Raw genomic sequence first — 72089 nt, forward strand, 5'->3', positions numbered from 1 at the left:
TTACTCTAAACGGGACCACAATTTACGAAATGAACATCAGGCTGTCTTGTTGAAGACTTGAAACTAGCGATTGAGAGGAAAAAGTCATGTTTACAATGTTTTCAAGTGAGGAGTCTCTCCAATGTGAAATAATAAGGCACTTCACTTTACAGACTTGGAGGTTGCTGCCTGGTCTAAACCCTAAAACAGTCTGTCCCAAAGGGAGGGATGGCCAAAATGTCCACACTTTGAAGGTATAAAAGTGGAATTGGCCCCCTCAAAGATACACTTGCACACACGCGTGTGATTCCCCACACAAGTGCATGTGAACAGGAAGTTAGAGCTCTCTGGGGTATGATTTACCCCAGACATTACTCCTTTGTCTGTGATTGACTTTGGCAAAAAAGTGAGTATACATTTATTCATGAATGAACACAAATATAGTATTATTACGTATACATAAGCAATGCCTGTAGGGGCTCATTAAGGATGAGGAAGTAAAGCCAATGTCAACTAGCTAAGTTAAATAAGGTCACTATCATAAGTGTAAAAAAAAAGAAGTGTGTATATATATATGGGAAATGTAGGTGTTTCTGCCATAAGACTGTTCACACACTCAATACTGTATGCCACACAATCCACTGGTTTCAGTTTAAAACTTGAGGAATGTGTCAACTTCTCTTGGAGCCTTTACAGTAGATTTCAGTAAAGCAGCAGTTGTTGCCTGAGATTAAAAACGGACATCTTCTGCATTATGTCTCGGTAATTCAACCCTACTAGATGCAACTTTTTGAGAGACTGCAGGGGGAAAAAGTGGTTTGGCAAATGCCCTGCGATCTGTTGAATGTAGAGTTTGTTTGAGGGGTGAGAAAATATGTCATTTCGGAGTCGTGGTTTATTCCAACGTAAGAGAGTGGGCACCAATGAGAGGCTGTGACGCTTCCACCCTACCTGCCTCCTCCCTTTTCCATCCACATACTCACTGCTGAACGCGACCTGCCGCTCGGCACATCTGGAGACCCTTCCCGACACGAGAAACTTCAACTTTTTGCGTTTCTTCTGCGCAGAAAACAATCAGGCGTTCGCGAACTGTCAATCCGTCATTGCGCATTTTGCTTTCTCGAGATAGTAAGTAGACATTCTTTCAGCCGAGTTGGCGTTTCTCTCTTTTTCTCTGAGCGTTTTTTTTTTCTTCTCCTTTTTTTTCTTCACCATTGGTAAACAGAGCCCGAGTTTCATACATTCAGTTGCTGGTATAATTGCCACGCTAGATTGTGTTGTAGTTGAACGCGGTTTCTGGAAATAACATGACACATTTCCATGTTGTGTTTTCATGAGTAAAAAAAAAGAAGGAAAGCGCAGCGAAGCGGTGCGTTCAATGAGTTGATTTACGCAAATTAATCCAGCAAATCTATGACAAGTGTGCTATTACACCCTCTGCTCTGTCACACGATTATTTTTTATGATTAAAGATATATAATTAAACGCTGCTGCACGACAGTACATGAGTGCGTTGATGCTGACATGAGTCAGGCGGAATCAAAGTGTGAAATTCAACAGCGCCTGGTGATGGAGTGATACATGTCAGGCTTATTTGTGCCCAACGCTGATCTAACATTTTGGAAGAGAGGACTGGAATAAGCCATAAGGCGCACGGCTCCATACTGAAGTGTTTAAGTTAGTCTGAAGGGAAATTTAAAAGACCTAAAAATACAGCGTCGGTTTCTTCCCTACAAAGACTCATTTGAACTTCCCACCGCAGAGCGAGAGCGACATAAATAGTTCTGACATGTGGATGTAATTTCAGAAGAGGAAAAAAAAAAGACAGATGCAGAGAAATAAAGAGAGCGGGGCTGCGCCTGAGCATATAGCAGATTATAGGAAATTAAATCGAGGGCAGAGCAAGGCGATTACAGAGTTATGATTTCACAAGCAGCCATACACACAGAGCAGCCAGATGGAGTGAAAACACACAACTCGCTCCACTTTGAAGAGAGTTAAGTCGATTAAATAATTTCATCTGAGCATCATCAGCATCTGTTGGAGCCCCGTGAGGACCCTTTGCCTCAGGCCAATTATGGGATCCGCTCTGCTCCTCCACAATCTGGACTTTCTTCTCATCTCACTACTCAGTGGTTTATTTCTGGTAAGTGTTTTTATTTTCTTCTTCTTCATTCATGTAATAACCAAAATGTTATTTTGATGTTGCATTTGTGAACCAGCAGAGCCTTCTCTGTGCACACATCACTGACAGCATGTCGAGGAGATGTTGGGGATAATGCAAAGACACCTAAATCAGACAAAGCGTGCACAGTAGTCACTGGTCATATCTACAAAATTCACTCTCCACTTTGACATGTTTGCATCTCTTGGAAAAGATTGAGATAGCATTGTGTTTGACTTCATTTAAGGAAAGGTGTTGACCTCCAGAATAAAAGACAGAAATCCAAAGCGTCGAAACACACGTCACCCTCAAACCTCTAATTGTCTCTGTGCTGCACATCACGCTTCTCAGTGGCCAGTGAATACAGGCCAAATTGTGTGCGAGCATCAACTGGCGACAACGTCTCGTATCGACACTCGTATTGACATATTGGACTGGTCTGACGGGGATGAGCGCAAGCTGCTGTTATGAGTGATTACACTCTTGTTCCATTAAATGCATCTTCTCACAAACAACAGCGTGTTTGTGTAAAGCAGCGCCTGGAGACCTGTAATAGGCCAGGCAGTGTGTTTTACTGAGCCGTTTCGAGCTCTCACCTGACTGAGCCCCAATTCTTGCAATCAGAATGGGAGTGGATATTTAATTCGTAACTCCAGCAGCACCTGAACAATTCCACCTCTCCGGTTCACAGCTGTAATGATTTACTTTTGTCCGACATTGTGATTTATAATTGCACTCTTGAATATTGCCATAGCTGTATTCGGAGGGACTGCTGCCATCACACACACACACACACACACACACACACACACACACACACACACACACACACACACACACACACACACACACACACACACACACACACACACACACACACACTGTACAGACTAAGCATTGCACCAAGTTGGTTCTGTGTGTTTTGGCTGAGGCTGTTGTGCATTCAACAGGCAGTCCGCCCAGGCTCTGAGGTACAGTGCCTTTTCCCAGTGATGTGGTCCATCACTGTACCGCAGTGGACCTCGAGGCTCATTGGTTCAGATGGCAGAGGAAAACAATTATAACATTGCAGTGTATTTATAGCTGATTCAACATTCAGTCGTTAAAAGGCTGTGTCTGTGCGTGGTGTTTACCCGTTTTCTAACTTTGGTGTTTGCTTAGTCTTCCTCTTTTTCCCCCCAAACTGTGACCAAACCTTATATTTCACTGAAAGCCAAAGATGACAGTGGAAAGTGTGCGTCTCTGTTTGAAGCAAGAATACATTTTAAATTGAGAAATACAAACGACAGGATTGTGCCATTTTCCATAGACTTTGCATACAAATTATGATATCAAGGTATCGTGGATACAGATATTGAAGGATGCACTATCTGACTTTTCCAGCCCCGATACCTATGGTTTGGGTATCGACCAATTAAGGGCACTGAAGTGTTAAATTACTAAGCCGTATGCCTCACTGTGTAGACGTCGTTCTATTGGCAACATCAGGCTTAAGGCTTTGCAAAACAACATGTAACAAATAAATACATAGATGCAAATGTACTGAATAGTTATTTATTGTTAAAACAATACATCTTGCACTAGCAACCATTTTTGTAAAACAATTCAAACTGTAACCTTTTTTAATGCAGCAACAATTTGGCCAAAACTTAAACAGGAATTATAACTTCAGTATATAATGTACAGTAGATAGCAAATGAACATACCATTTAATTGAATAGAGTCAGTATCTGATACCTGTATCATTGTACCCCTGCAGATATTCACCAACAAGTTGAGGTAGTTGGATCCATAAGTGTAATCCAACATTTTTGTATCTGAACGATACAAGAACAAATAGACATTTCCGTTATTACAATTATTAAGTGGAAGCACTGCTTGAGCGAACCTTTGTGAGCATTTCATTTCTCTCTTATGACTGTTTCCCTCCCTGATGACCTCACTGGATGCACTAGAGCGGTATCAGTCCGATACCCTAGCATTATGTCTGCACTGTGAACACGGTCATGTTTTGTAGTGCACTAGTCAGTTTAGTCTAGTTTTACTAGACGGGGAAAATATTTGTTGTCAACCACATTAGCCAAACCTTTTTTTTTTGGTGTGCAGAGAAACATGCATTTATCCCCAAATGCATGTTTGGGGATAAATGTTCCATAAAATGCAAAAAAAAATGTTTTAAATAATTCACTCTTATCCCGTGTTCATCGTTAAAAAACCTTTTAGAGTTGATGGCCTTAATAAAAACACACACTGCTTCTTGGAAGAAAGTGTTAGAATAGTGATATCCATCTCAAATTACCCTCAGTGAAATTTCATAACAGGAGATTAGAGTGCGAGATAATCTCATTTCAGTCTGTCTCTATTAATTAGGGGCAGCAGATTACTTCTCTCTAATTCATGTGAACTGCTGCTGCATTTGTGAAACAAGCTTTAGTATTTAAATTTATTTTGCATGTCTTGTTAACTGAACTCTGGTAGGACTTATAATTATTTATTTTTTACCACTTGTGTCTTTACTCTGCGACGTCATGCAGACTTCATTGCCATAAACATTCCATAATAAGACTAGTGATACTTCATTATATTCAGTATTATTATTTATATAGCATATTGAGGCAACATGTTCATATTAAGTTAATACATTTCATCGACTCAAATACTTCAAAGATTATTTTGTATTTGAAGATAGTGTAGAAAATAATTTGACTCAATATGAACAATTAAGTGAATTATTCTTTGGATCAATACTTTTTTTTTCTACGGCTGTTTTGATCTCATGCAGGGTTTTAAAAGAAAAAAGCTTCATGGTTTGATTTTTTTCGATCAAAAAACCCTGTTGGAAACCAGTTTATTGACCATCCGATTTGATGTATTCATTATTTTACTCTGGAACTTCAAACTGTTTGGGAGTTTGCTTGATTTCAATTCCCTCTCTGATCAGACCCCATTAAGGCCCAGAGGGACAACAAAGCCCTTCAGTAATTAACTGTCATTTCTTCCCCACCTACAGATAGACCTCCACTCTTTGATTATGATATTGTATTGTTTGATGCATGGCCAGGCTTTAAATGATGACCTTTACTGTTCCTAATGGGGAGAAGAGAAGCAGTAGGAGGTGCGTGACTTGGTATCAAAGTGTGAGAATTACCAGAATGTGCCAACTTTTAAAACCCCTTCAAAAGCGTAAGTGTTATTTTTTTCTTCCACACAATGAACAAAACGGGCTTCAACTAAGGCTTCTTTTAAAGAAAATCCACTTGTTGTGGGCTTTTATGCTCGGCTGAACGCAATCACTGCTGAGCATCAGAAAGGCTTTTACCGTATTGACTTTTGTTCCTTTTGCAGTAATTAATTTACCAATCAGAGCTCACTGCCCCGCTGCTCACAAAAACAATGAAACAACTCTCAGTCTTAACACAGTGTAGTTGTCTTACTTTATCCAGTTAGTTCTAGTTGAGCAGTGGAGGATCCATGGAGGGGAAAGCTAATTGTTGCATACCTCGAGCAAATTGGAGCCCTCGCATGGCAGACGGCTACAGTCCAGGCCATCCGGTCATGTGAATCCACCAAAATTCACACCAGAAAAAACAAAAACAAACAGACAGACGAAAATACCCATGACAATCATCATCATGAATGCATTTCAAACATATCAATGCCATATTTGCAACTGGATTTCTTTGTAACTTTTAGGTTTTTGTACAGTGGCAATATATTGTGATCAGCTTTCCCTCATTGCTTGTACTGGAATTCTTGCCTATTGCTGAACATTTCGTTGGTTTGATAGCTGTCACGCTGGTCGGCGTCACAGACAAAACAGGAAGCGATCTTGAAACGAGCCTCACGATTGTGACAAGTTGTGACATTTGACTCAGGATGAAGCATTGTTTGATTGCTTTAAATAGGCGCAGAGGTAATGCCTTTCAACTCCCACTATCTTTTCAAAGTACAGGGCCCTAATGCCAATGCTGACGTTGTTTGATGAATTGGTGAGTTTCTTGTGTTCCCAATACATGTCTCATTATGTCTCATAGTTATTACTCTGGTAAAATGAAGGTCAAATAGAATAAAAGCTTTGGGCTGGTGGAGGGAGCTAGATATCAGAAAATATCAGTCTCTTTGCCCGTTCATTCGTGGTGGATCTCTCTTTCTCTCTCATTCATATACAGTATATATTTATTTATATATATATATATATATATATATATATATATATATATATATATATATATATATATATATATATATATATATATTTACCGGACTGCAGTTTTGATTTGCAGGTTGATTGGTCATGATGCCTGCCGCTACCGAATTGATTGGATCGCTCACACTGTTTCCAATGCAATCAAGTGTGTTACATGGCCTCCAGTCATGAAATCACCCAACTTGAGGCACCCTGTCTGCTCACACCTCCCTGATTAAAAATGTAAAGTGCCATAAGCCACCAGTTGAGATATGAAGCTACTACTTCTATGTGCAGCAATATGACTAGCTAGTCGGGCATTGCAATAATTCCATCTATTTACTATCGTCTTGTTCGGGGCTAGGTCATGGGGTCATGGGGTCAGCAGGCCTAGGAGAGTGTTCCCTCTCCCCAGCAACGCTTTCCAGCTCATCCTGGGAAACCCAGAGGCATTCTCTCAGGCCAGACGTGATATATAAACCCCTCCAGCGATATATGTAAACCCTCTTATCATTGTTTCGGTCACTACCCAAAGCTCATGACCATGAACTGGAAAGTTGAGAGCTTTGACTTGCGGCTCATCTCACTTTTTTTCCCCACTTTACAACCAGTTTCATAACAAGTGACTTCGAAAGAAGCTACAATTACACATAATTACATTACTTCCTGTTGGCCACTGCATGTTTGAACTCCGAAAAACGCACTACTTATATATCCTACAGGTTTTCGGTTTGTGGTCTTAGTATGAACATATACTGTACATTAAACATATTTTCTGTCACATTCAAGGTGGAAAATGCCTCAGAAATGATATACATGTATCATGTCCATAGGCTGGATGGGAGTTTATATGTATTTATAAGAGGCGACAGCAGGTCAGGAAAGCTTTTAAAGTTGTGTTTGAGGTATAATTATGGATAGCGCTTTAAACCACTGGAAGTCTACAGCTCTGGGGAGACACTTGCACTTACTGCTCCAGTGAAATGTCACATCACAGAGTCACCAAAAGAAACCAAAAATAACATGCTTACATTCTCAGCTTTGACATTATCATGTATTTGATGGACTATGGAGAAATAGGCAATAGAATATTAGGTTGGAGGATTTGAAAGGGAAGATTTGAAAGGGAGTATTCTGGTGCACATATGGTTTTTATACCCACCTTAAAATGTAATTTCTCCATCCAAATGAAATTACGTGGTTGGTACATCTAAGATTGCCTGTTTTGCAATGTAGTTTTACAGCACATATACTGTGGATTTAAGCAGCTCGGAGGTGTAAACTCTGTATCGGCTGCTGTACTTTGCTTGTCGCTGCAGATTGTGAGTCACTTCGCTGTCGTCACTGGTCAGTTAACATGTTTGCCTAAATTTCCCTAGGATCAGCATGGGATTCAGCTCACAGAGGCAACTTGTAGTGGGGAAAATACCCTTCACACACATATCATTATGCACTGTATTTCACTGCAGAGCTTTACAGTAGCCGAGAGGATTCCTGAGGATAATCTAAAAGCTCTTCAAAACGCACACATCTTGTGCCACGGTTATCTTCTTTTTTTCTTTATTGACTGACACATTGCTCAATCTTTAGAGGGCCTGTGAGTCAGACTCATAATGTGTGTGTTAATAGGAGAGTCTTCAGTTTCACCAGCATGGTAAGGTTATACCATGGCTCTGTTTGGCTCAGGAAGGGGCTTGTTTTCTTGACTTACCGTGACCTCTGCTTCTTTTTTTTCTTCTTAGCTTTTCCACTTGAAAAACGAGTATGTGTAACTGAATGCCACTTTCACACCTCACTGAAAAAGTTACACTTCTTACAGATAATGACGTGCCCTAAGAACCTCAGTATTTCATAAAGATCTGCTATTTGGCTGTGTAAGAGTTTGAATTGGTGGCAACATCATGGTATTTTTTGTTCTTAACCTTGAAGACTTGCACAGGACTAGTATGCAGGAGACTTTCATGGATTTAAAAATCCCCCCTCAATGCCTGTGTTTTATGCGTTGCATTCGCAACGGGATAAGTGAAGTCTGGATTTTATGACTATTTACTGGCAATATCCCCCAGGATGATGTCAAGGCTCTAACATCATATTATAGAAACATATTATACTATATGATATATATATATATATATATATATATATATATATATATATATATATATATATATATATATATATATATATATATATATATACATATATATACGTATATATATATATATATATATATATATATATATATATATATATATATATATATATATATATATATATATATTATTATATTTATTTTATAGATATTATATGATATAGGTCTCTTTATGTTTATATAATACTTACAATGTCCTCTTGCTCTTGTGGGAATGGGTCTCCATGCTGTATAGCGAGATGAACCTCCTGAATTTGCACCCAAAATGCTGTCAAAACTTTCATTTGTAATTGCCAACTAATTGCCTCCACAATGCTCGACCAGGAAAGAGTCTGAAAAACACAAAGGGAGAAACAATTTAAAAAAAGATGCAGATTTGCCACAAGACCTCTGGCGAATGCAATGTTTACTTGACAAATTATGAATATGGCAATTTGCACGGTATTACTCCTTCTGTGCGAATAGGGCTTTAATGATGCCTTTAAATCAGCTTCGTAGTACCCAGTGATCCTGCGAGTGATCTGTCTTCAAAAGCTAACAAGCGTCGGTGAAGGCAAAAGAAGGCATTATTTAATGAGACATTTTCTTTCGCAAACTCAATTTTCTTTTTCTCATTGTGGACATTTTCCTGAAGACGGGCAGGTTCCAAGATTCAGCTGATTACCAGGGACGCGCTGTACTTATCTCTGAGAAGTTGAAGCCCCGTCCATGTGTGAAACATTTGACACATTTCAGAGTGAAAGGCTGCCTCTCTTCTGTCAGTCATTGATAAGGTTGTCTGACTTTCATCTTCTTGTTGAGCATGTCCAATATCAACATTCTTTTCATTCAACCCTTGCACCAAGATACTCTTGGAATAACAACATATCATCACTCAAACTATTCTAAAAGTCATGGCCGCACTGATTGATTGCAAACGCAGTGATAAGGTTGCGTCCTATGCGGTCCCATTTCATCAGTTACCTGCTGTATCAATATTGTGGTGCAGACTTCCTCGCGGGCAATATGCTTGGAATCTCAGAATACCTCAGTTGAGTTGACATGTGAAAATTCTCAGCTATGTAGATGCCTTTGCCGTTGACCCATGGTTCTGCTCAGCCCTACCCCCACTGTTGGGGAAGGGATTGAGTTTCAAACATACAGAAGCTCCCGAACTCATTCTGCTCCCCTAAATTCAACGCAAATTGAGTTATTATTCAATTCCCCAAATTATCAGGGGCAGGGCGAGAGGGATTTCACACATCTGATCCAGTTGTTTACGCAATTTGGAAGCAGCTCAAATCTTGGGCAGGAATACTCCCTCGGCTTATGGTTGAGAGGAGGCCAGATTTATGAAAAAGGACCTTTATTAGTTTAATTGCAAAACTCTGGGGCTTATGGGTTTGTATGCACGCCGTTCACAGCTCCAGATTTTCCAGCAATAAGTAAGACATCCTTACACTGCAGTTACAGGGAATGTCTCAGCCAATTTAAATTCAGATAACGGTACGACGTTTGGTCGGACCGTTCCGCGTTAGCTCCACGGTTTTTAAAACACCAGCTAATTAGCAGAAACTGTGATCGTGGTTGCAAAGTTAGAGGATTTTAATGAATGTTTTGGGACTGACATTTACAAGTGTAATGCTTTTGTGTATAAAGGACAGATAGATGATACATCCTGAATGTTATTGCAAATGTGTTTGCATGAGTTCTTCCTCCAGCATTCGAAGGTATTGCTCATCAGTCAAAGTTCACCATGTCTTTCCCCGGTAGTCTGGTGACATGTGTTGTTGGGACAGGCTTGGGCCAACCCGTACTAAGAATTAAGTTAAGTTAGTGAATAAGTTCATTAACAAATTATTAACGCAACATTTTGGTTAATTATATAGTTGAGATTTCTGTGTAAACTTTGTTGTGTGTACATTTTTACTTTAGTATTTGCTACGTTCACATTTTAACACTTAAAACCAGTGTTTTAGAGTCAAACAACAAAAGCATGTTAGTGAATTAGTGTCATGCAGCGCAGGATGTTTGTCACTCAATTATAGCTGAACTCAAACCATATCTGCATTCATGTGTGTACAAATGTGCGCTAAATAAAAGCTATTTTAAACGCTGCTGTTTCATACTGTGTGGTAACCTGGCAATGTTTAAATATTGAGTTTGAATAATTTATCAAAATCTCTATTTGACACTCAGAGCTGGAACATCCGTTAAGACTTTGTGGCTTATTTCGTCCATTTTTTTTTTTTGCCGATGTGATGTGGCATGGTAGTTTTTGGAAGAGCCCGACCTCCATGTGGTATTATTGATGAGGTTTTTTCAAGGATAATTGGCATCAAGAGGGCTTCAGTAAAGAACCGTAAAAGCCTACCAAGAAGCTACATTCAGCACGTACTGTAATAAATATTGAAGGATACTATATCGGCTTGAAAGGTTTTCCATTCTTTCTTTTTTTTATGACTACAAAGTTTTATAATGTCATATCCACATTCTACTCGTTCAAATATCTAGACATCTCATATATACTCAGACATATTGATTACCAATATTAGTTGGGACACTAAGGCCCTTTACTACCTTCTCCTGTTTACTGCATGCGTCTAAATCTCCTTTAAAAACCACATTCACAATGTTTTCATGGCCATAATTAAGATGTGAAGATGCAGCTACTACTTGTTAGGGCCTTTACACACCGGAGGCGGGACAAAGAATTGACAAAAAAAGGAAGCTTCAGGCTAGCACACCGGAATTTCAAACCAAACTGTCACCGGTTGAGTTGCATTGTGGGTAATGCAGGCTCCAGGTTTTGTATGTAGATAGTTTGGTGTCAGTCTGTGTGATAAGACAGATGATGTGTTCTCTGCGGTGAAATTTAAAGGGATTGCAAACAATCATGCATGAGGAAACGCTCAGAAACTTTGGTACTTTATGATCCTTTCATGTGTTGAGGATCAGTCAGTTCTCCACTGTTTTAAACCATTTATATAGTAAATTATCTACATTTAAACCCAGGGAATGCTTTTCATTAGGCAACGGTGCAAACAACCAACTCCATATATGGTATAAAACAAATACATTTTATAACACTTAGTCCAAAAAGAAGTTTTTTGTTTTAGTGGCTGACGTTCAATGTGGATTCACTTACACTATGTTACTGTTGTGTTTACAGGGAGCTGAATGTGTGATATCGACTTGCAATGTTCTCATCCGTGCACAGTGTTTGCCTTTCACCACAGACTCTGCCTTTTACCCAGTTCGAGACATTTTCAGTCAAATAAAAACATGGTTCAAAGCCCTGAGCACCAGCGGCCTTGTAGTAAGCGGAGAGTGGAAAGCTCATGCTGACAGGCCAGTTGTAGGCCTGTCAGTTGGAGCACACCATGAACACTGTATGCTCCATGTGGGCTAACATTATCTATACTCACTAGACAGTCTGAGAAGCTTCATCCCCTGATATGTGCATTAAAACTGTGTCTTGAATATGCATTAAATCCTTTCAATTTCCTGTCATTATATGATGTATATATTTTTTTATCTTCGTTCCATTAATGGATCAGAACAACCTCATTTAGTGGCTTTATGGAAACAGATTTGTGGAAGAACAGCTTTTTATAATCATTCATTCTACAATGAATATTAACACTGGACAATATATTGGAAAAGGACAAAACACAAGTAAAATGTTTCCCTTTATTTAAAGGACTGTAGAATGTATAACAATGTCCTCAATGTTTTTTTTATATATTTATGAATCTTCCTTAAGAGCTTGTCTTTCAAATGGACTTACTGAATGTCGTGGGAATTCTTTTTCCTTGAAGTCAGGCTGGAAATTATTCTGCGTGTTATGCATGTTAACCCTTCCAGCATTGCTTTAGGGAAAGACGCAACATGCACGTTTTACATATCATATTGAAGGTCACAGTAGCGTGGTTGCTATCATCAGAAAAATATGTTGATGAGTACAAATATTAACCACATGCTAAAAAATAAATTGGAACACATTTCATTAATTTGCTGAACCTTATTTATAATTCTTAATGATAATAATGGTTGTCAGTTTATTCTTTTTCCTTGCTGCAGAGAGGTGACTTTGACCTTGTGTGATGATTTTGAATAGTCTTTGTGCTAGAATAGCTACTCGTGAAAAGCACCTCAATCAAGGTGACCAAGTGCACAGGGTTCACTCCCAGCAGCCTCTTCAATAAGCAAATCAAAAGGATGGAATATTAGTAGGCAATGAGAGACACCTTGAGGTGATTAAACAGTGCTTAATTTGTCTCGATTTTTCATGCTTTATTGGAAAGGTAGTCACAATTAAGGTCTTATCAAAACAATGTCCTTGTCCTCGGGCTTCGCAGCTAGCAGGTGGCTTTGTGCCCCTCCGGTTAAAAAGAGGATAAGAGGCTGATTGCTTGGAGTGTCGCCCTCAAAGGGTGTCACCTTTTTTTGCACTCGGCTCCTTCTTCACTCAAATGTTAAACCATTGTCCACAGCACTGATTGCTGTTTGTGCTCTGATCTCGCTGGTAACGGCACAACATGCTCGCTGCAGAAATTATTATCATCCGTTTCCTATAAGGTCAGAAGGACAAGTGCTGTCACATTGGTTTGGCTTCAACGTGTGCATAATTGAGCTCAGTCTTACTGGTCCAACTCATATTCTTTGCATGTGAGCCCCCTCTGTGTATCTGATCGCCTGTGTACCTGTGTTGAACCCAGACAGGCATTCTGGTTCATTGACTTCAGTTTTACGCTGATCTTTTAGGTACCTGACTTAAAAGCACAAGATCATCCACGACCGTCTCTGATAGTTGTAGGGCCACAACTAACGATTACTTTCATTATTGATGAATCTGCATAAAATGTAAATGTTGGGAAACATGGCCATCACAATTCCCATGATTGAACATCTTCAAATGCTTTTTGAAACCGTCCTGTCACATGAGACAAAGGAAAACGCTATGAAGCTGAAACCTATGTTTGACCATTGGCATAACTGACTCAATCAGAATAATATTCTTATTTTGCTCCTCTATATGTGGACATAAGAATCAAACATTACCATTGTGTTTCTGCTGATGACTCAGTCTTTAGGGCATAAAGTAGCAAACTTGAGCAAAAGATCGAGTGTTCCCATTCTGGAACAAGGTTTTGCAATTGAAGCGTATTTGCTGCTAATTAAAAGGCAGAAAAACATTTGTGGCGGCCGTGAAGACGCTGATGTGAATGGACAGAAATGAACCTTTGCAAGCTGGAAACACCTGAACCACTAAGTCCACCTGGCCTGGCAGTCAATTCCCTGTCATTATTCATTCATGAAAGCTGTTGTGTAGAAAGAAATTACCTTTGGGAAGCTTTCAGACATTTTAAGGCTTATCCAGTATTTCTTTTTTTTTTTTTTTGCATCAGTGTATATTTTCGTGAAAGTCTCTTTTAAAAATAGATGAGTCCATTAGAAAGTACCTGCTGTCAACCATGATAAATATTGTATTGTGTTGAGCCCTACTTTCTGCAACCTATTTCATATTTACAAGTACTCTAGGCCAAGGTGATTTGTAGGTATGTAATTAGCTTAACCAACAAACTTGACACTTCATTTATTATTACAGCTATTACGACCAAATAGGAAACCTAAACCAGACACCATCTTGCCACGGTGTTGCACCAACCGCGACGACAAATCATTCGCCGTTGCACCCACAGAGGGAAGAGCAGAGGAGACGCTGAGGCGCGTGTGCGTAGTCCATGCAAGAAGTGAATAAAGCACTTGTGGACTCATCATGACACATTTTGTTCATGAGAATGCTGCAGGTTAAATCACCTGCCACCTTTTAAAATACAATAAAAACATTTCCTCCATTTGCTGGTGGATAGAAATGTGTTTCATGCTCAAAACCTTTTTTTATTTAAGCACAAGCAACGCCTGCCAGTCACCCTACTGGAAAGACGTCGCCTTGTTAATGAAGTCAAACATTATCTCTAGCTCAGACAAGCGTGATCCGTTTAGTCCAATCAGATCGCTGCTCCTTTGTAAACAGCCTCTTAGAAGCCATGCGTCCCGCCTCTATTAGTTAAGCCCTTACTGGTTGTATTTGATACCTTTTCAACGAGAATTGATCATGGGGTGAAATATATGATATATCACAAGATGAAAACAATACCAGCGTCACAGCTGTTAATAATCAATTTTGAATGTCTATTTCTTCACAATTTGTTTCTCAGATTGCAAAATGTAATGGTCATTTTTATTTTTTTAGGTCCATTTAACTCTCACGATGAAAATCTACATGCATGAATAATGCTTGTGAATTCTAATATAAACTCGTTTCATCCTCAGCTGGGATTTAGAGGATTACTACTGAGGTTGCCATGCTGTGACTGAGAGAGTATCATATGCCATTAATGATACAGTGTGTGTCGTGAAACTGCACAATCTGTTACATCAGAAAGAGAGAAAAAAAAGCTCTAATGGATTAAAGATCTACTTTAAAATATATCTATAAATGGATTTTTAACCTATAATCCTCATCATCTATATACGAAAAATGACAAGATGTACATTTATGTAACCTATTGTCCTTCTAGCGGTCTGCCACAAGTACGCTAATTGACACTTTAGTGACATCCATTAAGATATTACGATATGTCCAGTGCATTTGATTGCTGCGTAAGCATTAGTAGTTTTTAAGCTTCTGATGAAAATTAAAATGCTTTAGTTGCATCGCTTTATTGGAGGAACGGCTCATACTCTTTGTATTCAATTACTTATATAAGGCATAAAGTGTCCTTTTCAATTTGGGAGAACAACACAATCCCAGCTGTCTGGGCTCCAGGAGATGTATGCTGCCTCTTTAGAGAACACACAATGTTTCCATCAAGGACAAAAGTGCTGTTCTTCAAGCTTCCGACCAGAGCGGGGTATAATTAGGAACTAAATGCTGCTTTAAGTCAGAATGTGGTCTGCGAGCATTTCCAAAGGACAACCAGTCTTGTGGTTTGTGGTTTTTATCATCAAATGCAAATTGCACAGTTGAAAAGGAGTGGCACTGACTCATAGAGTTTATAATATCCAGGAACCTCATCCGCTAAAACATTCATGCGGTGCAATATGTCAAAAGTAACATATTCATGTTTTTTCCAGATAGTGGACAGGCCATTAAAAACAAGATTCAGCAGAGTTATAATTTTCTCGACCCCCCTATTTTTGGAGAAAAAATAAAACATACAGGAAAGTCCAAAAACCCTTGGGATCCAATTTTGAGTATATGCCAACAACAAGGAAGTGAATGTTAGCCTCTGGTGCAAAGAATGGCAAATGACCAACACAAGTACATAAAACAAACATTTGACTGTATTCCCATAATAGAGGCGCTTTACAGTGACCAGAGTAAATATTATCTGTATATTATTTATCATCCATGTGACGAAGTGTGATCTGCAAAGGAAAGTCTCACTTTATACAACCATTTGCCTAAAAAATCTCATCCTCACCGCCGGATCAGCAAACAGAGAGAGGCCTTATTGGGTGACTGAAGTGAGGGAGAAAATTAATAGGTTTGTGTTTCCAGATAAAATAATAACAGAGTTGTAATCAGAGATTTCATGTTGACTATCAAAACACTGAAGTATAACAGTGTGTGTGTATCTACAGCTCATATAAACAGTTTTTAAAGGAATATTCACCCACAAAATGGCAATATGTGTATCATTGTCACCTTGTGTTACCTTGAATTCTTGAAAAAAAAAAAAAACACGCCTACACAGTGAACAAAAAACATAAAATTGAAGTAATTGGGAGCCACATTTTACAACTGCGAAACTATATCCAAACATCTGTTAGCAAATCTTTACGATTTAAAACACATTGTATTTTCCCAGAATCTCACAGACGAGTAGCGTGCCTGTGCAAGCTGCGTTTTAAACATTAAGGTTACCGCAAAGATGCATGTGTTTGGGAAGAAGTGAGCACGCGACAGGATAAATGAGACTTGGATTATGCTGCACGAGTTGTGTGAGAGTCTGTAAACGGATGTTTTGATTTGGGTTTGCTGTTATCAAACTTAAATTCATCAAGACTCGCTGTCACGGTGAAATTGAAGTTAATGGGGAGACACATTCAATGACATTTTATCTTTATTACTGTGATATTTTCAGGTGCATCACAACTTAAAGAATTATTCTGCAGCTGCTTCCAAATCGTATTTCGTTCATGTCGGCGATGAAGATGAAGAGGCTGTCGAAATCCCAACTGTTGTTTTGGCTCTCAGCCAGTGACGGACTGAGCAGAGCCAGCTTTTGGACATGTAGTGGTCCTCTAGTGCCACCATCAAGCTTGCCTTTCAGTTTTTAAATAAACGTATCTCCTGTTCCCATGTTCCTAACAGAAGGAACCTTTTCAATAATTTTTTTAATGCTTATTTCCAGTACCACCATTAAAAACCTTTTTTGAGCATATTTTTTGCATACTTTAAAGCTTACTTCCTTCTATAATTCATACTTTGTGGAGCCTCCAGAAAGTGTGATGGAATACTGAAAAAAGTGTTTCCCTTATTGCGTTGCTGTGAATCAATCCCTTGCATTACATCTTTAGCTGTTCAATTATTCAGCGATTGCAGATATATTTTGAAGCAATCTACTGGTATTTGTTCATCAGGAGGCATTTTCTCTGTGTGAAGATTTTAAAGATATGCAACTCCACAATAACATCTTAATACTAGTAAAGATATGTCTTTGACATTTCCTTGACTCGAACGGAGACGAGCGCAAAGGTCACAACCGTCTGAAGGTCACAAACATCTGAAGCAGCGGCCTTTTTTTTGCAGGAATGCACAAGTCTCTGCTTTAAAGGTTGTTCGAGTGTCTGGTTGAAGGTTAGTTTAGTATGTTTGTACTTGGGAGTTTGGCTCAGTCGTGTCGTTGTTCTGTATTTAGATTACTTTTTCATGGTCTGGGATCCTGCTGATGAGATCATTGGGCTGTACTTTGACTAGCAATCCATTGTTGATGTACAAAAGACAATTACACACCTTTGAACTCGGTGCCGCGATCATTGTAACTTTTTGGATATTTTGCTTTGTGCTTTCTAATGAAAGTCTACCTCACCGAGCTCCAGCATTTCACTCTCTTATTCACTGTAGGGCACTTCAGGAAATGACTTTGGTCAACCACAACTTTCTCAAAAAAAAGAGGAAAAAAAAAAGCAAGACTGTCCACAATCTAGACTGTTGGTAATGTACCGGAAACCCAGTGTCTCCACTCTATGTATGCATGGCATCTATCCACATGACTCAATTTTTGCATTTAGAAAGAAATCCTTCACAAAATATTCAAAAATCAACAAATGATAGACTTAAGACATCTGTGGTACCAGCCAAGCTAAACCTTCATAACTAAATATAGCTAAGATTTAAGTTACAAAAAAAATATAGAAACCAGATGCTGGAATTAGAACTAAAACTGTAAATGTACCTTCATTCACGTATGCCAGTATTTAGTCGTAGTGGTTCAACACTGTCTTGACACACCGGCCTAAAAACAGTTCTCTCAATATTGGTCTTATATCCTTGCAGAGAGCTGCAGTTTAAGTCATCAAGCCGCAGTTTGCAAAGACAAATAGAAACTTGTGGTTTATTCAAGTGGAGTTTGTATTCTACAGAGCAGTGATGAAAACACACATATTTATATGGTGTGTGCTTTTCAAATTTTCATTTTTGGCACATGCGCAAAAACTGTTTAACAAAAAGATGACTGTGTTTTGAATGAAACGCAGTAAATAAGAATGTCCATGTTTCTCCCCGTAAGAGTTGTGTTTACTTTGGAGGTTTGGACTCTTGCCAGCGGAGGAGGAAAAGTTTTCAGAAATAATCAGGGGGCACACTTATTACCCAGGATTCTCTTCTCAAAATGGTACATGATACTCTTCTATGTCCCTGCGTTTTTTAAATTGCGTCTGCAGATGAAGGAAGACATTTCCCCAGTTTTTGAGAAACTATACCCAGAAACTCCCTCCCTCATTTTAGGTTAATGTTTCACAGGGGATCCAACTAAGCCCCATAGGTTAAGATATTTGTTTTTAATGTGTTGGAAAGGCCGCTTCACTTACCAGTTATGGAGGAAAAAGCCAGCACTGAGGAAAAAAAAAGCTAATTGTAACTGAAGTATAACTGACATTCCACTTTGAAGTGTTCGACTGAAGTGAGAATGTCCATCATGACAAAAAAAACTCAACATGTAATATAAAGTAAATCCATGACATATATTAAGTGTTTTTTAAAATTTCCATTAAAACTGTGAACATATCACTTATGCATTGAGGATAATTACGTTTGTCCCTTCAGAGCGGTTACCATCCAGATTCACTGTTTCTGTCTCCTGTTTGTTCAGCTTTCACCTAAGGTAACACCACCCGGTTATTCAGATGAAAATAGTATGAATGGCTCGGCAGCGTTCAGTGGAATATTCTATATTGGCATCGTTAGTACAGTAAACAGGTAGTATCTATCCTTGTTCGCCTGTGGTCGAATGTTGTTCCATCTGTGGTTGTTTACTGTGCAAAGCCATAAACGTCTTCATTCTGGAACCTTATTCAGCTCTCAGACTGGACATCCTTATTTCAGGACTGCAAGTAGTGAAAATATTGATGGATTGAGGTATTGTGGTTTCGAGTGTGGCAAATCCAAGATGGCTCGGTATTTACGCTTTCATTTTAAGATCAGGAAATTACGCACTTGCATCAGAGACAATGACCACCTAAGGGCAACTCAGACACTGAACTCTTTTAAGACTGGCCTAAAAACCTTTTTTTTCAGGAAGGCATTTTTTACCTTGTGTTAATTCATTGTCAGCTATAATTTTTTTAATTATGGGTTGCTTTAACTATGTTTTTATTTGTTTTATTATATATTGGCTCTGTGGCATTCTTTTGAAGAAAAAGTGTGTTAAAAATTAACTGCATTGTTATTATTATTATTATTATTATTATTATTATTATTATTATTATTATTATTATACACACATACGTCCTTGTACCCAAATGGGTCCTTGTCTCAGCAGATTTAAAAGTACTTCAGCTGCTTATTTTAGATGCTAAAGATGCACCAGAAAGGGCTGAGAAACATAGCTTTGCATCAATAGATGTCTCTCATGTGTCATTTGTAGCAGCCAACTGCAGAATACAGTTTAGATACTCTAGGTACCTAGAGTATCTAAACTGTATTCTGCAGTTGGCTGTACTTTTTTGTAAAAAAAAAAAAAAAGCATCCTTACATTGTTGCATGAGAGAAACAGAAAACAACATACAGTTAAATGTCTTTATTAACAAGTATGCAGGATCAAATGTATCATAGCTTGTTGGATGCCTGATCACAAATATTAGTATTCAATCGTCCACTTCTAAAAGTGTTTGTTTTGTTTAATGTAACTCAGAAATGGTAGTTTGTCTCTAGTAAACACAGACAGGACAAGAGCATCTCCAGACTGTTTTTGTGAGATATATAAAATGGATGTTAGACATTTTTTGAAGAATACATATTGATAAACACCTCTTCACTCTCTCTCTCTGACCGTTTGTCCCTTTATTCTCTGATTGTTGGGACTAAATTGCCTCTCGACAAATTCATATCCCATCAATGAGTAAACCTGACATCAGAGATTGATTTCTTTACATCCAGACATGTAATTTAAGTCTGCAGCTGATGGATGTGACTGCAGCCAGGGAGTCAGCTGCTCTGAGCAAACATCTGTCTTTAATTTGTACTGTTTGCTCTGCATCATTGAACCAAATAAATAAGACTGGGAGTTGTGTTAGCTGTACCTCTGGGCTCAGTGCGGCATACACGGTAGTTTGTGTTCCATTGTGCGGATACAAATTGCATCTTGCTGCCGTATTGACTCAACGCAGCGTGAGAAATACCCCATGTGACAGCGTAGAAAATCATGATGATTTGCGCCCTGATCTATGCTTCGGTTTTAGCAGTGAGTTTGAATTTCTCTGTTTTCATTTCCACTTTTCTTGTCACGCTCTGTTAGAAATGAATGTGGTCATTTTCAATACAGTCACATTTGTCATTACCCAAAAGTGATCCACGGGCAAACAGCGGGGCCAGTCAGTGTGACCTATTAGAATGGAAAATGTTTCAATAGCTGGAAAAGCTAGCTGAGGTACCACTTCACAACACAGTTTTCAAAAGCTAAAAACATATATGCTGTTGAGAATGAAATGTTTTTGTCCTTTGTCCTATAGCTTTGTCATGTCCAGTTAGTGACCTCTAAGTGAATGGATATAATAACAGGAACACAACCTGAGACCACAACCAACAAGTGAAACAGAAACTGTTTATTCAAGGGAAAAACAGGTCACCAATCATGCAGGCCACCCTGTTGCTATCCATCATATTTCTTTTGAGGAAATGTCAGCACGTGGGCATTTTGAGGAAGATTTCCCAGATTGAAACTGAATTTAGAACATGCTGCCTGCAGCGCTATGACCAGGGATGCAGAACGCACTGGTTAGAGGGTCATGAAGCAGCTGTGAAGCAGACATCATGTCTGGATATATAACAAGTTGTTAATACACCATTGAATTATGGTCAGAAAGGTTGAAAAAACAAATTTAAAGGGCGGGTCCATTATTTACACATTTCAACATGGTGTTCCTCATGTAGCGGATGCATTTCATGCTTCTTTATTCCAAGAGATAGGTCAGAACCTTTGAATCAGATCCATATGGGACCGAAAATGTTCAGTTACAAACAAAATGAGGATCTGGGTAGATTATATATTGACTTACTGTTTAAATATGTTGTTTATTCATGCAGCTTGGCATTTGCAACATCACCTCACTGCCAATTACCCTTAAATAGTTCCCTTCGTTAACTCCATACTTCTAACTTGCAGGCGTACGCAGATGATGTGCTGACGAAAGATGAACAGATCGGCCTGCTGTTCAGAGCCAAGCGGAAGTGTGAGGGGAACATCAAGTCAAAGCACAAGCTTCCTGGTGAGTAAAGCAGCACAACGCTCATCTCAAAGTGGTTACACTATGCTAACATGCTGATAGCAGGTATAATGTGTACTGTGTTCACCATCTTAGTTAAGCACGTGAGCATCCTAATATATGCTCATTAGGACAAAACACAAAGTTCACATTCATTTCATTAGTTTTGCAGGTATTTGGTTACAAACCAAAACACTGGACAACTTAAGAAGATAACCTGGTGATGTTGATAAGGGAACAATTCATCTTTAGCAGGCCTCTGTACCCGATTTTACAACAATCTAGTCAATAGATCACATACATAAACTTCATAATGGCGCTGGAGGAAAAGTCAACAAGTCATAACTAAGATATTTCAGTCTGGACCAACTACAGCTATACGCTGCTAGTATGGTTCAATAATAAGAATGTGAGATATTATCGCAGATCCAAGATCCTATTGTAGAATTATTTTGTAATTTATTTCTACTGCTGATCAGATTTGTACTTTTTTCCCCCAAGAACATCTTTTGGTCAATCATTTGCACCTTTAACCTACCTGTGATTTATATCATGCCATAGAAACATGACAAAAGGGTTACGTGTTGATGTTTTGATTCTTGAATAGATGACAGATAAAACTCCTTCAGCGTGTTCATTGTTTGCGTACATCGACCAACATGCCCTTGCTTAGAGACACTGAAAGAAGCTAATTGTGTAGGATGGACTTTAAGGGGCTCGTGTGGAGGCAAGGTCCCACTTCATTATCCTGATTAACTCTCCAATACCTACAATTACTTTATCAGTCAGACCATTTATCAGAATCAGACCATTTATCTCTGCAGGATAGCTTTCTTTGTCAAAATAGGCCACGCTGTTGAGGGAGCTTCCCGATTAATTCCTGCTGCAGCGAGAGCTTCAATGGACAAAATATTGTTATATTCCTTTATTAATCCCACAGTGGGGCAATTATTCTCTGCATTTTACCGATCCTTGGTAATTAAGGAGCAGTGGGCTGCTGTGAAGCACCCGGGGAGCAACTGGGGAGTTCAGTGTCTTGCTCAAGGACACTTCGACATGTAAGCTACGGGGAGAACGGGGTTGGAACCGGCTACCTTGCGGTTTCAGGACGACCGCTCTCCTCATGAGCTACAGAACTCCATGGCCACATATTATTTAAAAATACAATACAATGTAAGAGGAGTACCAGGAAAAAGCTTGACTGATGGAGGAAAAAATCAATCCACACAAAAGGTCAAAAGTCTGCCAGGAACCGTGAGAGTAAAAGCACAACCATGATGGTGAAGAGTTAGAGTGAGAGAGACGGCAAAGGCGGCCTTGTGCTCTTGATTGAACGGGATTGTTGATGTGTTTGAATGTATTTGTTGACAGCTCATACTAATCAGCTGATGACATGCACCACCTTGATGCTTCCTTCCAAAAAAGATCAACATAGAAGTTGCTGTGTTTGTCTACGTATTGCTGAATCAAATGCCTTTTTGGGGGGTGAGGCGAGAATCGCTGGCCTTTACAGTTGAATGTGGTTTGTAAATTGATGGTTACATTATGAAATGCTTTTCTGTTTCCTTCTCCCTCCTTGGGGCTTTCCGGAGGCTGGGATTGAAGTCGTAGCTGATCCCGGGGGTGTATTTTGAAAGCACTATTTTCCAGCAGACCCCAGCATCTACTGTATCTCGTTGTGGTCACTGTCAGTTTCCCAGTTCATTGTCCAGAGGAGGATTCCACAGCCAAACCAATCGTATTATTTTCTTTTTAACCCCCAGTGCATTGTGGTCAAATTTAATTATTTGACCCTCCAAACCATACCCACTTGTAAATGAAACACATCATTAAAAATGTTTTCTTCCAGGCTGAGAACACAAAACCTTTTGTTGACGGCATCCCACCATTGCCCAGTGTGGTATTTCAAACGTTTCATGGTTTTGATAAATGTCCACAAATCCCAACTTGGATTTTGAAAAATATGACAGAGTTGCGACCATGGAGATCTGCAGGCGCCGAACAGCAGCTTGTGTAAGATCTCGTTGGCTTATATAACAACGCTGTGCTTCTTCTCAAAGTGTATGTAACAAGATGACCGTGGATGCTAATGCAGAGCAGAGCAGTCAGTCAAACGTCCATCAGGCCGCTCTCGGATGAGTCTGCTGCCCATCTGACCACCATCACGCTTAATCCATCCTGACACGTCCAAGTGACAAGTGGAAAGCCTGGTGTCGCACTTCACAAACAACCTCCAAGCACATGTGCAGCTGCCTTTTCATTTACATAATGTTTGAAGATTGAAATTTATAGAAATGATAAAAATGTTACGCAATCATGATGAGACTAAAATATGAAGGACACATGTGTCAAGTGGCTTGATGACTGAATACTATTTTGGCATTTTAGGTTGTGTGCTCATTTGCTTTCTTGTTGAGAGAATGGATGAGAAGATTACCACACTCATATATTAATCTAAATATGAAGTTACAGCAAGCAGCAGATTAGTGGAGCTTTACATAAAGACTGGAAACAGCCTGCTTTGTCTGAAGGAAACAAACTAAATCTACCAACACATCTACAGCTCACGTTATGTTGTCTGTTTAATCTTTACAAAAGATAATGTGTGGAAACACCACATTCTGGATATAAGGGGGGCTATGTGCTGGAATATTTATTGTCTGGAACTTTTTGGCTAGCTGTCGTGTCATATTTACTGTAAAGACACATGAGCAGTATCGATCTTCTTTTTGCCAACACTTGAATAAGACTTATCCAACTGTTGGGAAGAAAGGGAATAAGTGTATTTATTTCATTGTAAACAGAGGTGTCAAAAGTATTCACATTCATTACTCAAGTAGAAGTATAGATACTAGGGTTTAAAAAATACTTCTCTAAAAGTTGAAGTATCAACTCAAGCCTTTTACTTAAGTAAAAGTGTAAAAGTACTGGTTTAAAAACTACTTAAAAGTATAAAAGTAAAAGTAATGTAAGGGGATTTTTTTTCCATTAAGGACAAACTCTTAAGCCGTGTCTCAGGGGCCTATAGTGCACTACCCCACCTCCCCCAAAACAATATTTTTTCTAAAGGCCATAATGACTAATGTTTTAAAATGTTATGTTGAAAAATGTGGGATGCACAGGGCTACCCGTTTCAGCTGCATATATGCCCATTTAAAATTATCACATTTTATTACAATGCAAATACATTAAAGTACCATATGTGTACTACTGAGCATTAACATGCGTTTCATGGAGCGGAAGACATGATAACTAGTTGCCTATAAGTTTTGTAATAGTGCAAAAGAGACGGCGGCGGCTCATCTGTGCTTTTATAAGTAACTTTCAAGTAAATCAGATTGCCCCATTAGACAATGTTTTGTGTAAGTTCTATTTGTGCAAAAAATCACTCATATTTAGTTACTACTAAATAGCTCATTATGGAAAACAATAAGCTTTTAATTTGTGTTGCCAAACAAAACAGAATGAGTGCAGATATGTGAGCCATCACGTTGTATCAGTATTAGTGGAGCAGTGACCTGCTTTCCTCGACACATATGTTATAAACAGGGTTGTAGATTTGATACGGCCTCTCTCAATTCATGCTCAATATTGAGCTTAGATCTGTTTTTTTATTTTGAGAAACGCAACAGCAGGAAAAGACGAGCTTGACAATTCAAACAATGTAAGCCTTGAATTTGACATGGGCATTTTTCACAACACATTTCTTTTTATTAAATTAAATAAAACAAATATATATACATTTATATTTTTTTTTACTTTTTGTAAGTTTCGGAATATTTTTTAAATGTCACGAGGGCCACTAAATAAGCTGCAGGCACCATCTTGGTAGCAAGCTAGCCAATTTACCAGCCAGATCAGCACCGGCAGTCCGGATGAGTTAGCTGCCGGTATCAACTCGAGACAGTCGTTTGCTACGTTAGCTACACACTGTTGTGCAAGGCACTCGGAATCACGCATGGGACTTTAGAAATGAGTCCAGTTGTGAGAAGTGAGAAAGTTGGGGAAGTTCTCAGTGTTGTTGTTACTTCCGTTCACACATTAGCAATGTAGTGACTTTCATACTATTTCATGAGCATGTCTCTCAGCCAGCAGCGGTTGATTGTTTACACTGAACCTGAACTCCAATAAGCCAATCGGTAACGTCTGACTGGGATTCTGTAAAAGGCTCAAGGTGCCGTATGGGGGATATACTCGCACATCAGAGCTGACCCGGATGCTGCTGGCACACATCGGACGTGACTCATCCTGTATGCGGGGGCAGTTTTCTGACCTCTTTTGGAAGGTTGCACACGTGTGTTCAATCACATAACAGTTGAAGGAATTAAGATAAACATATTACCTTAATAAAGAAAAAAAAGAGTCCCCTATGTGGTTGTTGTATGCCTGGATAAGCACATACGTGCTCATTAAACATGTTTGATTTGAGTTTTGTTCTTTTACTTAATGGCACGTGAATTACTTAGACCTTGATTTGAACTTAAGCATATCAGCTGTTTGATTGTTTGTAATTATGTAATGTGGAAATCATTTAAAATCTGGGTCGTAGTTTGTCTGCCATGCTGATTAAAATTGATGAGGCTTTCAAGATTTTAGATAAAGTTCAAGGAAAGCATTACCTGTGCTTGCTAGTGACCTATGTAAGCAGTTTCCTTGAAGTGGTCATTAGAACTTGGACAGAATTCCCTCCTCTGATTTTTTTTGTTCTTCTTGTATTGTGGTGTGGCCTTGGATCTGTGGGTTGAGGGTAACTCAGAATAGCAGCTAGTATACATTTTTAGGACTTTTTTGGCTTAACATCTGTATTTGTCTTGCCTGCCTGACCACCTCCAGAGTAAAAAAATAAAAAAACTTGTGTAAACTCGTGGTTTTCTGAACTATTATAGGAGCTGTGGAGTGATGACTATTTTAAAACGCTAGTGTGAAAAGTAGGATTAGCACTGAGGAATGAAGTTGATCTCGCATTTCCAAATTCATAAAGAAAGGATTAGATCCCGTGTGAGGTTATAACCTCAGTTTTGGTTGTATTTCAATATTTTATCTATTTGCTTTTAATTCTCATTTGTGCTTTAAATACACAACATTACACATAGCTGAGACAAGGTTTTCATTGAGGGAAACACTGAGGTTTGCCTGGAGAGGACAGTGGAGGGATGTGGGTGCAATGCCCCAGACCTTGCAATGTGAAAATAGATCAGCCTTTTAGCTTGTGGTCTGGGTGAAGAATAACATCAGCAATCATTATAAAAGGTTGCATGTTTCAGGAGAAAGTGTAATATGGGTTTTGACATCTACAGGTCAGAATCAAATGAGTTGGGGGGGGAAAGAAAACCATACGAAAAACCCCAGTGACGTCACTAATACCAAAGTCCTCCCGTCGTCACGAAATTTACGGGAAATGATATATGTGTGTGTGTTCTGTGCTTAATTTAAGCCTGTTAGTAGGTGGTCCTATGGTAATAAAACCTATGGCAAAAGTGAACAGCAATTCTACTTTTACTCCCAGGATGTGTGGTCAGTGTGATTTTCAAAACTAAACTCTGTTTTCCTCCAACCAGAGGTCTGTAGGAATCAGTCAGCTCCACTCAGTCTGCTCTTTAATTTTGCGCTCCAAGTGACAGGCAAATAAAAAGCATGTCGTCATTGCTTCAGATGTTTCTCTGTAAGTGTGATTACAGGAATGAGAAAATAATGGCTTGACTGCAAAGAGAGGATAGTTTTAGTTTTATCCATAGCTACTTATTAGTGGTCAAAGTGGGGCAGATGTTTTCAATAATACAACATAAATGCCAAGCCATAAGGGAGGCTTTTGCCAGGAATTTGTGGGGAAAGGGACTTTGCTCCCACTATCAGAGGGCTAAAGTCCACGATTTAGGTGATGATTAGGGGCTCTACGCTTGGAAATGGCTTTTCCCCGCTCTGAACCTGCAGCTCTCAGTCTGAAATAGTTTGTGTTACTGCAAAGTCTCATGTTTTGTATTCTCAATGAAAATGAATGACAGAGCTTTTTTTTATCTTTATGAAAATCACAGAGTCAGCAATCTTGTATAGGAAAATACTCAGAAGATTCCTGGACAACTTTTTGAATGCCAAATGTATAAATATTACTCACCAGTTCTCAAAAAAACTGTGTGAAGTGTAATTATAGGTTGTAATGACGGTTCTTTGAAATTGGTTTTGCCCGCAAATGCAATAAGAAAAGCAAAGATGACAAGAGAGGAGATACTCCACAAGACGTATTATAATTATGGTTACTACAGCTATTTTATGTTTTTCTTAGATAGTGACAGTCGAGAAGATGACACAATTAGCTCATGACATTTATTGCACTTCTGGCCATTCTGGGATCCTCCTCAGTTGCTCTCCCTAAGGTTTCTTCCTTTTTTTCTCCTCTTAACATTTTTTTCCCCCTTTATCAGATGTTATTGTTATCTAACAATGTTGAACTTTGATCAAAGGTTGCAGTTGTTTAACTAAGCGGAAATGGCACACATGTAATTTCCCCACTGTGGGACTAATATAGGATTATCTTATCTTATCTCATCTTATGTTTTGTTTCCAGCTCAAATATGAAGATTTGCTATTTTTATGTGTTTTATATTATTTCAAATGGAATATTGTTGGGGTTTGGGCTCTAGGTCAGACAAAACAAAACATTTGAGAATTGTGTGAAATGTGCCGTTTTTATAATTGTTTTTGACATTTTATACATTACAATTATTAACTGATTGATTATGGAAAAACTACAATGAAATCCATATTTTTATACCTGCATCCCCAACTAATGCAGGTCCAAAACCAACTCAGGACAGAGGAAAATACACTATTTAATATATAACTTATATTTTGCCATAATAGGATTATAAGGATATACAATGCAGTGTTGCAGAGAATATTTTGAACGAGATCCAAACTGAAACTGAAAGGCCTATACAAAATAAAAACAATATGATGCTGTCAACAATGTAGCAATTATGGAAATCTGCTGTAGCTAACAAACAAGGTATAATGAGCACACTAGATTCCATGTACAACTTGTCATCTGCATGCGGGGAATGTCATGAAGTCTTAATTATATGACAATAGATGGGGTGTTTAGTTTCTGGGTGAAACCATGTTTTCCTTAAACCCACCAAAAAAGGTCTCATTTACAGTCAGGCTTACCACCAATTACAAGGCTGCTATACAGTGCCAATGTACATAATGTGTAAAGTTCATGTACTTGGCTTACTTTTTAAAGGACAACAGAATCATTTGACAATGTGCAACAGTACTGCTCTTGCAAATGCCCCACAGCCATGAAATGCTAGAGCCGAGGGAGAACAGCACTATTTAAAAGTCAGCATTGCTTTTGTGTCCGCAGATGGTTTCTGCTCACCAGAATGGGATGGCATCGTTTGTTGGCCTGAAGGGCCTCCGGGGAAGCTTGTATCCACGGCCTGTCCAGAGTATATCCATGACTTCAACCATAAAGGTGAGACTGGCCCTGAATACAGACAGCAATGGAAGCCCTGAGGCTCATTTTCATCTGGTGAGAGAACACTTAGCCTCGGGGGCTACACTGTACAATCATAACTTGCCCTCTATTGCAATTTCTGCAATTATGCAGGTCCTTTTAAGACGCAAGCTGGAGATGAGTAACTGACTGTGTTGGGGAAACAACTGGCAAAATACTGTAATTAAAAGTACCCTTTTTTTGTTTGATGTCTAGGACTAGCATACCGCCGGTGTGACAACAATGGAACATGGGAGCTGGTTACCGCCAACAAGACATGGGCCAATTATAATGAATGTGCAAAATTCCTCTACCATTACAACCACAGCCATGAAAAGGTGAGATCTGTCTCTTCGCCAAGCACATGCTCATTGTCACAGTCACAGTGCCTTCCTCCACAGTAGCCTTTGTGAGCACATCAGTAAATTGTCATGTTATCGATAGTGCAGCCTTTTAGGCAACTCTTTATTACAATCCCTTTTAAATGTGCCACACATTGACAACATGCCTTCTCAGTAATGTACAATGTGAATAAAATGTAATCATATTTAATGAAATGTCGAGATCCTGACAGCGACATAATGACATCATGGCAACGTGATTGCTCGTTTATAATATGAGGGTGCAATTCACTAAATCTATGTTTAAATGTACACTGAAGGCATTGTCCCATTAGTCGTAATTGCAAATTGAAAAAAAATTCTCAAAGAACTCACCAATCGCAGCAACCAGACAGTGATAGAGTGAAAAAAATATATAGATTTAGACTCATGGACTACACGTATGTCATGTTGCCTTCCTGGTGATGATGAAATCAAAAGCGAGAAGAAGTTTATTGCCATTTGAGGCTTCCAGTTCTGTTTTTAGGACTAGGTTTTACAATCCCTGGTTGATTTGCACTCCTGAGATGTAAAGTGGGTTGACGCAGACATGCAAGGTGTTTCCGGGTAAGAGTCGTGGTACTGTCTGTGGGACAAAAGGGTTAAAGCCTCATTGGAGTCATCAGGTAGGCACCCTCCTTCTCCGGTGTTTCGATGATAGGCCCACAACACCTCCAGAGGGCTCATCGGCTTCACCTGGCGTCCCAGATGTGCCCCCCTCTGCTTCAACCCTTCTGCGCCACAGATGCTATTTTGGGGCCCAGGTGGCGTCTCTCCTCTTCACCCACAGCCACCGGCTTGCCCATTCAGCAGCGCTTGAGAGGGCTTTGATGGCTTGGCGTTGGGCTTGGCCTCGAATTCCCAAATCCTTTAGTAGCCTGGTAGTTGTTTTACCCACGAAGCCTCTGCAGCCGACTTCCACTGGGCAAACTTTGGCTTTCCAGCCACGTTGCTCAGCATCAGCTGCCAGCTCAGCATACTTAAGGCTCTTTCGTTCGTAGGCCTCCTCTACAGCGTCCTCCCTTGGAATCAGATCCACCACGAGCCTCCAGTCTCGCGCTCCTCCGAGCTGACGAAGTCTGATGTTGTACTGGCCTTGGTCTTGGATGGCTTTGCCCCTTCACAGACGAAGCCTCTCGCAGATGTAGGACGGGATGATGGAGGCAAGGCATTGATGGTCGTTCGTCTGGTCTCCAGCATAGCTGCAAGGCACTTCAGCACTTGGTTGTGCCGCCAGGTGTAACGGCCTTGAGTCAGGCTTGTCTTACAGCCAACCAGAATGTGTTTAAGGTTTGCTGGAGACGGGCAGAGTGGGCATGTTGAGTGGGCATGTCTTCTCCGTACCATTGGTGAAGGTTACTGGGAGATGGCAAGACATCATACGTTGCTCGTAAGATGAAGCTGGTGTGAAATGCTTCCATACTCCACAGCTCCTTCCAAGAGACCTTCCTTCTCTCAACTCCCTCCCACCTCATCCACTGTCCCTGTTTTGATTGGGAGACAGCCTTTGCGCACCTTGTTGCCTGCTCTTGCCGGCGCACATCCTCAACGACCAGACCTCTGCGCTGAGATGAAGCTGCATTGTACCAAGATGGTCTGCTCTCTCCGAGGCCAAAGCCTCCTCTCTCCTGTTGCACAAGGTCAATGATGTCACGATGCCTTAGATCTGCCTTTGCCTGCCGCGTAGCTGCGCTTGCATTCCATTTCCTCCCGGTCGCCAGAGTAGGAGCTGTTTGGGCTACACATGGGTCACGGGATTCTGTTAGTGTCATTTCCAGCCTTACTTTGGAGCACTTGAATTCCTCTGTAAGACTGGACACAGGCAGCTCAAGAATGCCTCTTCCATACAGCCCTATGTTGCTGAAACACCTGGGAAGACACAGCCACTTTCTGGCAAACGAGCTGATCAACCTCTCAAGTTTTTCAACCTTTGAGATAGGGACCTCATAGATGGCAAGAGGCCACATCACGAAGGCACCAGAGCTTTTACCTGCCAGGAAGTAGGGACTTGTTGATACTCTTTAGGCCGCAGATTATGTCCTGCCTAAGTTGGTCCACTTGATCTTTGTCCTTGAGGTTAGCATCGTACCAGCGCCCCAAACTCTTCTTCTGCTTCTCTGACACTGTTGGAATGGGTTCTTCGCCGATAAAAAAAGCGCTGCTCTGACAGCTTGCCCTTGATAACTGATATGCTCCTGGACTTGCTTGGCTTTAGTATGCTAATATGTAATACACCTTTTTTTTAATATTGTGTTTATTCCTTCAAGCGTCCAAAATTTTGTAAATGTTAGATTTGTATGCACTATATTGCCAAAGGGATACTGACAGCTGAACATTACACCCATGCAGTATGTTGCTGATTTTGAAACCCGGCTGAAGGAGAGCAAAATCCCTTCCTCCAGGTTTCAAAATCGAGGTGTCACTTTGGTCGGGCACAGATGATTGGTGATAAGACCCGGCTCACAGCTGGCGCTCCAACTCAAGGTGTTTGATCGCGAGAGGAAAGTCTTCTGCAGAGGCCAATCTAATTCATTCACACCAAACTCTGGCAGCCTTTTTTTTAAAATCAATCTTGATTTTATCACATTGTCACATTGAAACAGGAACAAGTCTTACAAAAACGCGACAAAAATGAAAGTGCACTTTTTTTGATTGGAGGGTTATTCAGATCACCTGTTGCGCAGGTTCCCTAATTAAGAATTTAGAGCTTGGCGCATTTCCCCTCTTGGCCAATCAAAGTGTGAGAACAGCATTTCTGTCGGCCTTAATTATGGCGTTTGGATCATTCCTTGACATATCAGCAGAGATTGCCGGACTAAGGCGCTTGTTTTTAGGGCCTTTTGAACGTCCTTGCTCTCTTTGCTTTTGCGATTGAGGGTGATTTTGAGCATTCAGAAAGCTGAAAACAAAAATGAAAAACTCCTTTCGACTCGGTTAGCTGCATCAGAGAGTTTAGTGATGTTTGGGCAAGAGTTTGTTCTTATGATAACCGAATGCCTGCAAGTATTTTCATTAAAGCCCTTTCATATTTTCTTATATTGAGGAGCCATTAGTTTATTATTGAAGAGTCATTTTATAATTGAAGAGGCTTTTTCCATGATTTAGAAGACCGTTTTTCATTGTGAAGACAGATTTGTTTCCCCAAGTAAATATTTCTGTATTGCAAAGTGGTTGTTAGACTTCATCTGGATCAGCTGAACTTTGGGGAATCGGTACCGCCGCAATTATATGCTGCAGCAGGATTTCCCTTCACCAGAGCCAAACAATGAGAAAACGGCATAAACCTTTGGCTATGTGGTGCGTTTGGTTTCTGGCTATATTCTTGAATAGTCCAAGGCTAGCCGTATAAAAATCAAGTGATTTAATTATAGTGCTATTATTCGTCATTTGCAATTATGATTAAAGAAAAAGGTTGTTGCGTAATTTCAGTAGCAAAGCTAATATGGAGATGCCCACATCCTCCGCTCCACATTCAAGCGGGGAGAGGAGGAAAACGTATGTTTCATGAAAAACATTTTTTTTTTATCAATGGTTGCTCTATTTCTCTATGTCCCCTACTGGCAAAGTGCTACATATTTGGTAGCCACTAGCAAAACTACAAACTGAAGAGCCACTGAACACCAACCTCTAATATAATAATAATAATACGCCCATTAGTATCTATGGATTATGCAATCAATGGATACTGATTATAATGTTTGTACATAAAACCCCAAGCAGAAATCGGTATAACACAGAAAAATACAGCAGCAGCATATAGAGCGCTGCAGGGAGGTTAGCGTCACACTGATTCCATCAACAAAAAGCCAATAGATTTACATTTTTTATTATTATTATTATTATTATTGCAGAAATTCAGCTCTGTGGAAGCTTGAAGCATGAATGCAATTGGCAGATGAAGAGAAATGTAACGTTGAGCTATAAACGATCACCACCACAGTCGCACAAGCGTGAGTACACGCAATGAGGCAATGAAGGCGGACCAGTCAGCGTGGTACCGTTTTGGAGACTCATTTAGCCATTTTTGCAACTGCCTTTTTTAAAGTGAAAATGTTTATGTGGATGGTACGTTCAGTGCTGATGGTAAATATAATCCACTTAAGACATCCCCCAGTGTGTATGTTGACCGAGATAGCTGGTCTCTCCTGCTGAGCTCCACATGGCTGGCTGGCCGACATGTATCTGGATGCATGGATCCCAAGCATTGATTTTAGATGCATCTGATGAATAAACAAAATGGTAATATAATAAAAGCTCATTTAAAAAATACAACCGTACACCTTCTGAATTCAAGTTTCACTCTTACACTAAACTATGACAGGCGTAATTATCTTAATTCTCCGTAAAGCACGCTTCATTCAAACTGGACAAAAATCTAAATAAAACTCACAAACACGTTTTTTTTCTTCATATTTCCACTTTTCCAACAATCAGCAAGTCAAGTTTGGTCAAAATAATTCCTTAAACACAGCGCAGATATGGGATTACAACACCGCTCAGGTAGACATTACTTCATGTAATAATGCTCTGAATGTCGTGTATAGATCCTTTAACCATCTGTACCATTACAATCTAAACCAAATCAGCTTGTGGGAATCAAACCTACAATAATAAATAACATAAACACTGACATCACCATGACACCACTGTTGAGAAGATTGTTTGTAAAGCAAGCAAGGCAATCTTTTACAACCATCCGCCTCATGTCAACTCCAGCTGTGTGACCTTGTTCGCAGTTGCTCCTCCTGTTTCTTGCTCTATCGCTGCATGGGGGTGGAATGTCAGAATATAAAACGTGCAGCGGGTATTTTAAGAATGGTGAAAAACGGCTTGAATGTGTCGAGAAAGGGGAAAAAATAGCACTTAGACATTATTGTGTGTGTGTAAACGTGTGAGATTATCTTGTAAAATTGCTCAGTTATGATGCTGACGTGGTTTGTTAAGGAATTTTGATGGTATATATTTCTGTTAAATGATGGTCTGGAAGCATGTTTTAATAATCTTGCATATAAAAGAGTCTATAGCCTTTAAATGGAAGAGGCGTATTATTATTTAATTAGAGGTTAGTGTTAAGTGGCTCTTCAGTTTGTCAATAGGGGACATACTGGCCATCACTCTGATGAACAGTTAATCAGACTCTTCCATCTGCACTATTTGCATATTTTTGTTGGTACTGCTGTCTTTAATGTCTTTTTTTGTTGTCTTTTTATATTTATCTTGTTATTGTGTATAAGTACGAAGAGCTAAGTGAAACCAGAGTCAAATTCCATGTACGTGAAAACCTATATGGCCATTCAAGCTGATTCTGATTCTGATAGAGAAATATTGAAAAATAAATGATAAAAAAACATTGATTTAATTTTTATTTTATCCATTAAACGACACAAACATGAGTTGGCCCACATACGTTTTCCTCTCCCCGCTTCAATGTGGTGCAGAGGATGTGGGCATAACCTCATCATGGCACCCTGCAGTTTCTTCCTGGCTGCAGATGTTTATGTTGATGGGCTCCCGAGGGAGCGGTTTGCAGCAGTTGATGACAAATGCATATGCACGAATGAAAGCCCCATACAGCACAACTGCCATACCGCAGACCACCGCCACAACTTAAGACACCCATATTTTTTGGCACGGGTCCCTGATGCTAAATGATAACAGCAGTGGAGTCTTTGGTTGCATCACAAGGGGCTCTCGGCCCCTTCAGCATGTGGACGCACAGAAGGTATGGTTAGCGGCTCTCCTCACGGTGTCTTCTGGCTGCCGAAGATCAAGCCGCCCCGCCCAGCCTCGCTCAGCGCCGCCACCGGTGTCAAACGCCGTTTCCGTCACTAACTTTTGTGTGCTTGAGACGTTTCTGTCACCGTGGTGGCCATCCATGTTTAAACGCACACGTTTTGAAGCTTGACATTTTAACTTGCTGTAATATTATTAAGCCCTAAGAATAAAACAACCAAGTAGTGTGATATTATTAAAAAACGATGTAAACCAATGTTAGTTTTCCAAATTGTCTCAAACTGAATAAAAACCTTGTATACATTTCCAACAGTAGGAGATAAATATTCACTTGTCATAGTTTATTTTATTTTTTCCTTTTTTAAGAAAAGATGATACTGTATAGTGACTGAATGTTGACATTTCATTGATGTGACTGAGGCTTTTTTTTAGTTCATGGCCATACAAATATATATATATATATATATATATATATATATATATATATATATATATATATATATATATATATATATATATATGCTATATTTTCCCGTTGTTTGATGCTCACAGCTTTCCTATTGTATAATATCAGCATCCATTTCTTCACATAAATATGAAAACCTTTATCCGATGTGCTATTCTAACACATTGCCCACTACCAACAGGATGTCTTTCACCGCCTGTATCTCATCTACACCGTCGGTTACTCCATCTCTCTGGGATCCCTCATGGTAGCTGTCGTCATCTTGGGATATTTCCGGTGAGCCTATGTTGTCTTCAGAATTTTTCCAATCAATTGAGCCACAGATGGGTCCAAGATAGGAATTTAGATGCAAAGTCTGGACTTGTCCGGACAAGCACTTGAAGTGTAAAGGTTTACTGGCATAAGATCGATTTCTTACCACGCTACCAGAAGATGATATGTAGCAGAATGCAATTTAATGCCCTGAAGACTAAATGCATTTATCATGAAACCATGCATTTCGCTGTAGCTGTATAAACATGCAATGCAGTGTATGTGCTGGCACAGCAACAACATGAAGCATGCAAACTCTATCAAACATAACCTTTGGCTTTTACTTTGACTTTTAACCGACTGTGATATGTCCACCTTTCGAGGAAGAGTCTGCCTCAAGCCTCCATTGTCTGACATTTAGATGCTTTGCTGATTTCAGTTTCCGATGACAAACAACCAAAGCTTGAATATTGATTTTTGTTCTTCTACCAAGCTCACAAAGAGTTCCCCTGTGAAACAAGATAAAAGACGTTTAAATAAAAGATGTGAAGAATTAAGAGCTTAACAGCTTTGCTTCTCCGTGATTTAAAGGACTATCTTACCTTAGTGGCAACAGTGCTTCACCAAAGAATAAACCCTTAATCAATATGAATTCACTTTTTTTCACGGCTGAATTAATGCTGGGCACATTTGTCATCATTTGCTTATTTTGTTGAGCATGGTGAGAATCAGGAATCGACATGCCGGCGCTGTTTACCAATGCTCTCCAGAAGGTTGATTTCCAAACGGGCATGCAGGCAGACGGCTTTAGGAACGCTCCCAACTGGCACCAGACAAATCTATGGGCCAAATGAGTTTAATAAGTTATCCCAGGGGCCCATCTGACATTCTGGCTCTGTGCTCCAGAGCACTGCAGACATGTCTCCCCTTCAACATGTCAGCTTTTAGACACGAGCGCTCGTAAACGTTTTCCAGGGAGAGAAAAGGGATATTTCACATTAGCAGCTGGGTTCAGCATTTTTCACCAGGGAAATGTACACTGGATTAGTTTTCCCTCTGAATCAATAGTTCTCTGAGGGTAGCTCATTAATGAGTCTTTAGAAAAATAAGTTAATACTTAATAGCAAAGCGGTAATTATAAAAGTATCCAACTATTTTACTCCAGACTTTTGGAATATATTACATATTATAACACATTTTCAACTATATTATTCAATTACTTTTTATTTATTTCTTTGGCGACCCTGATGCGGCAACCTGATTCTATTACTGGAGCATTACCTCAAAGGCCCACTCAGTAAACCCTCAGGCAGGATGTTTTGGAAGAGCTTTCGATAGATAAACTCATGCTTGTCTGGAAGGAACTGTGCATGCTTTTCTCAACAGATGCTTGCAATTTTGTTTTTTTACAGCTCACTTTGAGTCGAGCAATTCAATATTTGTGCGTTTCAAGCCTCGTAATCTCAAGAATGTGTGAGTCAGCTGGCTCTAATTAGGATGAGTTGTTTGTGTGTGTGTGTGTGTGTGTGTGTGTGTGTGTGTGTGTGTGTGTGTGTGTGTGTGTGTGTGTGTGTGTGTGTGTGTGAGAAATAACTTACACACACATACATGAAGGTGTGCCAGCCCATACACACTCACAGACACAATTTATTTGACCTTTCCGCTCTTGTTTGTCTTCTCCCCAGACGGTTGCACTGCACCAGGAACTACATCCACATGCACCTATTTGTGTCGTACATGCTGAGAGCTATCAGTATTTTTGTGAAAGATGTCGTGCTCTACTCTGGATCAGCCTTGGAGAACATGGAGAGAGTCACAGTAGAAGACCTGAAGTCCATCACTGAGGCGCCGCCATCCAACAAGACACAGTTTGTAAGTACAGCAACACAACTCTGTCCTTGGAAAAACACTCACTGAACTCAAAGAGGTTTTTTGTTATATTGTTTTTATATATATATATATATATATATATATATATATATATATATATATATATATATATATATATATACAACCTATGCACTAATGAACATGGAACACACTTGTTGGGCTTCATATTAAAACTACTGTAATATCAATAAAAACATTACTTTCTGTAACTATATGCAAATTAAAAAAAACGCTATATGACTGTTTTTGGTGCCAAACATTTTATTTTTAATATCTGAGCAAAATTCATTTCTGACTATTCATCATACATTTGATCAACCTATACGCATCTGTATTTTTTTTTATTTTCATTGTCTGTTTATAACACCAACAGCAACAAAGCTTCACTGACAATATCTCAATAATCAGCAGCTTTATAATTAAATTTTATTCTAGAATTAAGAAATGTCCCCATGGCAAAACCCTTGCTGTTGCCCAGCGATGCTGAATAGGAAACAAAGGGATTAGAAAAGACAAAGTGGACAATTACTAGACTGGTAATCAATCGGGACGAAAAGACCTCCGGGAGGAATTGGCTTCTAATAATAATTAGGTGGCAAAACCGCCGCAGCTCAAACAGTCTGAAGGTCGACTTTAAGAAGCCCAATCGATGTCTGACAAAATCACTGAGGGCTGCTGGGACTTCCACACACCCTGTCGATACAACAGCAAATAAAATAATAATACTTATTTGTTTGCTTCGTTGTTTTCCTCATCCTAATCGATGGTCTAAGGAAAGAGCATATTGAGTTATGTAATTCAATTGGACCTGACTGGAATAGTTTAACTTCTTTTCAAACAGAAATGATTTAATGTTGTTTGTCTACTCTAAGGCACAGTTCTCAGAGACTCTTCTTGAACCTGGGTATTATTGATTGTATTTATTAGATTTTTACATTACATTATATTACATTTCATTTAGCTGACGCTTTTATCCAAAGCGACTTACAATAAGTGCAATTCTACCATGAGTACAAACTCAGAACAACAAGAATCAAGAAAGTACAGTTTCAATAAAGTTAAACTACAAGTTCTATCAGTAATGCCATCTAAGTGCTACTAAAGTGCTACTACGGCGCTAACTTCCTTATTCAAGGTGTAGTCGGAAATGATGTGTTTTTAGTTTGCGACGGAAAACGTAGAGACTTTCTGCTGTCCTGATGTCAATGGGGAGCTCATTCCACCATTGAGGAGCCAGGACAGCAAACAGTCGTGACTTTGTTGAGTGTTTAGCTGGCAGTGACGGAGCTACAAGCCGATTGGCAGAAGCCGAGCGGAGCGAACGAGCTGGGGTGTACGGTTTTACCATGTCCTGGATGTAGATAGGACCCGATCTGTTCGTAGTATGGTACGCTAGTATCAATGTTTTGAAGTAGATGCTTGGGGGTTCAAGGAGGTTGGAGAAGATAGAGAAGTCCAGCAACTGCTTGATACCAAAGCCAGAGATGAAGTCTGCCTTGCGGTTAAGATGACTGGCAGTTCCAGAGACCCCCTGTGATGAGGTGTTGGGTCTGTGTGGAGCGGGTGGGATAAATACCAGAGGAGGGATTTTGATGCATGTGCGAACGAGTCCGAGGCCTATAGTATCTACGAGTGGATATGAGCACAGGTATAGATGGAAAACACATTTTTAAAGGGCAGTATTTATATTCAGCCGCCCCGAAGACGCCAACGAAAGACTCCTAAGTCTTTATACTTTGAGTCTTCATACAAGGAGTTTTTGCTGTTTTTCATATGATTCACTCAATGATTTATGTCATGTATTTTTCTCTGCTCTCTAATACGAGTCACCAGGGTCCAGCAGGAACTGATGTAAAATAATACTATGAGTGCTGCAGCTCACTGTTGTGCCATGAATACTTCCTGCACTAATTCCTGAGTTCACTATAAATTGTGATGGTTATATTTATTTTCTTGACAATTATTGCATATTTATCATGTAAATGTTGACTCATTTATGTCATTTCACTTTTAAGAAGACACAAGCTGGGACAAAACATTACATTTTGTAGTATTGTATTCTTTATGCCTATATTCGAATTTTATCTGCAACAATGCATATTGATTAACAGCAATAACAGTATTTTTTTATTTCCCCTCGTCACTCATGTGACCCCGCCAATAAATTATATACGGCCTGACTTTATGATTTAAATGTGTCCCGATTATGAAGCATGACATGTCTTTAGAAGTCGGGCCTTCATTGGCACACTGAAGAAACCCCCTCCCTTCGGCATGTGTTGCTTTGTTACGCTAATATTAATGATTCACAGCTCCCTAAAACACATCCTTAATCTAGCTCTTGATTACTCCAAGAAATGATTTAGAAAAAAATAAAGTCATCACTATGTTTCACAATTACTGTTAATGGTTTTGTTACAACAGTTTTGATTCATTAAAGAGAGCAGGCAATTTTTTTTGGGAAAAAAAATAAATAGAAATCTACTCGAGAAATACTTACAGTGTGTGTGTGTGTGTGTGTGTGTGTGTGTGTGTGTGTGTGTGTGTGTGTGTGTGTGTGTGCACACATACAGTATTTCCTGAGTAGATTTCAATTTTTTTAAAAGTGATATTCTACAATAATGAAGTATATATTCATTCATTCATTCTTATGTGGTGACTTTGTGTAAACAAAATGTTGTAACAGGCAGAACTCGAGGGGACTCTTCAGCCATCACTTTCAATCTGAAGTTTTCCTCTTCCCCTCAATAGTAATTTAAAATACTAATAATTTGACACTCAGGAAGCTGGTGCAAAGATCTGAAGAGGTGTTGGTCTTTGGTCAGCTGCAGCTGGCAGACGTGATGAACTATATTCTATTAATACATGTATTTGAAAGGTGTGACTTTTTGTCAGCATGCGACTTGATTCAATCTACTCTCTGACAGATTGGCTGCAAGGTGGTCGTGACCGTGTTCTTGTACTTTCTGGCGACCAACTACTACTGGATCCTGGTGGAGGGTCTGTACCTCCACAGCCTCATCTTCATGACCTTCTTCTCAGACAGAAAGTATCTGTGGGGATTTACTCTGATTGGATGGGGTGAGTTTTGCTTCATTTACATTCCACTTGAACGTGATTACATTATGATTAGAGGAATCGCCATGCAAAGGAAATCATTAAATTATGTCACGTGCTTCATTTTTTACGGTTTAATTTGTCATTTTCTGAAACAAACAAAAAAGAAACATGGGAGCATCTGTCAAATCCCTGATATTGTATTTATAAGTAGGTGAGGACAATGGAAAATTACTCGCGTGTAACACACTGCATGAATATGGGCTTTACAGTTCCTGCATTGTACACACTGTGCGTATAAATTACGTAAGCACAGCGCATACAATGTGGATGCTGTGCTACCCAGGCTCTACTCGTATGAGCAAATTATGGAATCATTTCCAGTGTTTCCTAATCGAGATGGCTGTGACTTGAATATGTTTTGTTCTATTTTTTCAGGAGTGCCAGCTATGGTTGTGACAGTTTGGGCAACTATGAGAGCCACGTTTGCAGACACCGAGTAAGTGATCTGAATGGAATAGAAATAGAATAGAAATATTATTCTAGGTAAACCTATATAGAGTTATTTTTATACATTTGAAGTTGATCACATATTGAAGGCCAAAGTACAAAACCTCCTATCTGCAAAATGATCCAGGAAAAGTATTTTTTATTTTTTTCTCCTGCTTACCAAACATGACAGAAACTTTTATTCAAAGAAGGTAGAAGAAGGTATGAAAGCTAAGAAGAATTAAAGTGGATTCACCTTCAAAGAAAACTGACTCCAACCAATTTGGCAGGCCCTCAACCCGCTCTCATGGCTCTATCTGTAGTCTCCACACTGTTCCTGCACCACAGCAGAACACCGAAGGCTCTGGAGCTCAGCCCTTACGACGAAGCTGCTCTCCAGAAGCAGCCCGGAGGATAGCAGCTCCATGCTATGTTCCTTTTGATCATGAAAACAAACCGAGCATAATAGTCACAGCCATTGCTCCCCCACATGTACACTCAGCAGTAAGAAGCAATAATAGCAGGGCTCTCAAGTGTCACGCATTGAGCGTGACTGTCACGCATTTCGGTCTTAAGTCCCGCCCTCCCGCCACACATACTATCGTACATCGGGAGAGAGGATATGTCACTCTTACCTGTCTTAAAAACCCTGTAGCCCTGTAATAGGCTTTGGTTAAAAATCAATTTGATCGACAATAGATGCCATACTGGTTAAGGCTGACCCACTTATCACATATCTGTGAATTCACAGCTGAATGCCACACGAATATGAAAAAACAAAAATAACAAAAGCACTGCTGAGATGAGTGTCCTTGTCGGTAGCTACGGCCCGTGTTGATGACAAGTATAAGCTTAGGCCGACTGTGTTTTGATACCATCTTAAAGAAAAAGGCACTGACAATAGATTTCTAAATCCTCTCGTTTTGTGCCTCGATGGCAGTGATCATTTGAGACACCGGTGTGGAACTGAAGGGATCCTGGAGCATCACATCTCAAGACTGGATCCTTACTTAACTCCTGCTTATCCCTGTTGTGTTGTTGTTTATCTACTGCAGGTGTTGGGACTTAAGTGCAGGCAATTTGAAATGGATATATCAAGTGCCTATCCTAGCAGCTATAGTGGTAAGTCGATACTGACTGCTGACACCTTTTCCCTGCTGAGTGTGAAATAACAGTGTTTTCACTGCACCTGTGGTATCATACCAGTTAGTTGGCACCTTTTATTATGTTTGTACGTGCACTCACTGATGTCGTTATGCTTCTATTTGTGTCTTCAGGTTAACTTTATGTTATTTCTGAACATCATCAGAGTCTTGGCAACTAAACTGCGAGAAACAAATGCTGGAAGGTGTGACACAAGGCAGCAGTACAGGTACTGAGTTACACGCGGTGTGCAAATAAATGTCTTATTCTCGTTTCTGAACCTCACAAGACTAGCTGCTCCTCTTCAGTCATCATGTGACATGTTTGTAGTTTGCATCACTGCAGCATGATAAAACTTTGATGATTATCACTACCAACTGGTCAACAAGATGTCTTCATCTAACGGAATTTAGTCTATAAAATGTTGGTGTTTTCGTCTCAACACTCGACTGAAAGTTGTAGTTTTTAGCTCAATGACGTGCAGAAGGTTTGTGTACTTTTTCGTTAAGATGATGCAATGTTACTGTTACAGAAAACTGTTAAAATCCACGTTGGTCCTGATGCCGCTCTTTGGGGTCCACTACATCATATTCCATGCCATGCCATATACAGAGGTGTCTGGAGTTCCCTGGCTGATACAGATGCACTACGAGATGCTGTTCAACTCCTTCCAGGTAAATCTGCTGTGGTAGAAAATGCCAGAAATTGTATTTCTTCTCATTTTTCACTTTACATTGTCTGTTTGCTCTACCTTCATGTCACTGTATGCATTACTAATGAAAACAGAACAACAAACACACACAAAAAATGAAAATATTTGTTCGCTAAATTGTCGTCAAATTGTGCACATTTAAAAAAAAAAAAAAAATGACAGAAATGCTAATTTGACCAAGGGTCCCAATACATATGAATGTATCCTTTTCAAGTTGAACAAATCTGATGATCTGATCAGGATTTTACAATTCTGAAGGGTTAACGTGTTTTAGTGACATAAAATACTTCCAACGTCTCTCAGGAAAAAACTGGAAGGGATCAGTGAAATGTAATTGTTGTTAGATCTTAATGAAGATAAAAAGGGATACGGGATAGCTGATGATTTATTATGACATACTAAATATCAAATTATACAGGTAAAAGGTCATGTAACGTGCACATTAAAGACGCATCTTTCTCTTCTCTTTTCCAGGGATTCTTAGTTGCAATTATCTACTGCTTTTGCAATGGGGAGGTAAGAACTCCGTTTTGCATTTCACACCAAAACTCCTGCATGATATTTAAGCTGTCTCAAATGGCTAAATGAGTTATTTTCTTCCCAGGTGCAAGCGGAGATCAAAAAGTCCTGGAGCAGGAGGACTCTGGCCCTGGACTTCAAAAGAAAAGCTCGGAGCGGCAGCAACACTTACAGCTATGGACCTATGGTATCACACACCAGCGTTACCAACGTCACCGCCAGAGGACCGCTGGCCCTGCACCTCACCACGAGGCTGGGACCGGTGCCTGTGAACGGGCACAGGAACCTCCCCGGCTACGTAAAGAACGGCTCCGTCTCCGAGAACTCGATGCCCTCATCAGGACAGGAGCTTCCCGTTACCGACGAGGAGCACTCGGCTCACACGCGGCCCTGCGAGAACGAGAAACCCTCGCCCGTGGTGGAGGAGGAGAGGGAGACAGTCATGTGACCTCCAGGGATGAAAATGTATCATTAAAAACAGCCTCAGGGTGGTCTGAAGAGGACGGCTGCATGCTTCAACACTGCCAGTTCATTCTCCTGTGAATCAAGCCAGAACATTATACAACAGATGAGACTCAAGGAAAAGAGGGTGCATCACTTTTGTGATCTGGGCCATGTTTACCTGATGGATGATGGCCGAAAACACTCGACTCGCTCACCAACCACCTGCCACAGTGAATGTGTAAAAGGATGAAAACAGACTGCCGTTTCTTATTTCTTTTCCACTGCCAGAACTATTGTTATCTTGTTTTATGTTTACTTTTTTGGGGGGGAAATGTGCTCAGCTTTTGTGCATAAATCAAACCTTGAGTTATAGTTACAGTAGTTGCCAGGAACAGCCTTAATCACCATTGTAAAGCCAGGTGGATTTTGAGTGCTCTCAAGTTATGGGTTTATGTCAGCGCGGGTAGACTAAGTGTAGGTTTAGCTTACACAAATAATCAATGCTACTATTTTGAGGCATCTGTTCATGCGGTATGGCATCTCATTTGTTCTGCATTGATTTAAATCCACTTCAGTGTAAAAGGGGAAGGTACTCAGGTAATTGAAGTCCTCTGTTGTTGCAAAACCTATTTTTTTACTTTCAAAGTAGTTTTAGCATGGTCAACATTTCTCTGAGGGTTATGCTATGTAATAAGGCTATGCTTTTTTTTGTTTAATGTTGTACAGATTCTGCTGTTTAGAAAAACCCAGTATTCATCCCTCCAATTACAGATTTTCGATGTTCAAACAAATGTTTCATATTCAAATTCTCTGTAGAGCAAGATGCCAAAGCTGGAATATTTCTTTGAAGACTGTCTCAGCATTAGTTGAGGTAAAGAAGAAATGAATGGAAATATGACAAAAATGGTATCAGATGTTCCCACACAGTTTTTTTTCAAAGGATGAGACCCCATTTGAAAACACACAGGGTGCAGGAGACCGTCATATATTATAGGGGAATGTCAATGGAATGAGGATTCCACAAAAATCTTATATTCAGCTGGAATTTAAAGAAGGACATTTGTGGTGGCTATGAAGGAAACTCCCGAGATTAATACAGATGGTAATTTTTACAGATGGTTCAGTGTTATGCTGCTTTTTAATGTGTGTATATACAAGTCACAATGTTTACAAATATCAGAAATGCATTCTAATAATGAGCTAATGGTGTTCATGTGTATGAATATCTTAAAAAAGCTATGTTTCAATGATTTTTTTTTTTGATGTGTATGTTTACGGAATGTTTGCAATATTTGGTGATGTATATAGTCAAAAAAAGTAAATATATTTGACGGAGGGCATTTAAACGAGCATTTAATGAATCATTCCACAGTATATTTTAAACTCTGTAACTTGTGACTTACCTGCAAGGAGCGTAGGTTCGTTGACTTTATCTTTTATCTGATACCAACAAGATAAGGCACGATACGCTGCCAGAGAAAAGGATTTTGTGCAGCATTTCTTTGTATTTTCATCCACAAACTGGTTTACAGTGACTAAAAAGTCTTGAAAGCTGAAATCACCCTCTGGAGCTGTGATTTAGACACAGAGGTAAAACATAAATATCAATATGTGACCAAAGCCAAAATATGCTCGTATATACGCAGCGTTATCCCACATTCCTTAACGTTCCATCTGATGCTCAGCTCTTTAGGCTCTCTTATCCCTTCTATTCTTTTGGTGACTTCACATTGACAGAATCAAGTTCCCGATTCCCTGATACCCAGTGTGTCTCCACCTAACGCCAGATCTATTCAGGTGTGTGCTTTTACTCAGTTTTGAAAGGTTAAATTACTGCTCTAAATAAGCACATTGCACTAAAAGCAATTTATATTTTTGTTAAACAAATCAGACAACTTTACAAACTATCTTTCCCCATGAAGCAGATATGGCATAAGACAAATATTGTAATATTCTACATTAATCTCATTAACAAATCCCATGCAAATACCAAAACTAACAATACACTGACAGAAAGTGTTGTCCGATATAGTAAATATTCACTAGTGCAGAAAATATGTAATAACCAATAAGCAATGAACATATGCTATGCCCTGCTGTTTATTGAAATGATGTAGACTGCATACCTGTAACCTGCTTTTAAAAACTGAAAGCGTTGTTTTTAGAGAGAGACACAGACACTGAGAGATGGACTAACACATTGATGGTTTGGGTCTTTTCATGCCATTTATTGGCAATACAAAAATATAGAACGATTTGCATCTAACAATAACAATTAGCAGTGGAATTGAAATACATTAATTTTGGCCCTTCAGTGACTCCAATTTAACATTTCCATGGGGATCAGTCAATATTGAGTGTATTGACTACCACACTCATTACAGGTTGCTGCAGGCCACAGTGATGGAACGAGGAAAAGACCGGTGGAGGGAAAACTTCTGTCACTTGATAATTCAGTATCTTAATGTCTCGAAAGATTTATTTCAAAGCCGCTATTTATTGCATCTCTTATAACTCTGTTTAATTAAATCGGGCTTTTCACTAATTGCCCCCTGTCAAGTAAACATTGTGTTCCTTTTGTGAAGGATATTATAAAAAAAAGGCGGTTGGTGTCAGAGCATAAAAATATTCCATAAAAAAATAAACATTTAAAATTATATTTGAGCACTTTAATACCTTATAATATAGTATTTTTTCTGAATGTATCATGTACAATGATTGTGTTTTGGAATCAAGTGTACTATACGGCCAATAATCAAAGAGCTAATGTTGTAATTTGTTGTTTTCAAATACCTCTCATTGAAGTATAAAATGTGTTTGGTTGTATTTTATTTATCTCGAAATGTACTCAGTGGAGTCAGCATTGGTCTCCATGCTTTATAGAAAAATTTGTGAGCAGTGTCTTGCCTTCTCATCACTATAGTGGTTTAGGTATACGTTGTAGATATACGTGTAAACTTGGAATAAAATAAGAATATGTTTTCTGGTCTCTAATGTTCATCAGTGAATTGTGAATAAATCCGTGATTTTATTGTACTCTGATATTCTTGCAACTTTCATGATTCTTAAATAGACATGTTATAGATACAATATATTATACAAATATATTCTGTATATAGATGCATTTTGTTTATTTCAAATATTATACAAATTTCATTTTAGTAAAAAAGGTGCACAAAATGCTTGCAGAGAAAAATATGAATTGATCTTTTGTCCGCAGAAGGCAGAGTTCACTTTTGAGCTTTCTTGGCTCCCCCTTTAGTATCTGCTCTGCCTCCTTTATCTCCTTTATCTCCTTTGCCTCCTTTCTCCCCTTTGTCCCCCTTCTCTCCAGATTTCTTCCCTTTCCCTTCACCATCTTCTTTACTGGATGCTCCCTTTTCACCCTTCTTTGTTGGCGCCTCCTTTTCATCTCCTTTCCCTTGTTTGGCACCCTTGCCCTCTTTCTTGCCCTCTTTGGTCTTCTTCTCTCCTTTATCCGCATCCACTTTCCCAGATACTGTTGTCACCTCCTCTTTCTCTTCTACCTTTGCAGCTGCAGGAAAACAAGAAATAAAAAAAAGGTTTTAAAATAAAAAGGCAAAGGCTTCATGGCAGCATCAGGTCAAGGCTCTCCCCGTGCTAATTGGATGAGAGAATTAAATCCAGCAGAAGTAGGTTGCATGTAATGATAAAGGCACATCTGCTTCTCTCCGTACTAATAAGCATGGTCTGTTTATTTCTTTAATGGGGATTGTTTGATGTGCTTTGTGGGAGAGAGCTGGAGATCAAAAGGATGTAGCTAACAAAGTGAGTGAGGATGAGTATCTTCTTTAGAGGAAGTACAGATTGAGATAGGAAAGGTACATTTAAGAAAAACTCCATTAATATCAATAGACTGCTCTGGACCTAAAGGAGTAGTTTGACAATAAGCCGCATTCTTGTTGAGAGTGAGATGAGAAGAGAGTTATTACTTTCATGTCGGTATGAAAAAAAGAAAGAAAATCTGCCTACCAACGTCTCTCAAGATTATTTACATTTTACATCTCATTTGTTTCTTCGGTACAAACGTGTAAAGATAACAAGATGCAGTATCGAGGGGATTATGTGAGCGGAGACCTCACAGTGGCGACAATTATCTCCACACCTGTCAGATAATTATACATGTGAAATAAAGATAGTGTTGAAGCAGGTTTTCCTGCATGTGGAGATAAAAGTACATGTTCAAAAGAGGTTCAACTTCAGATGCAAAGCAGAACCTGCAGCTTCTTCTTATTCGTTTTCTGAGAACGTCTCATTCCGCTTGTTTTTCTGTCTGTTTTATATTTCATTTTTTCATTAAAAAATAAGCCATCCTTGAGAATAAAAAGAAAGATTTCAAATACCTTTAGTTTTCTGAAAAGGAATACCTCGAAAAGCATTTTCAATTCATTTTTGCAACATTTGAACCCACATAATTTCCTTTAAAAGCCTTTTTCCACATGGAAGATGGACCCTCAAAATAAATTGGACGCTAAGAAATCAGACACAGCTAACACATTACTTGATATAGATCAAAAGAAACAAGTCGGGGCCAAAGGAGCTTTGTTGTTGTTTTTGTCAAGTAGCAAAGCAAACATTTCCCCGGTGCTCTCTAGTGCTGCAGAGACACTGGATACACAAACACAGGCCAAGAAACCAAATGACAAACAAACACCACATGAATAAAGTTGCCGGAGGGGGTCAGAGTGAACCTGAAAATATTTCGTCCCAGTGTTTTTACGGTTTTGGGTGAATCCAGCTGACTTACAAGAATCAACCAACCATCACAATGTTTGTGAATAGATGTCTTTGTCTTGTGCTTTTATCCTCATGCATTTCTCCTCCACTCATCAGCTCCTTCATGTTGCCTCTTTTTCTTCTTGTTTGTTTCTATAGCCGTCTGATTTAGACAAAGCTTATGATGCATCGGTGCAGTGGGTTAAAAGCCAGAATTAGAAACCCAGACATGTTCCACATTGTTCCAATGTTGGAGTTCATGAGTCCTGATGTTCGCACACTGCATGACAGTGGACAAATGAAAGCTTAACATTGCCCTCTACAAAAGGACTCGTCCCTCACACCTCCACTAAATGTCAAAAGTTCAGCTCGGGAACAATTGGTAGATTTTTTTTATAGAATTTGAGGGCCCAGGGCATTGTGACATTTCATAAGAAATCCCACTTGTAAATGTCAAATCAACTTCTGTTTCTACAAATAAAATAAGTTTTCCCTCCTGAGGAACAAAGAGGGACTTGAAACCCGATCGAATTCCTTTTTTGCAAGTCCGTCACTCATCAGTCGGCGCGCTGTGAACCTCAAACAACCTTTTTTCCTTGCTACCCGTACAGCGCTGTCGTAGACACACTTGTGAGAGATGTGTTTGGGTTGTTAACAACAACAACAACAACTGCAGCTGTGACACTGAGAACTTCGGCATCAGCTACTAGAAATCTTTCTCTTTTTTTCTGTGGAAGCAGCGGGTCTGGTGAGAGTTGATGGCACATTGGGAGGCATTGATTTATAGCTCTATATTTTCAGACTGTATTTCATTAAATGTTTGTGAGTGCTTGTGAGGGAGCTGGAGACGGAGGGATGAAAGATAGAGGCTGAGCCCGTGTTTCTTCCTTCTCTTTCTCTGCAGTGTGTAACTTGCAACAGATATTGGCTGTGAAACTGGAAAGCTTTCCTTTCATCATATTTATTTTCATCCCAGATGCTTTTAACGGCTCGATAAGAATGGGGCAGAGAAACTCTCATTGGAGAATTGGAGAGATTCTGTCAACAGTTATAGATTTTCAGATCTGCTGCTTTGTGAAAAATGTATTCCTGCACACAACAAAGACAGTGGGCATCAAGTTCTATTTTGTGATATTCCAACTGATTGCATTGAATCCCCTCAGTGTATTCTTGTTTTGCAAAATCCAGTCCTCATTTATTTTTGTAAAAAAAGAAAATTGCAACAGTTTCTATTAGAAATTTCATTTTGTATTCAAAATTTGTTCCAACATTCATTGCTGCTATATCTCAACTAGATTCTCTGCATGTGGTCATTTGGTATGCCAGATATTATTGCATGTTTCCTATCAGTGTCACCTTAGCATGACATAATCACTGGGGGAAAGCAGCAATTTGCATATTGGCTTTACATTTATATTGCCCTCCACATTAGTTAATCCAGAAGCAGCCTTCACACTCTGGTTAGTTTGACGTGAGAGCAACTAATACATATGTTAATCCTCACTCTGTATGATGGCTGCAGTCAGTGTACCTCCCCTTCAGTCCCTCCCCCAGAGTGGTTATTAAAAGAGGGTTAACACATTAGATCAAGTCTCTAGACTACACCGGAGATTGAGATATGGATACTCTCTAACAAGACTGATGACAGTCCCTATTTCACAGCTAAAATGGCTTAGATATACAAACAAGGCAACGCACCAAATTCCTGAGAGACGGCAAGAGAGAGAGAGACTAGAACATTTAATTACCGATGAGATCAGTGTTCTTGACATCAATGATCATATTTAATTTACAATAACGGGAGAGCAGAAAGGTAGAAACAGACCTTCACAGAGCACAGACAGCATGCTGCATGCGCTACAATTTTCCCCGCTTGCAGTATTAGCATTTTTCTGTCTCATAATTTCCTCAAAGTTATCAAAGTCATATGCTCTTGACATTCTCATGCAAATATGCATGAAGCTAATGATTTTCACTATTCATATTGAAAACATCTTAAGAAAGCAGAGAACCTCAACAATTACAAAAGTGTAAACTACAAAAGGCCAGCTGCACACAAGTAATTAAATATGCAAAAGCATCGCACTAACATTAAAAGTCGTATTTTCTACTCCACCACAAAACAACATTTGAACAAATCAAATTGTACTAATATATTTCACATTTCAAGTGATGCGGTGTGCACTTGAATGAGAGATGTATTTGTATTTGCTTGAATTTGTCTTGCAGCAATAGACTTAAGGAAGACCAGATAGATGGCTGTTGCATGAAGAGGACCTTTAGGGTGGCCACCAGTGTGTACACTGTGTATTGTAAAGTCACTTAGCCAGGAGGAGAGTCTGGAAGAAGATAAGAGCAGAAGAAAAGGAGGGGGGAAATCAGCCTGTCTCTGGCAAGGTGAGGGAGCTGGGTTGCTCCTCGCTGACCCAAACAGCTGAGGGCTGGCTGTTGATAGCACTTTGAGTTTGGACCTGCTCAGAGACTGTCTCTACTGCAGAAGCACTTGTGGCAGCTGGAAGAAAAACAGCGAGGAAGAGAAGAGGAGAGGAGAGAAGAGGAAACGAGAGGAGAGGAAGTTAACTACAGCGGAGCATAAAACAGAGCAGAAGAATTGAACCAAGAGCAGCAAGTTTTGTGAGGTGAAAAAGAGGAGACAATAAACATTTAGGGAAATTATACTGCCCAAGGAAAGATGTTATGTAAAAGGCAGCTGTCCTCGTAACCAGGACTGACTGGCCATCTGGCAGACCGGGCACTTTCCCAGTGGGCCAACACAACTGTCTTTTTTTCTTCTTTTCTGACTGGCCCATAAAACAGGTAGATCGGCCTCTCGTTTTCAACACTGGAGATGATTATAGAGAAACGTGCCTGTCTGTCTGCATTAGTCCCACCCCCACACGCTCTATGAATATGTGCTCTCCCTCAGATGAGCGGTCGAGTCCTGCCGACTGGTCGTCTTCAGTGTTTGACAAATATTAGCAAAATGATTGTTGAGGAGACACAGTAAGAATCGCATGGTGGCAGCAACTTTGACCATTGCACAGTAAGCTTTAAAAAGACCAATGAAAGTGCTGCATTTTCCATATTTCCCACACAGATGTTTATTATGGGCTTTATGAATCAATTAATTATCTTTCTTTACACAAACCGTCACCATGACATGATTGGTAGGGGAGCCCCAAGGTGGGTGATGTGTAATAGATTGTGGGAGGCTGGACTGGGCAAGAATGACTGGGACAATTTTTTTGTCCCAGTCCAGCCCTGCTGGTATCCTTAATCATATAATGGGACTACAACAGCAAAGAGTCTTGTACGACCTTGTCAAATAAAGCTCTATTGCTCCTGCTTTTCAGATCTTTAGGGTGTGCTTTTGTGTAAAGCAATCACAGATTGGTCTCAGCGGATGTATTGTACGCTATGTGGCTTATTGTTGTCACAAGACTTCCGATTTTCAAACATGTATCTCATATTCACTCATTTTGAGCTACTGTGTGCAGCTTTAATTAAACAATATATTTTTTTAAAGTGTAAGAAGAGACAACAAGCAAACATTTACAACAAAAACATTGTGTGTCTCAACTTCCGAATATTACTAAATAAATATAGTCGTATTAATAAATATATCAGATGTACTTACATCCTGGGATCTCAGTCAGCTCATTCAGAGGTGGCACTGTCTCTAATGTGTTGGCGTATATTTTGGCGGCCAGTCTTTGTGCGTGCCGTGCCTCTATTTCCTTTTTGGTTCTCGGGATTCGACATTTGAATATACAACATAGGGTGATAACTGAAGAAGGGGGGAGAGAGAGAGAGACACATTTGGTTTATTTAAATAGCACATGATAATTATATCATGTGCTGTTAGTAATGACAGTAATTGCAACATGATATAGGCCTACACAAATAGGATGGATTTAAGTGTCACTTGCACAAATTATATGGACAGCATATGTAGTATAACTTACATTTTCACTTGCATACAGACATTCACGGTTCCAAGACGATAAGTTCCTATTTTTTATTTGTTCAATTTGAGACCGGCAAAACAAATGGCATTCTTCTCACCCTTAGCACACTAATTATCACGCATACTAACAGGATAGTGAACATGCTCAACATCAGCATGCTAGCGTGGTCAGCATGCTAGCATGGTCAGCATGCTAGCGTGGTCAGCATGCTAGCGTGGTCAGCATGCAGACTTGTTAAGACACATGTATTGGTGTTGAACCAGGAAACTCAACTGATGTATGTGTCACAAACTGAGTGAGAAAATGTGTTTGTGTGTGAACTGGCCCTTTAAGAAAAGATGAGTCCAAAGTCCAATTTCTTAGCAAAGCAGAAAACGTGTCTCAGATACACAATTTGTACAAAGTGAGAGTTTGTCTTCCATCATTTTACATGTGTTGCTTGTATGACTCATAGATGTGATCTCTGCCTTTCCTGACATAATATTAGTGTCATTATTGCTCATCATTGCTTGATGGTTACACCGCGGACACATACACATCAACATCTTTGACCTGCAGTTATTTCATAGGATTGAAGTCTATTTCAAGAACGGTTTGTGAAAGTGTCAACAAAGTGATTTCATACTCACTAACTGCTAAAACAAACATTGAAAAGATGGCGATGACCTGCCATAACCGCAGCCCCCAGAAGACAACAGACTCTGAGGTGATGGGGTCCGGCTTCTTTGGGGGATCTGTGGGCATAAGCTGTGAAAAAAGAAAGAAAAAGAAACAACGTTGATTGTTTCAGTATCTGCACATCACAAATAAACCTTCCTTCACAAAGAGAGAGAGACAGAGTAAATAAGATCTTGGAGTAACTGTAGCTTCACATCCTCGGCATCACCCTCAGGCAAAGAAATGTGTCAGAATCTGTGGAAGACTTTTCAGTCACTCTGAAAAAATTAATTGATGATGAACTCAGTTTGAATCTGATATACATATCAGAGTCATATACCAATGTAGATATAAAAGAAGTATTTGAAGTCAGGCATGATACTTTACCATCTTACTTTATTGGTATGGTTAACGTATTAATTTAACTCACTATCTATTGAATTATTTAGATGTATGACAGTTAACTGAACTGACACAGTTCCTAACAGAAATACTTTAGGTGTTTTGTTTTTTTCCAAGGCATTGGCAAAATGTAAAAAAAAAAGAAAGAAAGCTACAGGTAAAAATGTCTTTATCATCAACACCAACATAATCTGGGTTTGTTTGTGACTCTCTCCACCTGAATCTCCCCATGGTCTAAGAACATGAAACCGTGCCGACTTGTCCTGCATTTTCCAACATCAGTTCCCCGATAGAAGGATTCCTCCCTTTCTACTGTATATTGATTGCCTATTTGGATGAAACATTGTTGTTTTGGAAACTCTATGCTTTCGTCCATGGATGGATCAGAAAATAGACTATTATTACATTTGCTGCCTTTGTTGATGACACCATTTTGTGGTGAAATTGAACAGTTTTTCCAAGAATAAGCTGAGACGGTGATGTAAACATTGCATTTCAGAGGCTCTGGAGGAGATAAGAAATCATTTTTTTCTTTGGGAGAAAATACTTTAAGCAATCTCCAGGTTAATGTTGACCAAGGTGTTTCACGTTGAAGGACAGAAGACATTGCATGCACCGTGAAGTATCTTAGTCTCATTCAGGACAACATTTCTTTGAGTTCATGTAAATTTAAAAATAATCAGCAGATGTTATGATAAGCTTCGAATTTGCGAAGTCTCGAACATATTTGTGTGCTTTCTCCATTGTGCCATGTGAGACTCTCAGCAAGAACAACAGGTCTGCCCTGCTTCTGTTTGTCAGACCCGATAGGCTTCATCGAGACAACGTGCGACATGTGACAGTGCAAGCTGTCTTCAGGGCCTCTGCACTGTTTGTCTGCTGAGGAGGACACGAGAGGGGCTGAGAACTTGAACAAAGAAGCTGCGGAAAAAAATATTGTGCAACTCCCACAGAAGGATTAGCTATGATGGGGATATTTAGCACTGCTCTTAAAGAATTCTTTTGGTGCAAGAGCGATTATATAACGCTAAGTCCTTTCCTCTGGGGCAATTTCATGGGGCAGGATTAGTGGCTATAAGCTTCAAGTTTTCTTTTGGTGGAACAAACAACACAAAATCTGAAGATTACTGACCTCAAGCTACCTCATGTTAATCATCATCATGTACCCACATTCATGACATATTTTTGTTTGTTTGTTGGTTGGTTTGTTATTCATCGTCATGGTTGAATATTCTAGCTCAAGTAAGTTTTTGTTTTTCTCAGAAGATTCTTAAGGGACTAATCAAGGACGATTAGTATAAAGCGATGGAAAATTAACATCTAAAAAAAAGGAAAATCTGCATTGGGAAGCAGGTTTAGTTATGCCACATGTATTATAGCAAAATACCAATTACAATCACTTTGATTCACAAAAGGATATCATGTACAAAGGATGTATGCAATTGTACGCTATGCCTAGTATTTAGAAGTTTTTTTAAGGTGTTTATATTTCTTTCTGTAATATACCACTACAACTACTGATTCATTTTAATAATAATGACAAAATAATTATTTCATATTTTGTTGTGTTGTTCTACACAGCATAATTAAAAATAAAAAAGTTAGTTGCCTATTTTTCAGGAGCACAATTATTTGAATAGAAAACATGGGTTTCAGCTGCTTTTTTTGTAGTCTGATATATTATATCTGATATTCTCTGCAATGTGACCCCCTTCTCTTTAGCCCACAAGCACAAAAACAACTTGGCGTACCGGGACGTCATCATCCTCCTTTTTGCTGCAATGTAAACACATGTGGCTCAGCTATTCATGAAGGACGTAATGGATCAGGTCTCTACATAATGTTCTCTCACTCCTCATTAAGTAACACAAGAAACAACTCTGGCGACTAAACAATAAGAACGAAGCACATAAAGCTTCCTTTTTTTAACCCGTCACAGAGAAACCCTCAGGATATTCATGAGGGGAACCTGTGGAGGACATGGTGGTGTGTCGGGCTCTTACCTCGGGATCCGGGACCTGGGAGGACACGGAGGACAAGCACTGAGACAGCAGTAGGGCTCCCCAGCCCTGCAGCAGTAGCTGAGCTGGACATACAGGCTGATCCCCAACCATCCTCTCCACCTCTTTCTGCCTGCAGCCACCCTGCCCACTATCTCCCTCTTCCTCTGCCTCTTCCTCTGCCTCTTCCTCTCTTCTTCTTCGAGCCTGCCCACACTGGCGCCGTATAGAGGACAGGACCACAATGGCCCTGGGTGATTAATGATGACTATAGGGCTGTCGGCTTCTTCTCATATTCAGTTGTCTGCTATCTCTTGCCTTTCTCCCACAACACTGTCGACCGACCAAAGAACACACCGGCAGCCCAAAACTGCTCCACTACAATGCAGGGAGCCAACCCTGCAGTTATAGGGTGCATTAATTAATCAATAGACCTTGGTGTGGTTTACAGCCAGCTCATCCTGCCGGGGACAGGCAGTTAACACAGTGTGTAGGGGGATGGGCAGTACAGTTAGCCATGAGGTTGGCCTGCGCAGGACCGTGAAGCGAATGGCTGTGAGCGTCATCGAGTTTATTGCCTCAGGATCTGTGAGCCTAAGAACGCTCACAGCCTCGGCACTTGAGTGTGGCAGAATGCGAAGAGCCGAAAGGTGCTGTGGAATCCAACGTTTCCAATATGCACCCACCCAAGGAAAGAGCAAAAAGAAAAGATAGTCAGACTGCTTTGGTTGCTGTCATTTGATCTTAGAATGATTCAGAAATAAAATGAATGATTCAAGGTGTTTTTAGTTTGTTGCTTTTTGGTGTGCATGTTGGCGGCTGCTCTCACTTAACCTTCCTCTTGTGTTAGGGTCAGCATAAAAGAACCACATACATTTATTTATTGCATCAAGGCTTTTTTTTACTTTGTCAGGAACCTCTATTTCAACAAAATAAAACAACTATTTTTTCCCCACTAAATTATAAAATGCTCTGGTTGAAATTATGACCTTTGTGTTAATAGGGTTGTTGTTTGTTGTTTGTTTGACTTTGCAAATCTATATTTTGCGTTATGCCTTGTTCTGCTTTTCATTTTGTGTTTGTATTAAAGTTCTATTGCTGAAAAAAATACTTTTTAGCCTTTTTCTTGAAGTAAATATATGTGTCGAAATTGACCCGTAACACCATAGATGTTACTATAGTTAATAATATAAAAAGCAAAAAAAAGAGATGTGTTCTATTATGCCTAAGGGGTATTAGAACACAACAGGTACCACTATAACCATGTATTTATTTATATGATTCTCTTGTGGTTCATTTTACCATTTTTTTATTGAAATCGAGGTGTATACTGACAGAGAAAAGGCCCAGAAGCCCACACAAAAAATATTAAAACATACAACAATATTGTCATGGATAAGGAAGCCTAACAAGGTAACCAAGAGATAATGAAAAATGGATGATAGATAATTGTTTTTAGTGTATTTTACAGCTGATTTAGACATGGGTCAAAACCGACCCGTTAACATAAGAGATGGTAACATACAGCTAACACAAGAGGAAGGTTCACGCTTGGGTGGGAGAAACAAGCAAAAACAAGCTCGATAAAAAAAAAGGATTCAACCAAAAAACAAGCCCATTGTTCTTTCTCAATGAAAGTAGTCAGTGGCACGAGCTACAAAGGTCGCTAAATCTAGCGAGAAAGGTGGCTAGTGGCAACACTGACAGTACTTCCCTTCAGGCATCCCTACAAAGCCACTTCCCAAAATGTATCATTATGAAGGTACTCTGAGCTGTCGAGCTAGCAGTTTCATATGTACAATGAGTGCATGGGCAAAGTGCGCTCAGCTTTCTTTCTTTTTGTCAAAACATTTGATTTACTCATTTCCAGGCATCTAAAGAAAATGTCAATAAATATAACAAAAAGGTTTCTGAAATACATTACACACTCTTGCTTTAATTTATGATGTTGCCAGCCACATTGGTTGGAGGGCTCCATTACTAGCTCATGGTTAAACTTGAGGAACAAGCATTGGACTAGGTCCAGTTTATGAAACATGGTCAAACTAGTTTTGTTCGTTGTTTAAACTATATGTCTTTGTTATGTTTAAACTATATTTTGCTTACAGGCATACATGAGTATCTCTAAATCAGTAATTTCAAAGGTTTACCAGGGAATTACAAAGAGCAGAGGAGCTACCACAACATATATCAAGGAGAGATGGGAGAAAGAACTAGAAGATGAAATATCCAGTCAGCAATGGGAGAATATGTGTGAAACCGTGTTCTGGACTTCCTGTTCAATGTACTGGCGTGAATTCAGCTGGAAGAACCTTGTTCGTTTTTTTATTACCCCCAAAATGAAATGTTACTTAACTACAACAAACCATACATGCTGGAGAAATTGTGGGAAAGGGACAGCGAACCGCCATCATATCTTCTGGAGCTGCCCTAAAATACAAATATTCTGGGAAAGCACTTGGACAATGATGCAACATATTCTGGGGCAACAGATACAATTTACACGCAAATCACTTTATTTGGGTGATCTACCAGAAGAAATAACAGGAAATGACATGTACCTCCTAAAAATATTAACAGTAGCAGCAAAAAAAGTAATCACTCGTAACTGGTTACAAACCGACCCACCCTCAATAGAAAACTGGACTGAAATAATTAAAGAAATCCACGAGATGGAAAGAATGACCAGAAGGTCTGAGACTGAGAAGGGACATATACATGGCCAGATGGACAAAATGGACCAAATATATGTCAAAAGAAGGAAATGGGCAGATGACTCGCCCTCCCTAAGCTCACGGGTTTCTGGATATTGTTGGCTCGAGAAGCTCAGTATCTCTTCAAAAGACAAGAACTATGATTCATCATGATGCAACCCATATATATAAGTTTAAAACTAAGTTAATGAAACCCTGTGAATATAACTGTTTGAATATACATTTGTGTAATATATCTGTATATTGGATTGAATTCATGGTTTATCTGATTGACTGACGATTGGTTTTGAAGTGTTGCATGGCTGTTTGAATGCTTTGTTTTCTTATTTTTTACTCATTTACCTGCTTACATTTTGTTATGTGTTTTCTTTCTTTATGGCCCACTTGGCCAGATGCATGCTTAATTCCTTATTATTCCTTCTTACTTTTGAAGGTGGTTTGTTTGTTAAACTGTAAAAATGCCTAAATAAAATATCAAGTATAAAAAATAAAAAATAAACTAGATTTTGCTTGTTTAATCATAATCACTAAACCTTTTTATGTGCAGCCTTTCAGGTGGACATGAACGGCTATTCATCTGAACCATTTGTTGCCTCCTCCTCAGGAAGCTCCTTATCCCGTGGCATATCCAAAGTCGATGTTCATGGCCAGCATTTGATTTGAGAGATTTAGTACTGACTTTATGAGATTATATAACGGTTTCAGGTAAATGACAGCAAACACAGACTGAAGCACCCTGCAGAGCGATGCTTTACACCTGGATTCAAGCACAGTTCCATTTTTCCCAATCCCTTCTTCAAATATTTGCTAAAATACACTGTTTGACTGGCCCAGTAATATCCATAGAAACAGAGGCACAATGACTTGCATGTCTTGACGAAGGTCCACACACTTCCATAAAGTAGTATTCTTGAATCTAACTGATTTATGTGAAATGTTGCCCCATCCTCAGGTTTTTTGGTAATGACAACTCTTGTCCTGAGCCTTAGTTGTGAATACCTCCCAGTGATTGGCTTTTGTCAGAGGTGTTGGATGCAATCACTACACCAGTACTACATCAGTTAGATCAAGTCCAAATCCTGGATTACAAAAGAGCTTGCTGTGTTGTTCACCTGGAAGCTTGCACAAAGCTTTGGGTTTTGCTTTGTTGTCGTGAAATCTCCTTGAGAAAAACTCTGCTCCTATTTATACCCTGGCTTTCAATCTTTTTTGTAATGCAAAGCAGGGTGGAACAAGTCAGGAAACAAAAATGAGTGGTAATATTTTGTCCTGACATTTATTTGTAATCAGAGGATTTTTTTAATACAGCAGGCATCCAATTCACCCCCCAACAACAAGAATAATTGTTACTTGTCTACTTTTAATCATTCAAATGTTTGAGTGATTGCATCAGCTTTTTACCCCAATGTATCATCATGATTCCTACTGTGCGGGAAAATGTATGGTGGCTAAGAGAGTTCAGCATACTGTTAAATAAGATGAAAAAAAACAATAGATAAAACACAAGAAACAATGATTAGTCCTTTGAACAAAAATATTCAGAATAAAAGACTGCAAAACATATTTAAAACAAATGGAACTACATTCACTAATTTGACAACCCATGCAGCTAAAATAAATATGCTGCAAGCAAATACAGTCCAAAATGACACTATTTCTTTTTTTTAATTTGATTTGAAAGATGAATTCATGCTTAAATCTCAACTAAACATAAGTATCTCTCTTGGTATTCTTCTTTATGTGTTGGTTCAAAAATATCTTCAGGCATCAATCACGAAAGGTCAAGTCACTTGTCTGATGGTGACAAAAGGTGAGTGAGTGGTTGATATTTTGGTCCTATGGCCGTCTGATGAGCTAGATTCTGTTTGATAGAAGAAACACACTATAAACGTCTGGTATCAGTGGAAAGAAGACAATTAAGGTGGAAGGTGGTAGAGCTTCGGGCCGAGACATGCGTGGTATATTAAGCAGAATTGCAGACTATCTTTAGTGTCAGGAATCCGTTACATAAGAAGTATATACAGAAACAGCTAACAGCGTGTTCAGGATGCAGCAGCTGACAAAAATAAACACACCATATGTAGATTTCTGAAATTGAGTGGGACTGTGTTTTCCTAATGTTACTCATTTAGGACAGTCTGGAAAGCTTCAAAACATCTTGAATATCTCAGCATCTTGTTATCTCCACCAGGCTTAGCCTGAGGAGAGTATGTGTCCCATTGTGTGTGTGTGTGTGTGTGTGTGTGTGCGCGCTTGCATGTGCGCGTACGCACATCTGTCCACGGCCAATCTCGCCCAATATTATTGGTGTTCATTTATGACCTATCTTACCTCTCGTGGTTGACCTGTCGGAAGAGAAGAGCTTGTAAACTGTTATTTGTCGGTGGCCAGCAGAGTCCTGCAGTGGGTTCGAGCTAAAAGCTAACGGCGCTAATACAGCTAACAGGAGCTAACAGCCAACAGTACTAAACCCACAGCATCTTGAACTGACAGTTTCTCTTCACATGAAGTGTTCAACAGTTTAGCTGCATGGAGCCGGTGCAGACAGCTGCATAGATTAAAACAAAAGTGTATCGGTTGCATGAGACGCGCGCGTGAAAAATGCATTCAACACACTTGTGACAATTGTGATTTGTGTTCATTCGACCAAACACCACAGCAGTGGACATTGCAGACACCTGACAGAGATCTGCACTCTACTGAGTGACCTTTTCTAATGTCTTCTTCATCGGTTCTGATAATATAGTTGCATATCACCTAAATAAGCGCACTGCATGAAGACTGTATGTGAGCCCGTGCAGACATAATAAGTATGAATCATGACATGAGATTGTTGTGTCAAGACAAAGCTCCGTGCATTAATATCCATAAAGCGTGAACAGACATTTCTCTGGCAGCCTCCTGGGGCGTCGAGGTGACTCAGGTGGTATGTCATTCCCTTTTGTCTCTCCCAATTATTTCTGCCTCTCCGTACTGTGAACTATCAGATTGAGGTACTACAAAGCCAAACAACAGCAGCCTGATCAGCGGTGCTCATGCACACATCCCCAGGAGGAAAGAGATCCCACTGGCAGTGATCATATTTGTGTCAAAGGCATTGTGTCAGCATGTGTTAAGGGACTTTAAAATAAAAAAAACGTGTTCTTCGAGGGACTTGCACTCAATGGTTGCTGAGACATAACAGGATATCCACACCAGTGATGATGGACCCACATGACACAACCAAGTATTCAGACATCCAGCTCTGGAATAGTTGGGCTACAAATAAATACTCTTCGTCAAAATGTACACAATGTATGTGTATGTTGAATTCAAACAAAGCAGTCTTTTCTTCTTCTTTTTTGCCAGGACTGTCATCAGATGTGACATGGAGAGTTTCCTACAGAAACAGATTATTTCACTGTTGTTTGTCAACGTTTTTTAGTCGTAGAAATACAGCGAGAATATTCATGTAATGTCACCACCACAATACATTCTTGTTTTTTTTGTCTCATGTCTGATTAAAATAGGCAATACAGTCTCTCCAAGAACAATGCTACTGGATCATTATTGTATTTAACATATTTATTTACTCTTTCGTTCATCACTCTCAGGAAGATCACATTTCTGTGTATTATATTGATCTATTCATGAAGTCATCATATTGGCATTTGAAGTGGCCTGTATTAAATAGATACAGCACAGCATTGCTTTGTACAACAGATTGAGCCGACACTAAAACACCATTGCAGAACAATAACTGCATTATTGCAGCACAATAACAGGACAACACATGAAAAGTTGTTGATATGCAGCGCAAGACTAACCACACTGCCATCTAGTGATGCCATCTTGCTGAAGTAAACAAAAAGCATCCTGCACCAGGCAGAGTTGAATGGCAAATGGTAAAGTGTGATACCCATTATTGGATATTATTGTCAGCAACGATGTTCCTCATGCTGTGTACTTTGATCAACATTTCAATTGTAAAAAAAAAAAAAAAAGGCTTCACAGCTGTCTCAGTCAAGATAACGGCTCATTACTTTATTTCTACTTACTGTAAATGAGCACATTAGGGACACCGCTGTTTATTTTCTTTCCATTACATGTAAATGAGAGGCACTAGGAGATGAATGGACTCATAGAGGCACAAACCGTTTTCTGGCCTGAGTTAAGTTCACAGATCCCTCGTATACTGATGGCTAACTTTAACCTCTGCGTTCACAGCTCCACTATTGACTTTAGTTTCTGGATGCAGTCAATGGTCTGCAGGAAGCATTGGTCCAGAACGAGGGAATACCTCTGAGGAGAAGGATGGAGAAAGGAGTCATTCAAACCTGGAATGACAAATAGGTGAGGCTGTTTACGTATGCTGTGTTTACATAAGTTTGTGTTTGGTTTGGTGGGTTATTGGGCATTTTGGAATAAATCTACACCTTTCTGCGTAATACAGCTACATAAAACCATATTAAAATGGTTTGGTGGAGCATAATTTATTTGAAAGTGATGACACTCTTTAATGACTGAAGTCAACAAGGGCAACGTTGCTTTTCCCCTGAAACTACACAGTAAAATCAGCACTGAACATGCAGCAATGATCTTGAATGAAAATCTGATGGCTGGCAATATTGGCCTTCTTCCTAACACGGAAAATATAAACTTCAGATTACACTTTGGGAAAATATTGTACATGCCCAGAAAAACTGATTTTAATGCAAGGTTTTGTTACGGCAGATGAAAATAATAATAAAAATAAAACAACATGACATTAAGTTCAATATTTTCCCTGGAATCGGATGCAATTAGGGACCATGAGGAGCATTCGCTCCATCAACACCCTTTCTGACACATATTTCTACATTTCACATTTGGCGATTGTGCAGAGCGTATGATATCTCATCTGTTCCTCCAATTATACATCCCACTCTACGACATTAAAGGGTGCCCCACCTTCTATCCGTGGAGGTATTCAACACAGGCTGTTTTTTGTTACTCTGAGCATAAAGGCTTTCTTCATCACTCCCAAACTGATATTTTTGTCTTGTGGCACTTTCTCGCTCAGTCCAATGGGGACCTGCCAATCTCCCACAGGGTACTGGAAGAAATAGTGCGGTATTTGAAGCAGCACACTAACTCAGCCATGCTTTTAAATTAAGCGTGATGTGGAGGGAGAGGAAAGGGAGGAGAAGCAGGTCGGGGGGAGTGGGGGGGGGGGGGGGGTGTTCTGCTCAAATCCTTTCGGCTACATTGGAAGAAAATAACTCGGATGTTAGTATGAATGTAGAGACTCCCAGCAGGCTGCGCATATCCAGGCAACCTTTGGATTAAGGAGCTCTGATCGCGCACTGTACATACGTGTGACATGCCTCTGGGGCGTGTGCGCAGGATTTACAGCGGGAGTTTGTGCAGCTTGAGCTCGCATTCATTTTCAACCACTATTCCCACACAGCTGGTTTCAAGTCAGAAATGATTAGCAGTAATATTTGAAAGGAAGGTTATAGTTTTTGGGGAACTTGACCTTGCTGTTTACTGTTTGGCTTGGCCTGTCACACATTTATATAACCATCTGAGTCCAAATCAAACTCCAAACTCCAAGAAAAGGTCATAGCCATGAATGTCAACAATACATTCCAAACATTTGGTCAAGATGTGGTTCCCCTTTCATTGATTGAATTGGAAGTTTCATTAGCTTACAAAAATATTTGAAAAAAAATCAGACTTGGTCTCTTTACCTGTAATGCACGTAAGGTTACCAGCGGAGGAAAATACATACATAGATTTAACCAAATGTGACGTTGACATTTATAAAACAGCAAGCAGACAAAATCAGCATCAAACATTTCTGTCATTGGTAGGAACACTTGTCTTATGCCATCAGATGAAAGCTCCGCACTCAAGGCGTTAAACTGAGGTCGCCGAAACGCACCGAGGACCCAACACAAACTGTCTTTGAAGGTTCAAATGAGGAAAAAGGGCGAGATCAGTAAGATGTCTGTGTGGCGGAGGAGGAGAGCCTGCTTCCTGCGGGCTGCTGTTTGTCACATGTGACAGGAGAAGGTAGGGCTCAGCTGGACGTGAGGTTGAGCAGGAACCAGCCGGTTCCCCTGGTTAGTGTCTAGTCTGTGCTGTCACAGAGCCTGCAGGAAAAAAATGCTTGGCTTGTCTCATCACGTCACTGCAGAGCTGCGGGTCGTGCTCTTTAGCGATGCCCTCGGCACCTCTGTATTCATCCAGCTAAGAGGCCCGCCGGGACACAACGCACACGAGCAACATAAACATATCTGTGCCGCCTAAACATGGGGGTTGGAATGAGCAAAAGCATCATTATTTCTGTTCGTCGGGGGGAAATCAAAAAAGCTGGCTGGTTTTCAGGCAAGACAGTGTCGTCCAAGCTGTGAATGTAATGTTAAAAAAAGTGACAACCAATGTGTTGAACAGTCTTTTCAGTTTGTCTGTTCAGTTGCCGTTGCTCAGCAACTTCTGCCACCCCGAGGGACACTGCTCAGGTACAGGGTCGTGATAGCCAGCAGCGAGACAGAGATGGGTGGAATTGAGTCCATTGCAAAACATTGCAAACAAATAAATAAAATAGAACATTTAGAAAACCTGCTTGGCATTGTCACGTCACACTGTCACTGACCTTGGCATAGCAGTTTTCCCCTTGCTACTAGAACAGCCCTTACTTTGGATCAAATGTTGTCTTCTCCAGCTGCTGCTCCATCACCACCCTGTGGTCTTCCTCCTGGTACTGCTGTTCTGCCCCCGAAAACCTCTGGTTCATCTCTTTCCTTCAGGAAAATTCCTAAAATGAGATTTTACAATGGACTACAAATTAATAGAATATTGTAAAGGTGCTGCATTCCCTCAAAACTCATGAAAAGCCATTTTGATGACTGTGACACACACACACACACACACACACACACACACACACACACACACACACACACACACACACACACACACCAAGGGTTCAGGGTTCAGACCTGCAAACAAATGTGCATGCACACTGGCACATTCTGATGTGCTTGTGTTGTCTGTAAGTCAGTCTTTAAGATAGAGAGTCTAGCTTTAGATCATTTTCACATGAAACCGTCTGACATCTTTGATGACAAGACAAGAACCAACAACAACATGATAATGTAGTGCTGTTGAGTCTTTTTGTTAGAATCAATAACATTTGTTTTAAAGTTACAACGAGGTGATGAACTGCATTTCAACAAACAATGTACAACGGACAGTTTAGAATTGAGAGCAATACATTTGAGTGTTTTATTACTTTGTCTTTTAGGGCCGTGAACCATCTCAAGGAGCCGGTCCTTCTCCACGCTGGGTCATCAGAGCGCTCACATCTGCTGGAGAGTGTGGACATCGGGAAGAACTTGGGCCCCTGGGAACAAAATGATGCAACATTTCAACATCATTTTTGCAGTACATAAATCGATGTGAAACAGTGCATCAAGAAATGTACAAATAGAGCAGCTTGATGTGCACTGACTTGAATTCTATACCGCTTCCCACAGCAGGCAGCACCAGTTGATGACCGAATTTAGAAATTAAACTGAAACAAATTGACAGACAGTCATATAAACAGAAATCCAATCGTGGACAAAACTGTGAGGCGTCAACCTAATTCAATAACCTGTGAGGCATCGACCGAATTCAATAACCTGTTCACAGAAAGTTGTGGATTTCTAACCCTAATTTTGCCAGACAAGATGTCTTGCAAACCCAGTGTTACTGTAACAGTTAGCAGAGGAGAAACATTTAAGATGTGCATACAAGATGTGTCACTGGCTAATTGCATGAAGTAACATCATATGCATTCATACAGAATTACCATTATCCCACATACCCTGAAGATGTTATTATCTTGTTAATGTCTCCCTCTTCAGGGGTGAATCGGGAACTGCAAATTGCTGTCTTGAGGCTGGACTGTCTCTCCTCTTTCTGCAACAGCAGTATATATAGACACCTTTAATCGCTTGGCCAAGCATACGAACCACAAAATGCACATGCTGAAAAGTTTGAATGGAAAAAAATACTTTTCAATGAATCAGACTTTTGTGAAGTCAAATACAACTGCTGAGGTCATTTCCATGATTTTTAGAGATCATTTCCATGATTTTTTTTTACCTTGACAGAGAGCTGCTGGAACCCTTCCTCCAGCTCTCGGATCCTGGCCTCTCTTTCAGCGTTGTGCGCTCGAGCCTCACTGCTCAGTGGCTGTCTCGGGCTCCGCCGGGCCTCCTTGCTCGGCACGTTCTTCTGCCGGCCGAGCCGACTCAGCACCTCCTGCATCTGAGTCTGCTGCTTCTGCACCAGGTAGAAGAGGCGGTTATTGCCAAGAGCAATGTAGTGGAGCGCGCAGAAGATCCTGCTTTCTGCGGTCCCTTTTTAAGTCGTAAATGTGACGTGAAATCCTGGATTATTCTTTTGTTATTTGGTCTGCGTAACAAGAACTGAATCGTGTAGTTAATAAACCATTAAATGCATGAAACATGTGCCTTTCGTGGAGCACAACAAATTGCTAGATAGGCGTCATTCACATTACGCATTCAACCATATCTACCTCACTAAGAAAGCTTCAATATAAAATATATGCCGGTTACATAAAATCCTTCCAACTCCAGTTTCAGCACTTTAATGCTTGTCTGTGGTTGAAAAGATTCCATTCATTTTGAAACACAAAAAGGCTACAAAAGCCTTTCACAGGTAATATCACATATTAACGGAAAATGTTGTCAAGCATGCTGTGTAAAATTTAAATATACAACTTGCGTTTTTACACAATAGAAGATACATATATAATTGTTTTCTCTCTTTACCAGCAGAGCATCCACAAGCTCATCATCGTGTTTTCCTTTCTCCTGGAGGGTGGAGATCTGGACCTTCAGAATTTTTGTATCGGTAGACAGAGATTTGTTCCTGGCTCTAGACGCGTCAAGCTTTTTCTTCACGTCTTCGTGGTCCTTCAGGAGGGCCTCGTAGTCCACAGAGATCTTCTGTTTGGTTGTGGAGCAAAAAGCAGGGACTCATCAGCAAATGAATTTCCTTAATTTCATCAACAATCATTGTACACACACCTCAAGTGCCTCCCTCTTCTCTTTCTCGATGGTGCGGATGTAGCTGAAGTTCCGGTCTTGTGGAGGGGTTTTCTGAAGGACCCCGATGCCCAGAAACTCTTCCTCTACACTCAGAACACTTGGCTGTCTGCGCTGAGTGGACAGGCTCAGCTGCTGCTCCAGATCCCGCACCTGTCGCACAATACCCGGTTCGGTCCATGGCGAATTCAGGAGTTTGTTGGATATGTCCGCTATTTTATATCAGTTACTTTGCAAATCACTTTATTAACTCTGTAAGGAACTTGATAACCTTATTTGGGAAGCACTTACCATTACCATTTTGAGCTTACCCTCGTCTGAAGAGCCAATATCTGCTGAGAGCGACCTCTAAAACTCCCCGGGCAGCTTAGTAATTGCTGAAAGCTGACCTCCTCTCCAATCTCACTGGTCAAAACCTACAACGACATGCAGCAGTTCATATTTTGGAAACACAGATGTCTGTGAATATTCAGAAGAAAATAAAAGATGCTACCTTCTGAGCTACTTTCAAGTCCTGTTTGACAGATTGAACCTGGTTGCGGTACTCGGCCACTTTCAGCTGGGTGGCGGATAATTTGTCCTGCAGAGATTTCACCGCTGGATTTTCCTGCTTTTGTGAACAGACGGATGGAGTCGGCATCATTAAGACATCGGAAATATAATTTTGGTGAATGTAAATTTTCACATCGTGGGTTACCTCGCAGTCTTCAGACGACCTCTTATCCAGTGACTTTGTGTCAACCTTTTGCCCAGGTGGGCAGTGCACCAAAGCCACCAGCAGCTGCAGAACAACATATCTTTGTTTTAAGCAAATGTGTTTAGTTTAAAACAAAGCGAAATGCTGAACATTCATCCACAAACCAAAATCTGCTCACGCAAAACTTCGTTACCTCTTTCTCAAGCTCTTTGACTCTGTTGATGTTTTGCTTGGATTTAATCTTTTCTCGCTCAGTTTCAGCAGTTAGTTCTCTATTCTTCTTGGACAGCTCAACAATCTTGGTGGCTGCAATGTCGCCGGCCAGGCCTGATGTGCCTAAACGGGTGAGTGGACGAGTCACGAGGAAGCTGTGATGTATCTATAACGTATACACTGTGGGTGCAATGTGATGTGGTATTTATACCTGCTAAAACCAGTCGTTCTTCTTCTCTTTTCTTCTTCAGGTGTTTTATTTCAAAATCCTTCTCACTCAGAAGTTTGAAGAGCCGGCCATTTTCATCCTTCAGCTCCCTCAGCTGGTCCAGCAAATTCTCATTTTCATCCTGTAGCAGTCTATAAGGAGGTGATAAAATGAACACTAAATAGATGAGTGATTCATTGATTGCATTGATGAATAAAGTTAAAAACATGATTAGTATTATTCTAATGTCTAAAAATGTGAGCTAGCGCAGAGGAAAACATATATTTTAGCCTTTGTAAGACTCCCCTGTGTTCGAGATTGTCCGCCTGAATATCTTGATTAGATAGATCCAAATCATCCAGGCCAACACTGACATCAAGCCTATCCGATTCTTTCTTCTTTTTCCTGTCCAGCTTTCTTTTCTCCTGCTGTTCCTGTAGCGCTTGGAACTGAAGCCGCAGGTCATTCAGATCATCATCATGCTCCATGCTCTATGATTTATAGCACAGGGAACATGTACATAACATATACATCAACTTATACAAGTGGTAAATGACAGAGGAAATCCATATTGTGAATACACATTGTGTAGGGATTTGGTCATCGTAAGATAATGGATACATAGCTTTAAGGAATGGCTTGTTGCCGACCAGGTGTGCAAGTATTAATGTAGTCTGTCCTGCCTGCTTATTTGGTGTATATGTGCATTTGTCTTGTTTAGTGTTGATGTATGTCATGTGCATCCAGTGTTTATATGTGCTTATACTGCACGTACACTTTTCTTTTGCTTTGTTGTGAATTAGTTTTGTTGATACGTTACTGAATAAAAATAACCATTAGGCTATAGCTTAACCAGCGTGCCAATCTTAGCTCCATCATCACTTAAGTTATATTTCTTCAAGCAGACCAAGTCTAAAAACCTGCTGCTTGAATAAAATAAGTGCGCTGCTCTTCCTGGCTGTAAGGCAAAGGGTTATCGTTAATGACCCCACTGGCCTAAATATAGCAAGACATGATGCAACACATGCAAACTGACTACTCTAGTTTTGTTAGTGAAAAAAAAAGGAGAAATTAGCTCGATAACGTTGATGTTTATTACAATGTGACTGACTGTATAGGCAGCTATCAGAACTCTACTCCCAACTCTGTAAAAAGTAGCACACATTGAGGTTGTATTAAGAGAAACCAGCTCACCAGTCATGTATCCAAGCATCGCCGCTGTAAACTAGTTCATTAGAGGCTGTTTTGCACCGTCAAGTCGCGGAGGTGAAGAGACAACTTCCTCGCTGATTGCGTCGCTACTGTATCCATATCAACGGCACTTCAGACGCTTAGAAACAAGATCTCGCGAGAGTAGGAATGTAGCTTTCCGGAACAAACGGGACACTCATCAGCTCTCAGGTCTGTAACGTGAGTTCAATGTTTTTACCTTTTTTGTGTGTCGCCGTTTCACAAGTAGGTCACGTGAAGAACCACGTGCTGCCTGTCAGTAGTTTAATAATGCTGAGAATAGTTTTAGAAAATTAAATGAGGCGGAAAATGAGGAGAATATGTGGCAAATAATTAACAGGTGAACATATTTAGCTGATTGGAGAATCATGCTTTACTGAATTTAAAGTTACCAAATTAATAAGTGTTTTCCACAATGGAATATCTGCTGGTAACTGCTACATTTACATTTTGCCGTTCAGTTGTTTTTAATATCTTGACATCATAAGTAAAGTTCAGAAGTTAAAATAAAACTGGTTTTGCCCGAGAAACCTCAGCAAAGGAGAGAAGTCACCTCGAGGCAAGTCGTTGATTTCTCATCACCTGATATTTGGGTCAGCTTCCCAATTTATAATTTTTAAAAAATCCCATAAACATACCAGATAACTTTAGTTCTGGTGTACACTGTCGCATAAAGCACATCTATCAACATACCAGACTATCCCAAAACAATATTGATTCATTAATGTAGATTACATGTTTTATTAAGCAAGTAAGGGGTTGTGGAAATTGGAAGATAAGAGGAATTATACATTTAATCAAAATTATTTAGTTAATATTAATAATTTAACAACCTCATCTCAATAAAAAACTGTTTTATTTCTGTTGGAAGTTTCACACACACACACTTTATGTTCTGTCCTAAGGGAATACGGAGCATAGATAATGGAACACCAGGATATTCACCGTTTGAGCACTTGGGTGTTATTGATAGGCGTAATAAACCCTCCACTGTCACCCTGGAAGAATCCACTCCCATCAGGATGGAGATCGCTCGGGTCTGTGATGGCACATCATCTGCACTTGTTGTTGCTCCATTCATATGCTTACATTTGTCCTTTAATTTGTAAAGGTGTGTACATGTGTTTGTCCACCTGAGTAGAGATTTGCTGAAGTTCAGGAAGGCCAATACTCAGGACAATAAAAACAGGTAAACGTAAGAGTGTAACCTGATAAATAGCAGTCGGCGCATTAGCATTCACAGAATGTGCAAAGTCACAGTGGCACAGCGTTGTAGAGCATCTTGCCGCCTTCAGTTGATGTGATGCATTTCCTGTTGAAACCAGACCTTAGGGTGAGACGCTACACAAGCAAGTATTCCAAAGCGTAAAACATTAATATATCAGTAGTTTTGTTTGATTGTAGGGCAGAGATAAAAAAATGTGTTATGGCTTTATTATTTGGAATTTCTAGACACCAACGAAATGAATGAAGTGAGCACTGAACCGATTTCCAGGAGTTTCAAGCAAGAAAGTTTGACGAAACATACAAGAAAATAATTTGTAATAAACTCGACACTTAAAAGGATAGTTTGGAACACCCAACTTAAAATACTTTTAAACCTTAATGTAATGTTGTAATGATTAGATTGTGGAGGCTGTAGTCTGGGGTGCCATTGAATTGTTCTGTGTTATACTGAGAGGTGTTTTCTAACACAGACTAACTGTTCACTGTTGCTGGGCTGTATTAGTTTTAGCTAGGTGTACATAATACACTGTCCCATTTGTTATGAATAAGCTAACAGGCAAAACATATTTCCAGTGCAATTTGGGGAGGTTTCAAAACACACATGACAAAATTTCAAAATTACGACACTCGTCCTTTTTATTTCCAGAGGAAAAAGAAAATAATACAAAGAAACTTTCAAAATAAACACGTCCTGTATTTGTACACAACTTTAAAAACTGTACTTTGTCAATAACTTAACAAGGCTTCTTTTATAAGCATATCACAAGGTAGGCTATATGATGTTTTATTATAGGTTATTGCACAGTCTAAAAGGTGTACCTGGGTTTATCTCATGTGTCACGAAGACTTGTATTGGACCCCTGTGTATCACAAGATAAAGTATACAAATATGAGGAGAAAGGACATAGCAATCAATT

The 72089-nt window shown here is 39.7% G+C and overlaps 4 protein-coding genes across 4 annotated transcripts in view; 1 reads left to right on the plus strand and 3 right to left on the minus strand.

Moving 5' to 3' along the window:
* Positions 1-2056: 2056 nt before the first annotated feature.
* Positions 2057-44040, plus strand: pth1r (parathyroid hormone 1 receptor; the record flags this gene model as incomplete). Its single annotated transcript, XM_079217999.1, has 13 exons — positions 2057-2125; positions 21357-21459; positions 28820-28930; positions 29168-29289; positions 35712-35806; positions 37468-37654; positions 40600-40753; positions 41168-41228; positions 42274-42340; positions 42496-42590; positions 42894-43035; positions 43548-43589; positions 43678-44040. 13 exons carry the CDS (start codon positions 2057-2059, stop codon positions 44038-44040), a joined length of 1611 nt encoding a protein of 536 aa, XP_079074125.1.
* Positions 44041-47266: 3226 nt separating this feature from the next.
* On the minus strand, positions 47267-55914 carry tmie (transmembrane inner ear; the record flags this gene model as incomplete). The annotated part of the gene is made up of 4 exons (XM_079225147.1): positions 47267-47571; positions 52411-52560; positions 53371-53488; positions 55804-55914. The coding sequence occupies 4 exons, from the start codon at positions 55912-55914 to the stop codon at positions 47267-47269; spliced, it is 684 nt and encodes a 227-aa protein (XP_079081273.1).
* A 9258-nt stretch (positions 55915-65172) lies between these two features.
* ccdc13 (coiled-coil domain containing 13) lies at positions 65173-69203 on the minus strand (the record flags this gene model as incomplete). Its single annotated transcript, XM_079237689.1, has 13 exons — positions 65173-65276; positions 65822-65883; positions 65992-66054; positions 66349-66443; positions 66630-66809; positions 67322-67498; positions 67580-67750; positions 67909-68013; positions 68091-68207; positions 68295-68378; positions 68488-68630; positions 68719-68892; positions 69035-69203. The coding sequence occupies 13 exons, from the start codon at positions 69201-69203 to the stop codon at positions 65173-65175; spliced, it is 1644 nt and encodes a 547-aa protein (XP_079093815.1).
* A 2579-nt stretch (positions 69204-71782) lies between these two features.
* higd1a (HIG1 hypoxia inducible domain family, member 1A) overlaps positions 71783-72089 on the minus strand; it is a 2378-nt gene continuing 2071 nt past the window's right edge. The window contains exon 4 of the mRNA XM_079217029.1: positions 71783-72089. This exon is cut by the window's right edge and continues 862 nt beyond it. The gene's annotated coding sequence lies outside the window, so the exon portion shown is untranslated.

This window comes from Taurulus bubalis, assembly GCF_910589615.1.
Source record: "Taurulus bubalis genome assembly, chromosome: 1".
Classification (NCBI taxonomy): Eukaryota; Metazoa; Chordata; class Actinopteri; order Perciformes; family Cottidae; genus Taurulus; species Taurulus bubalis.